Below are 72,089 nucleotides of genomic sequence, written 5' to 3'. Positions count from 1 at the left end.
CTCCAGAATGGTTAGATCAGTTCACAACTCCACCAACAATGCATTAGTATCCCAGTTTTCCCACATCCTCTCCAACATCCATCATTTTCCTTCTTTGTCATATTAGCCAACCTGATAGGTGTGAATACTCTACCCTATCTCACCCATTCTCTCTTATAGCCCAAGACATACATTCAAGAGACAGCTGACCAGTTTGGGGATGGCACAATTGGTGACTGTGGAACATGTCAAAACTAACTGCCTCTACCTCATTAGCACTGTATCTAACAAAGTGAATTAACCAGAGGGAGAATAGTGTCTACCTGCAAATATATCCATTAATAACAACTTGTTCTTCATTTTCCACATTATCTGGGCACTGATGTGCTACTTACTTTGATGTCAACATAGTTATATTAGAAGTATAAATAGCACCATAAAAATAGATGGAGAGCAGCCTGGAGATGTGATGTGGTTCCCAAATGCCTTTTCAATCTGGAGATCCTACTCTGGCTCTTTGGCCCTCAAGCATCCTTAGCAAGTGTTGGTGTGTTAGGTGCAAAGACGAATCAGGAAGTTGTTTGAATAAGTATTGATTTTTATAGAGTATTACCCTTGAACAGCTATGAAATGAACAGCAATACAACAGTCCCAATATGTAAATAATCAAAGGCCAGGACATCCTGCAGCAATGATGGTAACTCTATCAGAAGCAGAATGAAAATAAGATAAACAAGTACTGAAGCAACTAACCTAGCATGGGAGCAAAGAAAAAAAGCCAGAACAAATGTCACAAAATAAAATTTAAAAAAATTTAAAAGATGCTAATTAAAAAAATACAAAACTCTAAACTAAAGGCCTCTGGTCATTGTGACTCAATTAAAAAGACCCTTCTTTGGGATTTCTTTGTTTGTTAAACAGGGGTTGGAGTTCTCTAATTTGATCACACTCTCCATAGGTCTCTTCCTTAAATGAGACTTTTAGCCTTTTTTGCCAATGTGTCTAGCACTGTCAGTATGAGCACTAATTCTTTTTGTATTCATGCACTGTTGTAGGAAATACTAACTCCCAGGATAAAATCTTTACCCTTTATTTTAGCTTTGTGCATTCTGTTTTGATTTGTGTCTTTGGTATGAAAATCAGCTTGCCCCATATTCAGAAAATGAATATGTTTGACTACATTAATGAGTAATTTCTGGCCATTTGTAAAGCTTTCTATAATGAGAAATTGGGAGATACTCTCTTCTTGCAGCTTAAGAAGCACTACTGTTTCTGGCCCAGATTCTCCCTTGAAACCCTGACCACATCATTGAATGAACCTCCTAGCCCTAGCAGCTCCTTCAGGTGGATCATCTTTTCATGATGCATTAGAGATAGAATCAGAAAATCAGAGTGCTAGATCTAGAAAACATAGTAGAGGTCATGTTAGTCTAAGCCCATCATTTTACAAATTGAGAAACTGAGGAATGGGAAGATGAAGTGCCTTGACCATGGTCATAAAGTTAATGATAACAGCTAACATTTATGTAGCACTTTAAAGTTTGAAAAGTGCTTTATATATTTGATCTCATTTGATACAAAGAACCCTGTGAAGTGGAAGCTATTATGATCCCAAACCAATAGATGAAGAAACTGAGTTTGATCCAGTTGAGGGGCAACACTGCAACAATATTCCAGGCCCCTACTATTCTTTCCACTGTAGCACATTGCCTCCAAGTGAAAGGTTTCACTAAATGCATTGGAGAAGTCAACACAGAAGATTAGTCCAGGGTGTACAATTTTACCTTGTATCAATTTTTAAAAGCCAATATTTCTTATCATGGTGTCTTGGAAACAATTGTTACTCTACAATATTCTCTCTCTGTCCCCCGTAAAATGATGGGGTTTGGCTACATTGTTCTTAAGGTCATTTTCAGTTCTGAATCTATGATCCTATGAAAAATATATTTAGGTAAAAATGAATATGGGTGTCCTTTATTGAGCTGAGCCCCAAAGTATCAATGCTTAACTACTCTTTCATGTAGAGGCTAATGGCTGATTATGATATTTTACTTGCCCATGATGTATTCAATTCTTTGTCACTTGGAAGACAAAAGGACAAGTACCAAAGCTATTGTACCCAAATGTCCAAACCTCTGATCCTGGGAGAATCTAGACAAGATAACTGTCCTACTTGCCCTCTTGTAAATCACTTAACCACTATATGCCTTAGGCAATTTCCAGCCTAAAATATAACAATTAAGTCATTGAAAATTATGTCTAGTTGGTTGAGGGAGTTCCTAAACCAGAAGTGCCCTACATTGACAAAAATGACAAATCCTCTTCAAACTCACCCGGGACTCAGTCCTTCTGCTTTCTAGGAAAGTTCATGAAATCATAATGTCATGGAAAGAACACCAGATGGTAAGTCAGGAGATTTGGGGTTCAAATTTCAGCTCTCTGAATCTCAATTTCCTTCCTATAAAATGACAGGATTGGACTTGAGTTCCAAGACTCTCTGAGTATATTAAAATATTAGTAACAACTCATATCTATCTAGAGTTTTAAGGTCTACAAAGTATTTTGCATAAATGATCTCATTTGGTCCTCTTAGGAACCCTAGGAAGAAGGTATATCATTAACTCTACTTTAAAATGAAACTGAGGCTCAGAGCTTGTGGCTTTCCCAGAGTCAAACAAGTATTTGAGGCAAGATCTAAAACTAGGTTATCCTGATTTTAGGTCCCCTACTCTATTCATTAAGCCATGCTACCTCTCAAAGAACTCAACATGGAACAAAGACCATGACTTTCTCTCAATGGGAGAGGCAGGGATAGAACCACCCCATTTGACAAACAGCCACTATGGATACCACTATTGTAATATAACCCAGTAATTAATGCTTACAGAGATGGCACTAAGACATCAAGAAAAAACTTTTGTTTAGAATATGCTATTTAAGAATAGCAGCTAAGTGCCGTGGATAGAGTGCTAGGCCTGGGGTCAGGAAGACCTGAGTTCAAATCCAGCCTCCGACACTTATTAGTTGTGTGACCCTGGGCAAGTCACTTAACCCTGTTTGCCTCAGTTCCTCATCTGTAAAATGAGCGGGAGAAGGAAATGGTAAACTATTCCAGTATCTTTGCCAAGAAAACCCCAAATGGGGTCACAAAGAGTCAGACATGACTGAAACATCTGAACAACAAGAAAAATTCAAGAAGATAGAACCATAGATTAGAGCTGGAAGGGACCTTACAAGCCATCAAGTTCAATTCTCATATTTTTACAAATGAAGAAACTTGGCCCAGAGATGTTGCAATACAACTTGTCCAGGGCCAAAAAACTAGTAAGTGTCTGAGGCAAGGTTCAAAACCTTTTGGTTTTGAGTCCAGGGAGATAAGTGGTCAAAAGATATGACATGGGAGCTTTCGAATGATGTACAAGCTATTAATAACCATATGAAATAAACTCAAATCACTAGCAATAAGTGATAAAAAATGCAAATTAAAATAACTCTAAGGTTCTACATCACACCCATCAAATTGGCAAAAGATGATAGAAGAAAATGTCAATTGTTGGAAATTCTGTGGGCAGAAAGGCACACTAATATAGTATAGACAGATTTGTAAATTGAATTTGGAACTGTACCCCAAGTCAATAAATGGTACCTACTCTTTGACCCAGCAATGCTACTTCTAATAAGTATATGCACACAAAGAAATGCAAGTCAGAGGGAAAGGATCTACCTATAGGTACACAAAGATTAATAGCAGCACTTTCTTTTTGTTTGTAGGAAAGAACTAGAGAAAAAGTAGGTACCCATCAAATGTAGCAGGAACAGTGCTTGTTTTGTAAGGATTGGGCAGGCTGCCCTTTAAAGGGGCAGGGAGGCTATTCTTGGGAGTTGGTTGGTAAGGGGAAAGGGAAGAGCCTAAGGATTGAACTATTGGTTTGGCTTCCTTGCCCTTTGATTCACAAAATGCTCAGCCTATAGGAAATGAGTTAAGTCAGAAGTTTTGGCTTAATTCCTATTGTCTGTTGGGGATATCTTCCTATGCCAATTGCTATAGTGAAGTTGGAAGTAGTGTTTTAATTTATCTAGTAATTGTTTATTTCTTTAATGTTATCACAAATAAACTTTTTATTTCATTTAATGGCCCACAAGTGTTCCAATGTATTTTAATCCTGAGCCTGAATTGCTGGACTGGCCTCAGGTAAGCCTAGTCCAGAATAAGTATTATGAAACATTATGCAGAGTGAATTTAGCAGAAGTAGAACAATTTACACAATGATTATGATGTTGTGAAGAAAAACAAGTTGATTTCAGAACTCTTAACATTACACTGAATAATCATGACTTCAAAAGAATGATAATAAAGCAGGCCTCCTTTCTCATGTCAGAGAGGTAATAGACTAGAGGTGCAGAGTAAAGAAAAATACATTTTTAGACATAGTCAATATGTTAATTAGGGGCAGGTAGGTAGTGCAGTGGATAGTGTGCTGGGCCTAGAGTCACGAAGATGAGTCTTCCTGAGTTCAAATCTGGCCTCAGACACTTAATAGCTGTGTGATCCTGGGCAAGTCACTTAACCCTCTTTGCCTCTATTCCTCACCTGTAAAATGAGGTGAAGAAGGAAATGGCAAACCACTCCTGTATCTCTGCAAAGAAAACCCCAAATGGGGTCACAAAACGTCAGACATGACTGAAAAACGACTAAACAACAAATACTTCATTTGTTTTGCTTGATTATATGTATTTGTTGGGGATTTGTGAAAAGAAGAGAATCAGTTAGTGGGTAGAGATGTCAAAAGAAAAAAGAGAATAGAAGAGAATATTAATAAAATATTTTAAAATGCATATGGAAAAAAAGTTCAGAGGTTTTACAAATAAATAGGACTATTTTATTAATACCCTGTTTATCTAAAGAAAAGATAGAAGAGAACACTCCCATCCCACCCTTTCAGAGGTGGGAAGTCCATGGGGGTTGCACATCACACAAATTTTTGGAATCTAAATGTATTGATCTGTTGTATTGTGTTTTTTTTCTTTTTTTTGTTGGAAAAAAAACTTTTTGTCATAAGGAATGGCTCTCTAGGATGGGAAAAAAGAAGGATCCTGGGGGAAACTATCTTGATGTTAAAAAAAAAAAAGATAGCAATAAAAACATTTAAATTTTATATTCAAATTTAATTATATTTTAAATTTAATATTTCACATTCTTTGTATATTGAAATGTTTGAGTTTATTGATGATGCTTAAGTTCATAATAAAAAAACAATTTTTGAAAAGAGAAGATAGGAAAGTATGTAACATATTTTAGACTTTTATTTTTCCCAAGACACCAAACTAGGACTGAAGGGGGTAAATTTCAACATCAGGGAAATCTTCTTAGATAAAATGCCTCAAGGCAGAGGGTCAAAAGTCAGTCATATCTATATTCAAGAAGACCTGTGTTCCAGTCTGCTTCAGACACACACTGGGCATATAATCCCGGGCAAATTACTTAACCATTATGTGCACATAAAATGCTTTATTTCTGATGTTGACAAATGGAGCATTATGGCACATACACAGCATAAGACTTATGTGCACACAAGTGTGTACAGACACACATACAACATATACATACACCTCTAACATCTACAAGCATACACATGAATCAGCTTTTTCCAAAATTAGCTAATTAGTAGACTGGCCCTACAATATTTATGTCTCAAAGAATGGTTCATTAAACTGAAAATTGTTGTTCCCATTGAAGACCCAGGGATAAGAATATGTTGGCTTTATAAAGTAGGCATTCCAGTGACATAAAAGATAATTCCTAATTTCTGTGTATTCCATAAATATTTATTTTTAATTTGTAATTACTGAGCTTCAAATTATATTTATCACTAATTCTGAAACCTTGGCTGCAAACCCCAAAGAGTTTACTGATCAAATACTTTGCCTACATTTTTGGACTAAATCTAATTACTTAATGGAATTGTTACAATAGTGTAAAGATTTCAAAGCTTTGATCAACAGAAAATTAGTGCTTTTATATGTTTTGATATTTTCCATACAAATTACTTTTTGGTGACAAAATGAACCTATGAGAAAAACAAAATTGTAGTTTTGTTTTTACATTCCCTCGAAGATTCATTGAAGTGATCACAAAAAGCATTTCTAGATTTGCTAGCAAGTATCGCATTATTCCAAAATAATTTTGCTAATTTACCTTCGTTGTATTGTTCTTGCCAAACAATCACTCGTGAATTTCTCAAAAAGCATTTATTTGCAAACCATAATTAGCATTCTCTTTAAGGATACTATTTCACAAAGTTCCATTAATATTTTAATGAAATGTTCTGTTTCTTGATTCTACAAAAGGCCAAATCATAGGTCACAGATTTAGAGTGGGGAGGGACCTCAGAGGTTACTGACTCCAACTCCCTTGTTTTGCCAGTGAAGAAAGTGAAGCTGGGAGGGTTAAGTGACTAACCCAGGAGTTAGTCCTTCACAAAAGTTTGGATTCAGTCAAAGTGCCACACTTGAGGACCTAGAGGGCCACATGTGGCCTTGAGGCATAGGCAGTAAATGTCTGATCAGGTCTTGCTAACTTCAAGTTTAACATTCTATTCAGCATAATATTCGGAATCATCTCATTCAATGAAAAACAGACTTATCAAGATATGAGGCTTTTATTTAACCAATAACACAGGATAAATTACTGTATTTGATTATTTTACAATTCTATCTTTTTTGGGAAAGACAGAATGGAAAAGTGGGTAGAAAGCTGGTCTTGAAACCAAGAGGACCTGGGTTCAAGTCCCTTCCCCCCACACCTATACTGGCTGCATGAGCCTGGGCAAATCACTTAACTACTCCATGCTCCAGGCAATTCTATAAAAATTCTATAGCTATACAGATATATACATACATACGTACATACATATACATGCACACATATATATACATATACATATAGTATATATATGTATAGTATATATGAGTTTCCTCACCTAGGAATTCCAATTTACAGGTCCAGTCCCTATCCTTTCTAGTTCTTTACCATACTAGACCCTCCCTGAAAATGTGATGCTTTGGTTATTCATAAGCATTGTTTAATTCAAATCACTGGAAATTTATAAAATATGTAAGGCCCTACAGAGACACTATTTTAAAAACCATGTCACAACTGGAAAAAGAATGAAAGGCTACAACTAAATGATAGTTTCTAAAATTGGAAAGATTTTCAGAAATTTGGAGTAAAATTATCCACCTTAAAAACTGATTCAGACTAGAACTAGAGTCACAGAACTACAGAATTCTTTTTGAACTAAAAAGTACTTTTAAGATAATCTAAAATCATAGATTCGTGGAGTGTTAGAAGTGAAAGGACCCTTGGAGATCATCTAGTTCAACTCTCTCATTTATTTATTTATATTTTTATTCATTCATTCATTCATTTATAGTTTTCAACAATCAATTCCATAAGCTTTTGAGTTTTAAATTTTCTCCCCCTCTCTCCCTGATTCCTTCCCCAAGGCAGCGTGGAATCTGATATAGGCTCTACATATACATTCCTATTAAACATATTTTCACATTAGTCATGTTGTAAAGAAGAATTAGAACCAATAGGAGGTACCACAAGAAAGAAGAAACAAAACAAAAAAAAAAGAGCAAATAGTATGCTTCAATCTTCATTCAAACTCCATCATTTTTTCTCTGGATGTGGATAGCATTTTCCATCATGAGACTTTTGGAGATGTCAGATCCTTGCATTGCTGAGAAGAGCTAAGTCTATCAAAGTTAGTCATCACACAACACGGCTATTACTGTGTACAATATTTTCCTGCTTCTGCTCACTTTACTCAGCATCAGTCCATACAAGTCTTTCCAGGTTTTTCTGAAGTCCACTTGCTCATCATTTTTTATAGCACAATAGTATTCCATTACATTCATATACCACAACCTGTTCAGCCATTCCCAATTGATGGACATCCTCTCAATTTCCAATTTTTTGCCATCACAGCTATTATACTTTTGTACATGTGGTCAACCCTCTCATTTAAAAAAAGGGGAACCTGAGGCCCAGAAAGAAGGAATTGGCCCAAGGTCCATCATCAGTGCTATGGCCAGGACCTGAAATCGTTTTCTCTGACTCCAAAGGCTAATATCCTTTATACTTATTCCACATTTCTTCCTCTTCATTTTGTGGATGGGAAATGAAAGGCCTAAGTGACTTAGAAGCCTAATATGACAACACAAAGGGGCATCAGAGAGCCACTAGTACAGTTCCTCTCATTTTATAGAAGAGGCTAAGAACACACAGTTGGTGGTAGAGCTCCGGGACAGAACTCGGGTTTCCTATGACAGCTCTTGAGAAAAATGCCTTAAGATCAGTAACTTGCTGTAGCTGAGATGCAAAACTTTGCTCCATGACTTTAGAATGGCACTTCTTCTAGGTTTACCTACTGTGCAAAGCAAACTCCTACCATCTCAACTTTCCCTCTTTTCCTCTGATCAGCAACAGAAAGGGCAAAGGCTCTGGTGTCTGAAGAAGTAGGCTCTAATGACAGCTCTATTACTTTACATCATTTAAATTTTCTGGGACTCAATTTTCTCATTAGTATAAGGAGAGTATTGAATTATATGATAATTAAAGGTCCCTTTTAGCTGCGTGACTCACCTTGCCCTGCCCTTCCCTTCCCTCTCATCTACAGATTTCATGCATGTCATCAGGCAGCTCTTGAACTAATGGCCTTGTAAACAGAAAGTTAGTATAGGCAGTTGTTCAGTTACATCAGAGGACCATACCAGGTGGGTGGCAGCAAAGACTCTCCTTTTCTCTGCAATCCATCTATCCATCAGCAAGGATTTATTAAGTATCCATTATTTGCCAGGTACTGTGTTAGGTGTAAAGACAGTCCTGGGTCCTCGAGCTTTCGTATTGTCAGGGGAGACAACATATACATACATTTGTAGATACAAAATTGTTACAAGGTAATATACAATACCTTGCTTAGTATTTTTCCTCTCTTGCCTATCCTCCCCCCTCACTTTTTATTTTTACTGGAACCTCCGCTCCCCCACCTTCCTTACCTCTTTGCTGACTTATTTCTCACCTTGATCCACTGCAAAGCCAAGTAGCCTTGTATCCTGCAGTAGCAGGATAGCTGGAGAATGGTTCTTGATGCAGCCCTTCATTTCCCTGACCCCCTCACTCCAATTCAGATCTCTTCAGTCTGCCTCTCTTTCCTGATCTTCTCTCCCTAACTCCCAAGCCATCTTAGAACCCCTGATGAAATGCTTAAGATAACCACCTTATTACTTTGCATCTGACACTTAGAGGTGCTGCAGAAGTTAACAGCAGACTAAATCAACACGTCAGTTGGCTTTCTTAAGCCCGTAGGGATGATAGCATGTCATTGTATTAATTATCCAGCAAAGGCATGTACCATCTGTGTTGTCGACCAGATGGTGCTCTCCTTGAGTCACTAGCCCAGTAGCCACTTTAGTTCTTACCTGGTTTATGTAGGGGAATAGTATGTTGAAATATTGTAACATCCCCTCTGACCATCAGAGGATACTTATTCAGCCGCAGATGCCTAGGCTATGCCTTCATTTTTGTGGCATGTGGCTTTAGCTATGATACTGGGCAGTCTGAACCCATACTGACTGGATTTGTAATTTAGGTTCATAATTATATGGAAGTATTCAAAATACAAAAAAAAAAAAAATGAAATCTAGCCCCAGAGCCCCACCACCACATCTGGACTCTCTTTTCTATAGTCATGCCCTTCGATATCAACAGGACTCGAGACACTTAACACATGCAGTCACATAGTTTAATAACATAGCAAAAATGAAGGAAAACAGGTTAAAAGCCATTTGCTTCTAGTCTTCTCCCTCCTATCTCCTCCTGAGCGCCACCAGGGAAATCAGGGATGAGGAGTGTATCCTGGATTCAGTCTCAGAATCATAACCTCTAACAAGGGGAAGCAGAGAATGTACAGAGAAGGAAGTAGTCTATCTCTGCTTGCTCACTTGTTGCTGGTATTCTTGAATGCTGGAAGACTCATATCCATGGGCCCTAGTCTTTTCTTCACATCTCTACTCTCTGCTCCAAGATTTTAGTCTCTTCTTCAGGCTGGTATCCAGTAGTCTCAATTAATGGCACCAGCTCTTTGCTCCCCCCCTCCCCCCCCCCTTTTGGCATGACAACCTAGACGTCCAAATATAAAAGTCAGCTGATGTTTCCACCCCTTGGCATGCCACTGTTGTTTGTATTAAACACCCCAAATCTCAAAAGGATTTTGTACTTGCTTCACGGACAGAAGTGGTGACTATAGTTGAAAGTGCAATGAATTTGAAGTCAGAGAATCTGGGTTCGAATTCTAGTCATACACCTTTGTGATGTTGGGCAAGTAACTTCCTCTCTCTGGGGATTAGTTTCCTCTTCCGTCAAACGAGGGGGTTTGGACTAGATGATCAACTTTAAAGCCTACAATATTACTTAGGCAAATTGTTATTTCTGCTGTGAGTCAATGAAGAAACTAGTCAGGGGCAACAGGTGATGACAATGGAAAGGGCAGCAGGTGTGCGAGTCCCTGGAACCTCCAGAAGCAAAGAAAGGGAGTCTAGGTGTGGTGGCATACACCTGTAATACCTTTTACTGGGGAAACAGAGACCGGTAGATTGCTTGAGCTCAGAAATTCTGAGATGCAGAGAGGGTAAAGTTAATTGGTTGTCTAAATTGTCTGGAACCAATATGATACGAGAGAGAGAGAGAGAGAGAGAGAGAGAGAGTGTGTGTGTGTGTAGTATAGAATTCTATTCCATGTTACACATGTTGAGTTTGAGATACAGGCAGTATCAGGTGGTGCTGGCTAGCAGGTAACTGGTAAGGGGACCCTGGAATTCTACCTTAAATAGAAGTTACAGGTGTCTGGCTAGATATATTTGGGAATCCACATGCATAGATATAACTGAACCTATGGAAGCTGATCTCACCAGCAGAGAAAAGGTAAAGGGAAAAGAAAGCCCAAGCCAGAGCTTTGGAGACCAAAGATCAGTAAGGTAGGTAGATAGGATGAGACCCAGAAGAAAGCAGTGTCACAGAAACCAAGAAAGGAGAGAGTACAAAGTGAGGAGTAGAGTGTTCAGCTATTTTAAAAGGTGTACAAAGCTCAAGGAGGAGGAGGACTGGAAAAAATAAACGGCCATCAGATTGAGCAATTAAGAGACTATTGGTAACTTTAGAAAGAATAATTTTAGTAGAGTGATGAGGTCAAAAGTCACACTGTATGATTGAGTAGATATTAAGGAAGAGGCAATGGGTGTGGACAATCTTTCTTGGTGTTTGGCAATGAAAAGCAGGATCAAAGAATCATAGAATTTGAAGAAACCTTCAAAGGCCATCTGGTCCAACCTTTACATGAATAAGAATCATTACTATAGCATCTCCAAGGGGTCATTCAGCCTTTGCTTAAAGATTTCTAGTCTTTAAAGGGGGAAAACCAAAGACCTCTGGAAGTGCCCTCTTTTACTTTTAAATATATATTTAAGAATTTTTTTTTAATCTCATTGAACCTGTTTGCCTACAACGTTCACCCAGAAGGAATACAGGAAAATAGTTTGATGTAATAAATAGGGTCAAATGAAAGTGTTTGTTGTTTTAAGGATAGGAGTGGCCTACGCATGGGAGGTGGCCGGTAGAAAGGAAGAGTCTAAAGATTCCATCCTAGGATGAATAAAGATGAAGAAAGGTTCCAAGGGGAGAGGAGAAACCTCAGGCTGGATAAATTTGATCTTCTCAAACAAGTAGGAGGCAAGGTTACTGATGAGAAAGTGGCACAGGGGCCTGGAGAGAGGGGAATAACTTGTAGTCACTGCAATAGTTAATCAGACATTAATAATGAAGGCCTAGCTGAAGTTAGAACAGCATTTCTGTTACTTTGGTGGCTCAGAAGTAAAAGTAGAGAAGCGTATGATAGGGTAACCCAAAACTGAGGATTAATAGGATGTGAAGACCAAGGAACAAGGGAAAAGAATAGTTCCTTGCTGAACAAGTTAAGGCTTAAAATAAGGGTGATTAACTCTGAGAACAGGAATTGAGGAACTAGAAGTCATGATGACAATTAAGAGAATGCTTAGGAAAAGAAGGGGGAGGGATGGAAGGACAGGAGATTGTGATCAGGCAGCATAACCTATTCAATCTTGGAATTGGAATCAGGATGAACTGGATTTGAATCCTATGTCAAACATTTACTAGCTATGTGACCCTGGGCAAATCATTTAACCTCTACTTCAGTTTTCTCATCAGTAAAATGAGGATAACACTTCCCTCCGCCCCTGCCTCATTAGTTGTTGTGAGGATCAAATGAGATACTTATAAAATGCTAGCTATTATTACGATTATTTCAGTTAATAGGACCTGAGCTCTATGGCATGACAGTCCCCAGATCCTTTCCTAGTTTATCCTGTAAATATGCTTGTGTTGTCTGTTTTAGACTGTATGTTACTGGGCCCACAGCACCATTGGACAATGACAAAAGCATGCCAGGCTGACTTGTGAGTTCTTGAATACTGCCTAGTTTCCTCCCTACCCCTACCCTTGAATCTCTCCCACCCAATCAAGTCCAGTGTTCATGAGGGCTCTTTAGGGGTGGAGGTAGCCAAGGTTCCAGTAATGTTAAGACCAAAGGTAGAGTATCTACAATGGGTTATTCCCATTATGCTTTCCTGCCCTGGACAACTACTACAGTGTCTTAGGTTTCCCTAAGCTCAGTTACTCTACTGGTAGGGTCATCCCTAAAGGCTGCATCACAGGATTACATGGAGAGAAGGGTCAAAATGGAGCATATTTTTATATAAATCAAATTTGGTTCAAGGGAAGACTTGGAGTGGGGAAAAAGTCACAAATAGGAAGACTGAAGGGGTATAATTTGGTGGCTGAAGAATAGCCCCACCTGATTTGCACTGATATTGGGGGGAACTTTTTAGGTTGATTGTATCTATAACAAGTTATTAGCGACCAAATAGTAGGGCCTACTGCTTGTCTGCTTATGACTTCCCAAGTCCCTGAAGTTGCACAGTGATCACTCTCATTTTCTATACCCTAGGGAAGGCACTGCTCCTAAGGAAGTTCTAACTTCCCTTTAGTGACTAGCCCTTATTCTATGAGGCTTATCTGCATCATCAAAGAAAATGTAGTTTTGAACTCTTAAGATAATTCATAATCATAGCTCCTTTTTTATAGCACTTTAAAGCACATGAAGCACTTGAATTATCTCATTTGACCTCACCCAGTGAAGTGGGTGCCATAGTTATCATCCCCATTTTAAAGATGAACTGAGGCTGAAATGATTAATTTATTTGTTGAGGATGACAACGAGTATCTGAGGGATGAGAACCAGGTTTTCCGGACTCCAAGTGCAAGGCTTTTTTCTACTTTCTCAAGCTGCTTCTTCCCTAAATTTAGTGGTAACTTAGCTCCTCTAAAGATTTCCAAACCTTGTTTTCTTCCTTTTTCTGGGTGTTTCAACATTCTCTCTCCCAAAAGACCTCAGGTATGTACCCCAAACTTTAACAGAGCCAAGTTTTTGAATGAAGAAAGTTTCTCTTGCCACCAGATGTTTTTTATCTATTTGTCACGGAAACTATAACCTCACATAAATTTGTTTCCCAAGCAACATTTCCACGTTCCTATGCTCTCCTACTGTGAATAATGTGATTCTAGTTATCTACAAAAGATTTTTGTTGCCAAAGCTTCATATGCAATCCCTGACAACCATCCTTTGCTGACAAAGAGATTTGCTAAACACTGGGTATTGTTTGGGGATGAAGGACAAGATCTCTCATGGAGCCTGGCACGCCAGTGAATTGGGAAGATCATTCAAACAGGATCACATTAATTACTGTTTTCCCTTTGAAGTTTAAGATTCTTGACCTTCGTGCTGATGACCTGCAGGGCACCATCATTATGTTTTCAGTGTGATTATATCTGGCATTGGCAAATATGAGGCACATAACATGGAAGGTTTTTCAGTCACAGAGTCTCAATCAAAAGGCACCAAGGGATCATCAAGTGGACTTCATAACTGGGCAGGTGCACTCTCAACAAGATCCCTGACCAGTGATCTTCTGGCTTCCATTTAGAGACCTTTGCTAATGAGGAATTCACTGCCTCCAGGAACAGCCCACTCTGGTTTTGGATAGTTTCAATTGTTAAAAAGGTTTTGTTTATACAAAGCTGAAATCTGTCTTTCTGAAACTTCCACCCATTGCTCTACTTCTGAACCCTAAGGCCACACCAAATCTCTCTTCTATAACCCTTCAAACACCAGAAATCAACTACCACATCTTCCCTCTACCACCCCCACTTTTTGGAAAGTGTTCTTGTCAAACACTACCATCTTATACTTCCAACAAAATGTTGGCAATAACCTTTTTACATGGTCACTGCTGATTGGGCACGTGGGTCCATTTTCGTCATAAGTTCACATTAGTAACACTGTGGCACTATTTTTCCCATTTAGAAAATTTAAATTAAAACAAGCCAGATGTTTAATAGAAAAGGGAGCAATGGGCTAATGGTTGCCTAGCAACCATCGGACATGTTTTGCTGCTTCACTCTGGAAAAGCCAAAATGGTGGTTATAATCTTCTGTAGATTCCCTTGACAGCCCAAGTGTAAATGAAAGCTCCTTCTAGGCCTAAATTACTGTCTTCTTAGTATCTGCTAACAACCCTCCCCCCGCGTGCCCCACCCCCTGTCCCCCTTGACTTAATCAAAAGGAAAACTTCTGTATTACCACCTCAGAAACACAGAACTTTTCTGTCTCTTCCTCCTTCTGATGTGCTATTTGCGTGTTTTAAAAATACTTCACGGATGCTGTTTTCCTTGTTGAACCCTCACTTACTGAAAGCAAAACACTACACCGGACATTGTCTGCTTTAGAAACCCTTTTCTCTAGCCTCTTTTCTAACCTCAAAAAACACCTTGCTTATTAAGCATTCCATAGCTGGAGGAATGTCTTTTCCTTACATCTTTCCTCATAGTAAAATCAGGATAGTGAAAGTACATTTAACATTTTAAGGCCCCAGTTGGCAAGGGATTTATCTGGATTGTAAAGAAATCTGACAGCTTCCCCCCCTCCCCCATTTTCTGAAAGACGTTCACATTGTCCTTTGCTGAAAATTGAAGTCTCCTGTTAAAACACTGGGCAACCTACAGTTATATGGAGCTGGGGAAGGGGACACCACCCCCATGGGGGCACAGCAGGCACCAGGAAATGCCCAGAAAGCAATACATCCGGTACATTCTCAGTTTAACTACTCCTGATAATTAGGAGTTGAGGTTAGCTATTTCTTCACACCTGTAATCCAAGAAGCTTGATTACTACAGGGTAAGGGTAGAGTGGTAACCTATACAGCAAAGCGATGCTTTGGGGGAGATGATGGAAAGATGGCTTAAAGTGTCCTGGTAGAACCAGAAAGGACCTGAGGGGTCATTTAGTCAAACTCTTTCATTTTACAAGGGGAAGCGACTTGTCCAAAGTGATTCAGGAAGGTCTATTTAGCTATTACTAAGCATAAGGTGAGAAAATCAAATGGAGCCCAATTATTACAGTCGCATAGCACTTAGAACTAGAAGGAAACTTAGAGACCACCTAGTCAAATTCCTTCACTTTACAGCCAAACAAGAGCCCAGGGTTAGTTTCAAGGCAGGGACTATGACCTAGGTCTCCTGACCCCCACTTTAGCATTCTTTCAGCCACGTTCTTAACATTTGGTTCCTCTCAAGGGTAGCAGCCTTTCTGAACAATGGAACCCTGATCTCATGACTCAAGATGAGCAGCTGGCCTGGAAGGAGGTGCTTGTAGTCCTTTCTGGCACACTCTGGCCCCACCCACTCATCTCCAAGCAGAAGCAAAGTCTGAGATGTTTAGGAAGGCATAGCTCAGAGGAAAGAAAAGCTCCCTATTTGGGGTGGAGGGAAGGGAAGATACAAAAGCATCCACAGGAAGGTACATTTCTCCAACAGGGGCTGAGGAACTGTCTTCTACCTTGCTTTCACTGAATCACAGACGGAGAATCAGCTGACTGGGGTCCTCAATTTCCAGGGTCCTATGATTACTGATCATAGATCATAGGTGCCATGGCAATGGTATCAGCTTCCATGGCTTGTCATTTGAAACAGAAAAAAGTGGAGGGTATAAGGGTTTCTTTCCAGGCTTCCTATTTAAGTCAGGTTTAACTCACATTCAGCACAAGCCACCATAACCTTATCCTCAGATAGATAAGGGGATGAGATACATCCAGAAGACACTCTGAATGCAGAGCACACACTCTACCCCTAATTTCCAAGTTCTCAAATATATAGGTCCATTATACTGGGCAAATCACATAAGCATTCTGGGTTTCTTTACCTATAATATGAGAAGACTGGGATCCCTTTCAGTTTGAAATCCCTACCATCCTAGGTCACTTGAGCCACTAATCACTGTTTCCTTAAAAAATGGAAACGATAATGCTCAGTGTTATGAAAATCAAATGACATAACACATGAAGACCTTTGTAAACCACGATGCGTTACATGTGAGCTACTGTGATCATCATTGTCATCATATTCTGAATACTGCTGGTTATCCACGTACATAGACTTAAGCCACCTCAGATCAAAACCTCTTCAAGTACAGAATGAATCTCATTTCATCCTTCTTTTGCACCTAATACAGTGTCTTGCACAGAGTAAGCACTTAATAAATGTTTGTTGAATTTAATAACATAAATTATAATATATGCATAAGTATAAGGAATTATTAGATCAGATGAGAAAAAGAAATCGTTTCCAGCTGGGGGAGAGGAAATATTTTTACATAAGCAAATGTATCACGCTCTGCATCAGTCAGCTTGTACTTTGCCAAAAGACAACCTAGCTAGATCTTTTTAATGATCCAGATGCAAGTGCACTTAATATTCAGATCTTTTCCAAAACCAATAAAACATGAATACAAAAAAAATATCCAGAGACAGAGTGTGAATATAAACAATCTGAATTTTTAAACATCTTCAGATAAAATATGGTAGTACTGACACATAAAAAAAAAATTGGAAAGACATTTTCTTCTAGTTCCTGAAGATGAAGTTCAGTTTTTGAAAATGCTCTTACCAGCCATAGCTAGCTATGGCTAGCACAGTGCATTTTAATTCATATGAAGGTGTAGAGGGAGAAAGAGAATCTCTAAGGAAACCAGGGCACTGGCCCCTGCGTTAGTCAGATCACTCCTGCATGATTTACAAGGTTTTTCACCTCAAGGATTGTTGGATCCACTTCTAGTAATGTATGAATTTCATAAAAATGCCTTCCACGGTGCACTAAAACATCTGAGGACTTCAATTAAGCCCTCTGCCTTGGGGAATAGAACTTTTATGTCAGCACACTTTGAATTTTTCTCTTTTTGTAGCGAGGCTGGAAAGGAAATAAGTGCCAGACTAGGATTCCAATTGAGTTCTTTGACACAGAACCTCTCTTTTCTTTTTAGAAAATAGTGATTTACTGCATTATATTCACGACTACAACTGGCCTGTTTGGTGTAATATACACATATATTAATGGAAGTAGATTCAGTTTTTTTAGTCTACATTACAACTCTATCCTTATTTACATGATGAAAGCTATGCAACAGTTGCAATGATGGCTCTCCAACTTCTATCTAAACTTTGGCATTTAAGGACATAACATCGTCTCTGGGATGGAACAATGGGACAAAACAGAAAAGAACTTGGGTTCTATTCTAAGCTGTTCGATATTATTAGCTGTGCAGGTTAAGATATATCACTTAAAACCTCCAACACTTCAGTTTACACATATATAAAATGGCCAAAGTTAGATATGCAAAATAACGATGGGGCATAATTCGTGTGAGATACTATTTTTTCAGTCCTAATATACTTTCAACAAAAACCAGTAACTTGGCAGCTCTTATGCACAGTCCACTGTGCTAAGCCGTAAAAAACACGCAAAAACTTGGATAAACAAGGTAATGTTCTAGTTATCATACCTGGGTGTCTGGTGGGGAAGATAAAATCTGTACATAAAGAGTGTATTAATAGAATATGACAAAGTACCTAAGATGAGTAAGAAAGGCAATCATATAAGAGAAAAAAAAATCTCACTTTTAGCTGGAACAAAACTTCACTCTCATAAGGATATAAAAATAGAAATAAGACCACAGGTGTAAAGACACATAACTTTCCAAAAGTGTCACAGAAGCACAGGATATTAGAAGGATCATAGGCTCAAAGTTCAGAGTGGGAAGGGACTTCAGAGGCCTATCTGGTTAAATCCTTTCACCAACTGATGAGGAAAACGAAGCCCAGAGAGATTAAAGTGACTTACCCAACATCATAGAAGTAGGATAGAAACTACAGCCAGTGCAACTAGAACTAAGAATCTTCTGAACTTTTCAGGATAACAGAACGCACCTCTGTAGAGTCTCTAAAACAGTCCTTTATTGGTAACAGTTCACGAACAGCTCTTCCATTACTATTATCACACATCAAAAGAGTATTAAGTATATATTGAGTGTCTACTACGTACCAACCCTAGAGTAGGTGCTGCAGAAGTACTGCAAAGAACTCCAAGCCACAGTCCCTGCATTTGAGTCGTTAAAATTTAGTTCGAGGTAGACTTTCAATAAACATTTATTAAGTATCTGCATACAGGGACAGAGATGACAGAGATGTATAGCAAATACATGGCAGTACTATATAAAAAGCAAATGTGTTGTCCAGTCTATAGGAGCTCAAGAGGAAAAGATTACAGTGGGTAAAAACCCAGAAATGGCTTCATAGGCAGCAGGTTAAGATTTCAGTTATTCCTTAAAGAATGAATAGGATTCTTATGACTGAGGGGAAAGGGGGAAGTTATTCCAGTTAAAGGAATATGGTAAGAAAAAATGCAGAGGTAGAACTTTGTGGGCCTATTTATGGAATAAGTGGAATTCCCTGGTTAGAGTAGAAACATTATTTCTAAAGCAGATTATATAGTTATTTGTTTTTAAATATATACACTGCTTTCTCTAGTGTCAGTCCTACTCACAGTCCTACTCTGCTCTGGTGGAAGCAGTGTATTTTTAAAATCAATTTACAACCATTTGGTCTTCATAACACTACAGATTGTTTCTCAAAGCCCCCAGGCCATTCATAGAATCAAATGCTCATTTGACTTCTCATCTAGGAGGGCTCTGGTCTAGGAGTCACAACTACTTCTGGATATATCTAGGTACAGAGCCATTGAGAAAATAGCAGGATACACACAAATACACACACACACGCACGCACGCACGCACACACACTCTCTCTCTCCCTCTCTTCTACTTAGCTATCACTATTAAGCTTTAAGCTCAGAAGAATTCCCAGAATTTGGCAACTAGTATTTTTTAAAAGTTTAACAAAATCATGTCACTTTTCCTAAACCAGTTTGATATGAAGACAGCAGCTCTTAACCCTCATGATTTAGTGATTCTTTCAGTGCCTTAAGTTTTCCTTCTCTAAAATGCAGCTATTACACTGCCCTACCCTACCTAGTTCCCTAGGTTATTGTAACAATCAAACAGTATATTATTTGTGAAAGTAAAGTCATAAGAGAGGCAAAATACTTTGATTTTAATTTCCTAAAGCATGTCCCAGTACAACCCAAATGGGGAAAGAGTCATTTGGGTCAGTCATGACTTCATGCTGCCCATCAAGTGATCAGCTTTAGAACTGACACACACCTTAGAGTTTAAGTAAAATAAAACTACTTGAGAACATGCCAGAATTTAGAAATGAATATTAAACAGCCATCAGTAATTACAGCTTGTACCGTAGCTGTTTCTCAACTTTTAGTTCAATGAACAAGTATTAACTGGACAGACACACCTTTGCAAATTAAGAGTTGGGGAAAAATTACTTCACTCCATGCTAGTGATATAGAAGACCCCCTGTGGCAATTTAGGAAGAGCAGACCAATGGCCTTGGGAGGTGAAAGATGAATTTTCAATCTTGCAGCATTTGTTTGTCCTCAGAGTAGAAAGAAAACAGTTAAAAGAACACCTGTTTCTAGTCCAATAGCTTCCTCCCTTTTCTATGCTGTAGTTCCATGATATGATAATAACCATAACAATAATAATAGTGAACATTTCTATAGTCCTCACTTTGCAGATTAGAAAAATGAGTTAGGGCATAAAAGCTATAAAATAAAAAAATAAAAAATCAATTTCAGGTTGAAATATTATCCCTGTTCTACTTGTTCTCAACTCCCCTCAAATCTTACAAATATCAGTAAAAATGTAATTCATTGTTGTTCAGTTGTTTCAGTGGTGTATGACTTTTCATGACCCCACTTGGGGTTTTCTTGGCAAAGGTCTTAAATACTTTGCCATTTCCTTCTCCAGCTCATTTTACAGATGAGGAAACTGAGGCAAACAACATTAAGCAACTTGCCCAGGGTCACATAATAAGTATCAGAGGCCAGATTTGAATTCAGGAAGATGAGTCTTCTTGACTCCAGGGTTGCACTCTATCCACTGTGCCACCTAGCTGCCCCCATATAATTAATCATTCTCCATCTATTTCTTGACTTTTTACAAGTATATCAGACAATACGTCCAATTGTAATAATAGTAAGGTCTGTGCATTCATGTAACTGTAATGAAGAACACAAAATACAATTTAGCAATAAAATCCCATTATACCATAGAATTTATGCCTTCTTAGTGTCTCCACCGCACTAATAGAATGAAACACCACTGCTTCTTGGCCAGCAATTGCCTTCATTTTGAAACCAGACTCAAATTGCTAAAGATGCCCTTTTAGATTTCCTTATGGTAATTTTGGCCTGATATGTGTGGCTGCTGCTGGCGACTAGTAGTTTGTGCTATTCATGTCAAAACTCCCATGGTGTTTTCTATTGCTTTCAGGGACTTAAGGAAGACAGATCGTAAAGGCTGTACTTTCTTGTCTCTTGCACTGAAGATCTGTTAATATAAAAATATTAAGTTAAACCAAGTAAATTATCTCATCCATAGGCTGTCTGTAAAAGTTTGTTCGACATTTACAAAATGTATCCTGCATGCCAGGGATCTGCCCCGAAGAGTCTATATTCTATGTAGACAAGACAAATAAGAACAAAATACAAGCAAGGGTAAATACAAAGTAATTCTTAGGGGCAAAGACACCACTCCCTGAGGGGAACAGGTAAAGTCTCATGTAGAAAGGTGGCACTTAAGTCTTGATAGAAGCTAAAGATAGCATGTGGTGGAAGAGAGGAGAGGGCATGAACGAAAAGGCATGTAGATAGGAAATGGTACATCATATATGAAGAATGCTAAGTAGGCTTGTTTGGTTGGATCATAGCATATGTGAAGGGCAATGTGCAGTAAGCCCAGAAACAGAGACTAAAATGAGATTGTGAAGGGTAAGCAGAGTTTGTATTTTATCTGAGAGGAAACAGAATTTTGTGCAGAGAAGTCAAATGTTCATGTATCTTAAGAATATCAATTTGGCAGTTATATGGAGAACTGACTAGAGTGGAAAGAGAATGGAGGAAGACTAATTATGAGGGTATTATAATAGTCTAGGCAAGAGGTGATGAAGGCCTCAATGAGGGTGGTATCTATGTGGAGAGAAAATGAAACACATGAAAGATACTACAGAGGTAAGACAAGATTTAGGAAACTATCAGATGAAGAGGTAAGGAAGAAGAGTTGAGAATGATTTTGACATTGTGAACCTGGGTGACAAGGATGGTTCTACTTGTAGTTATGAAAACAAGTAGAGAATCAGGATTTTGGGGGGAGAGTAGAGGGAAGATAATGAGTTCTGCTTTAGATATGTTATGTTTGAGATGCCTATGGGGCATTTGATTGGAAATATCTAATAGGTAGCTGGTGATATGGGACCAGAGCTCAAGAGAGAGAAGGGGATTGGATAGATAGATCTGGGAGTTGTCCGTATAGATAATTGAACCCATGGGAGCTAATGAGATCAGAGACTGAAGAGAAAGAAGGGGGCCTAGGGTAGTGACCTCAGGTAAACCTACACATAGAAGGCAAGGCATAAATGACAAAAAAAGAATAACTGGAAAAAAGTGGTCAGATAGATAGAAGAACTAGGAGAGATCACTGTCAGGAAAACTCAGAAAAGAGAGCGTATCCCAGAAGCACATGGTGGTGGTCAGCATCATTAAATGCTGACAGAGGTTTAAGAATTTTAAAGACAGAAAAAAAAAAGGTCCTTGGATTTTGCAATTAAGAAGAGATCATCATTTAGGTAGGAAGAAAACGTCCTAGACATCTTCCTATATAATTCTATCTACTTAGACAAAAACTTTATTTTAATACATGGATTTCTGGTGCTTCTGAAAAATACAAGTGATGGATTCAGATGCAACAAGACCCTGGAAACAGGATTTCAGCATAATTTCACACAGAAATACACGCTCTTATACTTCCTAAATAATTAAAATGGCATTGATGGCATAACATTAATTATTTAAAGTACAAAATAATTTTGGCTACATTTTTGGAGCACTTTGCTTTTTTTCAAAGCACTTTCAGATCCATTATCATATTAAGAAGGCACTGATGCCATAAATACCCAGCACTGGTTCAATCGACATTTGGTTTTGGAAAAGATTTACGTGTACATACTTTGTCCAAATATTACTATTTGTTTCATGAAAGTCATGGCTAAGACTTTAGTAGAGTGTAAATTTTAAGCCAGAGAATAAACAGTTGGCTTGAAAAAATACTAAATTGACATGCAAAGCATTTGCTGTTCTGCCAGATACTAAAAATAAAGGTGACTTGTGCCAACATGGAAAACTTGAAGCATTTCAGTTGGTTCCAGAACCTTTGACAATGGAGGTGTCATAATTTTTTCCTGTGTATGACCTGTCTCGATGTCACCTATTTCCACAACCTTCAATTTATTATTTCTTTAAAAAGGAAAACAAATTCTGCAATAAAAATGGCACGTTATTTGTAACATCAGCTTGACACAGAAAGGTTTTGGGGCTGTGGAATATGTATCTTAGAAATTTTATACCACTTTTCTGTATGCATACTATGAAATCTGAAGCTCTGCATCACTGGGAAACAGTGAAGTTTAAGGCTCAGTGAGGTTTATTTGGCTCTATGATTTCTCTGAACCTGTGTCTTCTTCTATCACATGGAAACAAGAGAGTAACATTTGTACTACCTCATCACAGGTTTGGGTTTTTTTGAGTATTAAAAAAGACAGCAGATACATAAAACTTTATAAACAAAAATATACAATTTGTACTAATATATTATGTATTCACTTTAAATTTATATCACTAAACATTCTTAGTATTTTACAAGTGAAACAAAGTTTACTGCACTAAAAAATAATAGTATCAAATGACAAACCAAAAACATAGGAACAACTCAAGCAAGAAGATACTGAAGAAACAAAATTTGTTAGCATATAAGTTTTTATCTGAAGACTTGATATTTGACATTCTAAGCCAATGTCCAAAGTTAAATAACATTTTATTCCTATCCCTGTCCTCCCCATTCATATCTGTCTACCTCAAAAATAGAAGCATTTAAAATATGGAGTTAAGAGATTTATAATCAGTTGTAGAAACCTGTTTAGCTACTGATTTACAACCTTGGCAGTGGTATTTAAGTCTGTCATCAGAACTAATTATAACTGGCCTTAGATTACCATATTCAAACTCTCCTCTTGGTGAAAGAAATAGAATGTTCTACTGAAAAATCAGAAACATCCCGAGGGCTGCCAAACAAAAATGCACTGCAAACTTTAGTTCTCAGAATCAATGCTGTAAAGCTTGAAATTACTATTCTTTGGTAAGTTGTTTTAGCCTGAAGGACTTAAACAATAAACCAGCTACATTAATGCCATACCGGTGGCCTGAAACATATTAATCTCTGTTAACAATAACTGACATTTACATTACTAATTTAACTCCAGCATTCTTGGGGCAGCAAATGTATATGTAGAAGCTTCAGGTAGTAGAGTTATTACTTCTCTAGAATGTACCCTTCTTCTTGCTGAGAACAGTATGGAGAATGTTATTAGCCACATACATGTGTAGCATGATCACTGCATCAATCATTTTGTTTTTAAAAATGACAGAGTAAAATTTCTAATTCATATGATAGAAGATGGAGAGGCAGTATGCCATAGAGAATCAACAGTGAGCTGGTCCCAGAGCCTGGGAGACCAAGGTCTCTGCTTGGCCAGACTGTGAGTAGGATACCCTGAACAGAAAAGGGGCTTGTCTGGCCCGGCAGGGAAACTGCCTCATCATTGCTCTCTACACAAATGAAATCCATGATTGGCTAAAAACACCCCATGTGGGATAATGCATCTGCACAGGCAGCTCAAGGCACTTCTGGCAGTGCCCTGAGAGCAGATGTGGTAGATCCTAGGTTCTCCACTGATGGCTGCTACCTTCAGCATCACCTCTCCCACCTATTTCCACTCAGACACAATCGTTCAAAAGGACCCCTATACTGTCCCTATGCTGGACTGCCATGGTGGCAGCGCTCAAGCAGCATCCAGGAGCTGTGAACTGTTCCCTGGCCCTTCCCCACACCTGAGATAACTTCTAGATCCTATACCCTTAGAGCCCTTTAACAAGTACCTTAAAACACACAACTCCCTAAGGCTTCAAGAAGTCTAATGTGGGAAATTTCAGGCAATCGGAAAATCTTTTGAGTAGTTTGACTTTCTAACACTTCTCAAAATCTTGCCATATCAGTTACTAGAGCTGAACTTGTGAATCAGGAAGGATTTTTAGCCTTGAGCACTACCCCTGAAGTTAGACAATGCCTGAAGGAAATAGGCCTAAGGGAAGTAGAAAGAAGGAATAGGTAGAAGGAAAACATATTCCCTAGCCTTTTCATTTGCACAGGTTTAATAGTTTTCAAAGTGCTTTTTCATTGGTGTTTTACTATACTCCGGTGAGAGAGCAGATGGCAATATCCCCATTTTACAAATGAGAAAAAACTAGAGCCTAGAAAGCTGAAATGATTTGTTCAAAGTGACACTGTTAGTGGTGGAACCCATACTAAAAACAAGTCTTCTGACTGGTCTTCTGATGACTAGTATATTCCTCTTTCCATTATATCACAGTTACAACAAGCACAGCAATCTTTCATTTTTTTTCCAGAAAATTATGTTTTTAAACAATGTATCTAATAAATCAGAGAATTAATACCTGCTGCTATAGAAAATTTTCTCTGAACAAAATTTTAGGTACTTCCTTACAGAATAGGTCTATACAATGGTTAGTATTACAATATGCCTTATCACCTCTCTTAGACATTTAGAATGACTTTGAATATAACAGGGATTCTATAAATGGCATGTAACTGTACCCTCAAAGACATGTCATGTATAAAGAGAAAAACAGAAATTGAAAAACAATAAGATGTTCAGTTCATATTCTTAAGATGAATTATAAAACTGGGTAAAAGAGCTGTTGAAGTTCTATTTCCCCAATGAATCATCATTCCTTAAATGGAAAACAATGACTTCTATGACCTCAAACAACAACGAACCATTCCCTTTCCCCCAAACACAAAAAGCAACATTAATGCTCATAATGTAAAACCTACCTAATGCTCTGGATAGTATAGATATATTTCACTGTAAAACTGTTCTGGAAAAGTTATGTAAAAACCAAATCACATTGAATAGAAACTACAGAGCACTCTAAAGAGCACTGCACTGACAATTAATAAGACCTTGGTTCTAATTCTGATTCTACTACTGACTGACTATGATTTTGGACAAGTTATGTCATGTCTCTGAGTCTTAATATCTGTAGCCACAAAAATCTTCAGGTCTACTAGTCCATGATTCCAAAAATCTTTTGAAATATAATGTGTTAAATATATATCTTCTAAAAATTCAGATTTGTATTTGTTGGACTTTCTTAAAGGCATACCTGCACACCATCTCCTTGAATATTTCATGTATGGTATTCAATTCACATTTATATTCACATAAAAAATCTGAGTTTGATTTTTCATAGTGTGAACTGTGTATAACCCCTGAGATGGTTTAGATTAGATAACTGGAAGTCATTCAGAGGAATTAGGATTATTTGGCCTCAGAAGAAAACATTAGCTGATGACAATGGTGATAAGCTTTTCTCCACCTCTGAGAACTGAGACCAACACAGTGATATGATCGTTTTTTTTGGAGAAATTGATGCAAAGAATAAACAACCATTTGTGGGACAGCTTATGTGCTCTCTACAAGATCTTTTGAAGTTCATTTTAGAATTCTGCAATGCTAGCATATTTTCCTATACTCTATGATGACAGGTAAGATATCTTTCAAGGTATCCACTCTCCAAAATAATTGAGAGAGAGAGAGAGAGTGTGCGTAAACAAAGAGAAAGAAGAATGAAATAATACAAACCATATATTTAAAGAATTTAAAACATTATTTTCCAAGTAATATCAAAATGATTATCTATTTATCAATATCCAAACTTCATGACTAATATGCTATCTAAGAAGAACATTAAAATTCAAAGAACCACAGGGATAAAAGAGACAATGAGACGTGAGTAGTCTATGTGTATTCTCAGGAAGAATTTAAACCAAAGCAAACTGTATGACATTTTCCATCCTCAAAGGTACTTAAAATTATTCATTGACTTTTACCAAGCAGCCATGGGAAAAACAAAACAAAACCCAATTTTCTAGAAAAAAATATTTAGACAAAACATCATTTGTATTAGAACTGAATGTTTTTTGGCTGGTTTGGTTACATGCTCTTAAGCATACTTATGACCTACTTACTAACAAATAAATACAATTATTTAAAAAAGAAAATCTATGAGGATAGTTTATGATCATAAATATTTAAGTTACACAGATTTCAATTGCTAAATATTCATCAAATAGTGGAAAGCAAGTAATTTTTGCTGTATATAAATATATTACTCCAATAAAGTCCAACTGATACCTTAACAGTGCAAGTGATCCCGAGTCCTGCAAGGCTATTACAGTAAGTTTGGCAAGGCCTGCTCACAGAGTATACCTGTTCTGACCAACAGCCTAACCATGCTTGGAAAGCCACCAGAAGACAAAATTACTTTGGCCATGGCAATCAAATAAATATTATTTTCTATGGCATAAAGAGGGATTTCAATGTGAACCAATAGCAGGTATATCCATATCAATGACTTCATTAATACTTTAAGCACTGATGTATGTATACATTATTTCCCTTATATTTTTTCTTAACTATATTCTCATATTTATTAAGAAAAACTAATTTTTTAAACAAAATAATATACATTTTTTTAAAAGGTTGAAAAAATAGGGAGAATTGACCCACTAATCTGCTGTTTACTTTCCCTAACTGGTATCAGATTTAGCGGGCTCCCTTTGAGCAGTAAGATACAACTTTTCAAGGACGAAGGCCTAGTTACATATATCCCATGTTGCTTTTGGTTTCCCATCTCTTCTTTGCTTCAAACCTAAAACAGAAAGTACAAATCACCTATTCATTATTAAAGCAATTAAATAATTAAAATATTTTTTAGCAAGTAACGAAGTGACGTTAGATTTGTTTTAATCTTTCAAATACTTCACCAGGTCCAAAATAATATCAAAATAAGATGAGGAAAAGTATATTTACATAGTGATAAAGATCAGGCAACGATATTTTAAAACTAAATTAAGATTGAAGAAGTACAGTAAAACACACTGGCAATATTTGTGTGCTTCGTATGGCTATAATACTAATTATAACCTAAATTTTGAAGTACTTACCCCCATGCAAGTTTCTTCTTTTTTTGAGCCTCTTGTGAAGTTTCAGCATCTTTTTTAGCTTTTACAAAGTTGCGGCAAGCAACAGCTTTGGCAATTTTTACGCCAAGCTAAAAGAAGGCAAAGAGAAAAAAACCTCACATCATAGCTAATACAAGAGCTACTTTGAACCTAATTAGAATTCAATTATCCAAAATCTGAGAGTAAAAGAAGAGATCACGTTCTACATTTTAGAGATGCTTGTGGCTTTGAAAACCTTTATATAGGTGTAGCAACATTTAGGTCTCAAATCATTCTTCTTCCCATGATAATCAAAAAGAGTGTAATGGAAAGACTAAAATATTTACTTCCCAATAAAGACCTTTGCTCTACATCAGGCTAATCTTTATACCATATTCTGCACACAACAGTGGTTTTCCTTTCTTTTTACCTTGCTCATGTTTTCTGCCCTTTGATGCTAACCTAAGTCCTCTCCATTAAATGTTTTCTCATTTCAGCCTATAAAGCTCTCTCTTCTTCCTCTTAACTAGGTATATACAACATACTTCCACCTAATTATATATTATTTTATATTGGTTTCTTGTTGCTTCACGTATATATCTCCCAAATCAAACTATAAGCTCCTCAGGTGCAAGCACTTTGTGTGTTCTACTATGTATACCTCACAAAGCCTTGCATTGTGCTAGATGTTAAAAATGCTTGAGTGATAATATAATATGTGTGTGCTAGTGTGTGTATATATATATATATACATATATATACACACACACATATATGTGTATACACACACACACACACATCACTTGAGTGATAGTATAGGCCACTCCTATCAAAAAGAAAAAGATTTTTAGCATCTCCATATACACAAATTATAATACGCATTACTATACTAATAATTATGTATATTATAAAAGACACAAAAGAGATGAGATAAAATGAAATATTTGATACTAGAGTCAAAAAATAGCCCCTGGATCTTATTGGGGGAGAGGTTACATAGACTGACTTACATTTTAGGAAAGTCACATTGGCAGCTGTGGGGAAGATGGATTAGAATTAGGAATGACTTAAGATAAAAACCAATTAAAAGATTATTTCACCATCCAAACAAGAGGTGATAATGGCCTAAGCTAGGGTAGTGAGTATGTAAGAAGAGAGAAGGGGATATATAAGAGAAGAGCTGGAGACAGAAATGACAAGCTCTTGCAACTGAATGGATACATGGAGTAATAATGAGTAGGCCAAGATTAAAAATCTGGATGACTAGGAGGATAGTGGTAGACTCAACAAAAGCAGAGTAGATTTGGGGGGAAAAGATAACATAATATCTTCAGCAACCCATCTTAATATCTGCTTATCCTATGTGATTCAATTTGTCCTACCTGAATGAAAAAGTGGGGCATGGAATTTACTCTCTGCCCAGGGTCCCAGAGCATAGAGCCCAACCCTTGGGGCTAGTGATCTGGAAGAAAGGGTGTGAGTACAGTGTGAAGAGGTAGATAGGAAGGTGAGTAGGGCGGGAATTTTACTTGAGCAGCAGCTGGTGTCTAGGCTGAAGTTAGATTATAATCAATCTGAGGGACTGCTAAAGAAGGGGAGAAATTGGGAACATGTAGAACTACTCAGGGATAGAGCAGGAGTGCTGGTCCACAAGGGAAGAAGGGTCTGCTATAGTGCTGGAAACAAGCCCCAGGACTGACTATAGCAGGAAGGCTGGGATGCAATCTATCTTTCCACCCTTGAATGATTACTCCTCTTTCCCCCCTACCCTCTGCCTCACCCTGCTACACTCCCCACACTTTGGAGACTACTGGTATAGGCTCCTCATATGGTTTTCTTCTTTAGAATACAAGTTACACACGTAGACCAAAATCATTTCAATGTACTGCTCTTTGGTGGTATCTTTAAATTGATATTCATAAAAGGAAATCAAGTGTTAATGGTAGTCCACATAAAAAAATAGGAATTTTCAGCATAAAGTTGTCTAAATAATTGCAGGTCAATGGAAACAATATTACAACCAAAATAAGAATAGCAAAATTTGATCAACACCAGCTGGCAAAGCCACTGACGAAAGAAATTATGATTCTGATTTAAGAGACAGCTGAAGAAGCAGGTTAAATCCATTGTTTATTCAAAATACTAAATCAATACCACAGGACCTAATATAGGTGCTACCTTTTAGCCAAAACAAAGTCAAATTCCACAGTAATATCCATAAGACATCTTGGATAATTTTCACAACAAAAATTATAAGTGATTATCTCCAGAAACCTTTTATACTGTTTGCTCTATTTTCCTTTGCCTGTTCTTGGCAATCCCTAACACTTAAGTCAGCATGAAGACAGTGACAATTTTAAATAACTACAAGGTCTTTGGCACATCAGTTAGCTAACAGAAAGGAAACTTCAGAAGAATTTTGTGGTCTAGTTTACAGTTAAGCAAATTTAGCACCACTCAAAAATTATACTCATTCCCTAATGAAAAGCTCTCATAACTATGGAAAAAAAGAGTCTGAATTTATGCCTACTAAACTAGCTACCGTACCTGACTGGAGCTTGCCATTTGAGTTTTCAAAATTCACAATACCCACTTTTATGTATAAGGTTCACAACAAATCATGAAGATTTTTAAAAAATTTTGACTTCATTCCACTGAACTCTAATGGAACTTCAGTACATTCTACTGTTTTGCCAAGATCCCTGTAGGCAGTGAATAATTGATAGTGATGCTACCCTATGAAAAAGCACTTAGAAAATTTTTATCATGCAACCAAATTCAGCTTATAATTTGTATACTTAAAAAAGATAAATGATTTGAACCATTAATATCATTTGCCATCAACAACATAATGAAATTCTTTTCTATGATTACTGTAAATTAAGATGTACCATAATACCAACATTTTAAATGACGGAAATTTCTCAATCTATGTTACCTGGACCATGAACAGACAAATCAGAGTATATATGACTGTGTTAGGACATGCAGTTATTTCATTTAAATGTGACTTGATCTTGACATGGTCTTATACTCTAACAATCTAAAAGCTCTAAGTTTCCCAGCTACATTGAACCCAATCCAGGATGATACTTCACCCAAAGATTTAGAGTACATGCTTTTTAAGACAGTATAAACTTGCTTAAAATAATACATTATAATGCATTAAACAAGTATTGGCATGAGAGGGCTCCATCATTTTATGAACTGTGTAAATAAAAGAAATCGACTGGGTACACAGACAATGCATTCAAACAGTTCTTTTAAAAGGTCAGCTTCTACCTGCATTTTACATGAGTTAGTTCAAACACAATATTCTGTACCTGACAAACACTAAAAAAGCATGCTGTCTCTGTTTTCACAAAATTTAATAACAGACCCATTTAGATGGTAAATGTAATGAAAAATCAGGGTATGCTTTGTATACTTAAAACTTAATATTCTTCATTTATTTCTCTGTACACTGAAAAGAATGAATGTTTTAGAATAAAAAGATGTAAGATCCTCTGTGGAATAGATAGTCTAGGGATAAAGTATTATATGAGGCAAGATGACCAAGTTCTAATTTTCAGAACATGAGAATAGATGCAATATGATAATATTACAAATAAATATTTTGTGCAGAGTCAGGGTTCTTCTATACCTCTGGCTAACACTTGTACCTTCATGCCCCAACCTAAAAATCACAAAAGCTTGCTCAATTGCCTTTATGTTAAAAACTGTTTGGGCCATTAGACAACTCAATAGCAATACAAGGTAAAAATAAGTAAGAAAATATGAATAAGGATATACGCAAAAATGTTTTGTGTAGCTAAAGTATCAGCATTTTCCATACAGAACATCCAATATTTTGCTGCATTTTAATTAAGGTGTCTAAACATTATCACAAAGAACGGCAAATTGGTCAGAGCACGCAGTAAAGAAAATTAAGCTCTAAAGGCTTTTTATCACCATATTTCAGGAACCAAGGGTGTAAAATGTTCTAATTTGGGATATATTAAAAGCCATAAAAGGTCTTTCAAAAAGATTAATGGTACTTTGCTTGGATTTAAGATAAGGGCTTTAGCTGGTTGGAAAAGCAGGGCCCTGGCTAGACCCTTGAGGCATTCATCTTTACAGCCACTTGGAAGATTTGTAAAAGCGTCTGCATAACCTCAAGCAAATGCACTGCGACATTTTTTTAATTCCTTTCAATTTTACAGGTTTAGAGTGTGTAAATCATATTGGGTAGTAAAACAGATATAATGGCACATCCTTGTAACATAGTATAGATTTTTAAAAGACAAACTTTAAAAATCAAATGAGTTTCTCTGTAGTAAGGTCTTGCCATTATAAAGTTTGCTGATAATCATTTGAAGCATCTGACTTGAACAGCTTAATCTAGCATGGCTCTAAACTTCTTATTCATTTCAGAAAATATTTTACTCATCTCAAAATTACTACCTTGTAACTAACAGATTTATGAATCTCTCCACCACCCCCACCTCATAGCTTTTGGACACTTTTGAGGCACTTAGTTAAAAATACCAATTATCATACTTTAACTTTTCATGGAATAATAGGTCTCTATGAAAAATATTTATGCCATTCTCTTTTGTTCTTTAATTAAATGAAAACAGATGTTTTCTGAAGTAAAGCGGAACCATTACTGGAGCACTTAAAGTGTTAAGGTCTTTAATTTTTATATCAGTTTGGTCTACAATTCCTGATTGTCTTTACTCAAGCTCAACATTAATGTCAAGCAAGTTACCTAGGAGACGAAAGAGATCAAAGAGACAAAAAACCCTCAAATGTCTGATTAATCAAGCCTGCAAACAGCTTATTTCTTTTAGCCTGCATGCAAGTATGAAAATGAGATTCTGGGAGCCGAACATTGTGCAGATTTGTTCATTCTTATCAGAACAAAGCCAGCGGCAGCTTATTTCATGGATCATTGGCACTGTCATCAGTGCTACACAGAACGGGTGACAGCTCCTCATTTTGAGGCTTGAACAAAATTAGCAAAAAGTCGGCACAAATTAGCCTCTCATCTTTTTAGTAATATGACATTATTCATTTACTTTTTATCCAATTTTTAATTTTTTCTTTGTCAGCTATCCCTTTCTAGTGTTTCCTGTATGGCATCATAAAATGCTTTCTAAAAACAGGCAGAAAATAGCTGAAGTTGAAAAAATTATAATAAAAAGTACAAGGCAGCAAAAATGGAAACATTTCCAGTGACTTATAACATTATATTTTCTGCAACTTTGAAAACTTTGCACAAATGTTGATGTGTTTAATTTGGAATGTCATGTAGTTAAGGGCTTTTATGCAATGAAGAGGCAGCTTATACTATACAGAATAAAATGTAGGCAATAAATAAAGAATGAATTTTCAACCATTTCATAATTTCATAAGATAAATATTGTGCTAAATTCAGGAGATGTTAAATAGAAGATGCATATTCACATTGGTCTCGTCATCTAAGGACACCTGAGAGATGTCCCAAGTTTTTATGTTATCAAAGAAATATAAAGGAATCCATTCTTTTAAGTATTGATGTTAATGGAATTATTACCTCCCTTGTTATAGAATGTAACAATTTCATTATGGGATCATGTACACATACACAAGTATATGTGTTTTACACCAAAAACTATACAATAAATATTACTTAAAATGAACCATTTGTATTTCAAAATGCATTCCAATGGTTTGAGTGTTTTTTAAAAAAATTATCAGAATATACATGAATTGCTCAGTCAAATGAGTTATGAAATGCCAATCCTAAGTGGTTTTTGAAATGGAAACAGTACACTTTCAATCATGTACTCAACACTGAATTCACTGGGTAATACTTTGTATAGCATCTTTGTTAATTATGGTTATGAAGACTTCAAATTAATATATGTATACTACTACATTATGCTACAGCAGAGGGAGAAAAGATGTTTTATTATTTAAGTCACTATTAGATATAGACCTTTATATTCAAGCAACTTCTATTCATAAGGGGGAAAAAAGCATTAAAAAAATTAACCATAAGCTGTTAGATGCTTTACACAGTCCCCTTATAAGAAAGACAGTTTTTTAAAAAAGAACTGTAGTACTGTTTTCAGCAATTTCTTTATCTCTGTTCTTCTAAGTAAGAAAGCTTATTAACAAGCTTTGAACTTAAAATCACATTTACAATAATGTGCCATCAACAGTTTTATAAGCTAATTAGAAAAAGATTAATTAATGACTGGCTGCTAATAAAATGGCAATCATGAAGAAAGAAACCAAGGGTGCTAAGCTTCAACTACCACCAATTAAGAGCTAATTACAAACAAATTATATATGTGTTTTGCTGTGGGCTTTAATTTACTAAAATGGTTTTAATTAAAAGAGAAAACATGCTGATTAATTGAACTGCAGAAAAAATCTACAGTATAAACTGTGCTTTGTCTGTCTCTTTAATTAGACTTGTAACATCTGAAATCTTTTTTTTAAGGTTTGTTAAAAGCACAGATAAACATAATTAAAAGAGAGCATAAGGAATGCCATTCTAGGTGATCACCCAATCATATACCAAAGGTTAGAAGAAAACATTTTTGATAAAAAGAGATATTTTCAAGCATACTCTGAAAGCCTGAGAAAAAGACTCATCCTTAACTAAAAGGTAGATATTTTAAAATATTACAGTGTTCTAACTTTTATGCTATTTAATTAAAGTTCCTAAGCAGGGATTAAAAAACCCTTTAAGCTAGATGCAAAGGAATGTAACCAAGAACACCCCTTACCTGAATACACTCAGATTAGTCTCTATTTGCTGTGCTAAAATATCATCTTCTAATCGAGTAACAGAGGTCTCTGTAGCATTTCATGGACATGCAATATATGCTCCAAGGACAGAAGAAACCCAAAGGTGAAAAATGAAATAACCTTTTATGAGCCTCCTGTCCAATGGTTAGACTAAAGATTTTAAGAAGCACTGACAATGATCAAAATCGAATGAAAAGTGATTCAGTACAAGATACCACACACACACACACACACACACACACACACACACAAACACAACTTATCCTATCCTACAGGAATGATGAAGTTTCAAGCCAGTGAAGAGCTTATCCTACAGCTTCCCCTCCCCTTCTCCCAATTTACTAGGTTCATCCTTATCCACTGATCGTCATTAACACACCTAAAAGCAGCTATTCAATTTTATTCCTTAATAGAAATTATTATAAACACTGAGGAACAGCATCCACAGTTAAGACAGATTACATCTCATAAAAATGAAAAGTGAAATGCATCTCAGCAGGGTGATTAGAGATTATCTGATAACCTTGTATATGTATTGGTCACTTAAAAATCTTTAAAAACTTTACTTTTACTTTAAAAGCACACTGCACATAGAATATTCACTAGCATCATTAGAATCTGCAATTTCGTTTCCTCTCACAAAAAGTGTAATTAGAGATTTCCTATTTTAAATACTGCATGTGTACATAATTAATTTACATTTAATGTACTGCACAGTATTTGTTCAATTTTAAGTGGTGAGAAATCACAATTATTAAGAAATCAGAAAGATATCTAATACTCATAATTTTAGAGATTATGAAAATTCAATAATCACAACTTCATTGAGATATACTGTTCTGCTTCATGTTTAAACAAAATATTCTACCCTGGAAATATTGACTATCACTATATTTTTATATGTAGGAAATATGCGTTAAAGAAAGATGGAGAAAACAATTTCGCTGCTTTGATTTTCAGATGAAGGGCTTCAAACAAAATAATACGTCTGCTTCACTGAAATATCTGACTTTAATTTCTCTTATTTTCTCAGCTTCTCTTAAGTCAGTCCTAAAGAATTGCTGCGTTAGAAATATCACTTACTAAAATGCCAAAAGCAACTTTACAGTTAATCATTTTAACAGCATTATTCCTGTTTAAAAGAATTAATAATAGTTCAAAAAAAAAAGTAACTGGATTGGGCAATACTACTAATGCACTTTGACAGGTAAGCCTAATGTCAAAATTGTTTTATTGATTAGGGAGTTTTTGCCTTCATGTTTAGACAATGAAATCTTAACATAAAACTAAGAAAAGAAAAACAAAAGATCTATATTAACCGGAATATTCTTAGGATCACCTGCGGCTGGAGAACAGTAGTCCACCTACGTACATCTATCCTTAACAAAACTAACCTTTCTCAGAGGGAGGAATACCTTATATGCTAAGATAAAATTTCGTAGCTTTACTTTACACCTCAAATCACACCACTTTCACAGTTAATGTGAAGTTGTTCTAATAATAATATATGATATGTTCATGTAGTCTGGCCTGAAATAAATCATTTATCCAAATCTTCAGAGCATTTATTTCACTTGAGTATTAAAAACTTAACCTAATTATGCTGAGCTTAAGGCTAAAAATATTTTTCCCATACTATTTAAAAGGTCAGCATTACTATCTTTACCATAAAATTTGCTACTGAAGAAAATACATTCTGGCAAAGTAAAAATTAATAGACTCAAATTTATTTCTATTTCCCCAGATACATTTTAAAAATCAATAACAATAACTTGGTTCTTTTAATATCATTTATTCTTGAGATATCTTGGTTATTCCTAAATAAATATTTTGCTCTACAGGACAAAGGCTGGAAATGTTATCATTAAATATACAGGGGAGGTAGTCATTGCCTTAGGTACTCATTTATATAAATTCAAGCAATAAGATCTTTAAAATATGAAATACTTTATCGTATCTTTCTCCTTAATCAAAAGCTTTCAGCTCTGGCACAGATGGCAGTGGATTACAAGAAAGAGTATCTCGAGTATGAATATTAATACTTTGTAAAATGTAAAAGGGACAAGACAGCTACTTCTTCTAGGATGCACAGGAATATTACCTATTTACAATACTGTATATAACGCACAAGTTTCTATCTTTTTGAATAGACAATTAAGTTTAGCTAGTGCTCTGATTAAACCCTATTCTGTTTCAGTAATCTATAGAATGGCAATTACATAAGCTATGGGGTACAATCTAAATAAACTTTAAGGAAATTCATAGGCAGCAAGCCAGAGATGGGGTGTGTTTATGTAATAAACTATTACATTCTCTCTTTCTTTGGTCATTCTGTTTCTAATACTGTATTAGTAAAACTGAAATCAATCTTAGCAGTGCATTAACTTGGTGGAGGTGTGACTCATTTGATGATAGAAACTCACTGTTCTATTGCCAAATAGAAAGCTGGTTTTGATCCACAACAAGAGGACATGCATAAGCCAAGAGAAAAATTCTGCTTCCAAAATGTACTATTCAACCTAACCGGTTTCTTCTTTTTAATTAAATCTAGACTTCAGTATTTGAAATGTTAAAGTACTGATTTCTCATTGGCTGCTATGAAATTAGAATAAACAATTTAAAGACAGTTTTGTGTCAAAGAAAACATCAAGGGGAAGAATTTCAAAGTCAGGTTTTACTAGAACACTTCTTACTACCCATAACAGAATGTGTCACAATAATATGAGACTTCAAGTTAATAGATTACCAAAACAATCAGGTTATGTAATAGTTAAAAGAAAAAACTCCTCAGGCTCCTTAAAAATTAGAATGGTTCAGTATGTATGACACACAGAAGAACATGGTCATATGTTTCACCTCTGTATATCCTCTCCATCCACAATCTTCCCCTTTCCAAAATAAAAAATATTTTGAAGTGATGGCCCCAAAATATCCGACAATGGGGGGAAAAAAACACCTTTCCACAATACAACCATGGCTTCAAAAGTGTGAACTTGAGCCATTCCCCCAAATATGATGATGTACATTGCTAATGTTACCATGAATATTAATGGACTTTAATAGGGGGAAAAATATCTCTTGTGATGTCACAATGATAACACACTGATGGCATTTTTGTGACAAACCACGTTTTTCAGGATACATTTTCAAGGGCTATTCTCTGCCATGGATTTATTTTTGGCTTCATTTTTTTTCAATACTGATGCGGCCCTATCACTTTCACAGGCTTATAAATGTTATACATCAAAAATTAGTTTCACTTATTATGGCAGGAAAAGGCTTGAAGAACTCTGGGATCTGTGCCTCACGGCCCAGGCTTTATCAGTAGGCCCCAGTCACTGCTCTTGAAAAAGAAAATGGTACTGATTAAAACCCAATACACCTGATTTCCAAAAGGACACCCACCAAGTGCATACACATTCTACTTTAAAAGGGTTATGCCCTAAATATACAATTATTAACTTTACGAAATCCCAACCTTAATATTCATTAGGGAAAATAAGAAAAATTAAATCTCTAATGATGTATACAAGAATAATTCAACCTTGATTACTTTAGTTATTCCTCATGAGTGCTAAATTAACACGGCATCAGCATCTTTTCCATGTCTGTTTCAGACCAACAACAAACATTTTCCAGATGTTTTTCCACTTATCCATGGAAAACTCACAGAGCCCAAATTATGTGAACTCAAAAAATGTTTTTTAAAAAATTAGAATTCTTTAATCAAAAACCGAATAAATTGAATTTACTTTTGAGAACAAAGTGCTATGTTTGTGTGAAGGGGAAAAACAATTTTGAAAAAAATCTTTACAATCCTTACATATAAAGCTCTGAGCATGAAAAGTATCAAGTGTTGCAAAAGCAATCCTATTTGTCATAAACCATGCCAAATAAGTAATGTCTTTTAAACTAAACACATTTGTGAAGAGTGAAAATATCTATTCAATGGCATACAATTCCCATTTTAAAAGCAGTATAAATAAGTACTTTTAACTTCAAGAGAACCAAAAACTATAGATGCATATAGTAACAATTTCTGAAAGCTTTTAAATTTGTCAATGGCAGATGCTCACTTCAATTTGAAAAACATCTATTAAAAGTCTGTTTAAGTCTGCAAGAATTTTTAAAAAATTATTAAACATTCCATGTCTTCGACAGGGTTATGTTCTAAGGGGAGGATGGGGAAAGGAAGAGAAAGCACAACATGGACCCATTAAAAAAAATAATAATAAAATAATTTGGAGATGGAGAGAGCATTAAGGGAGGAGAAAAGATTACCAGAGGATGAGGAAAGACTTCCCACTGGAGGTCACACATGAGCTAAATCTTAGAGAAAAATAAGTATACTATGAGAGGCAGGAATGAGAGGTGAGTGTTCAAATGCCCAGGAGGCAAGAAATGAAAAATCGAGGAATCTAGTTTGAATGTCCCTTAGAATGCACAAAGAGAAATAACGTGAAAAAAGGATAGAAAAGTAGGTTACAGCTGAGATGACAATATTAATGCCAATCTAAGGAATTCATATTCTATTTTATAGGCAATAATGAACCTCTGAAAGTTTTTGATCAGAGGAGTGACAAGATAAGACTTTGTGCCTTAAGATTATTTTGGCAGTTACAAGGAGGTCAGATTTGACAGAGAAGAGATTATAAATGAAGGAGACCAATTAGGAAGCTATTATAGTAGTCTAGATTAGTGGTGTCAAACTGAAACAAATACAAATCCCTGGTGGCAGCATATTGACTTGGAAAACTACAAATTTACATTATCTATGTTGCTTTGTATTTTATTTTGTTTAACACTTTATTTAAATTAATCTTTGGGCCTAATGTAAGTTTTATAGGCCACTGAAGGGCTGTTTTCTAACAGAGAGTTAAGAGTCTGACACCTCTACTATAGATGATAAGGGTATGAACCACATATTCCCCACTCAATACAAACCATTCTGTGGTGTGAATGTTGTGTTATGTGGATTTGGAATCAAAGGAAAAGGGTTTGAATCTTTTTTGTTTTTCATTAAGGCAATTGGGGTTAAGTGACTTGCCCAGGGTCACACATAGCTACCAAGTGTCCACCTAGCCAAAAGGGTTTGAATCTTACTCTGCTCTTATTACTTGTGTGACCTTGGGCAAGTGACTTAACCTCTCTGGGCCTCAGTTTCCACTTCTACAAAATGAGGGGATGAGATAAGATGATTTGAGATGACCTGTAAGGACCATTTGTAGTTATGGATCCCATGATTCTATGAATATACTGTTATGAACATGGTTAGATGTTTAGATGAGGGATGGTTTTATGAGTCAAGATGATAAATCCTGATTTAGACATGCTGCATTTGAGATGTTGCTGGAACATCTAGGTAGAAATGTCCAGCCAGGTAAACTGGCAAAGTGGGCTTTGGAAATCAAATAAAGGCTGAATATACAGATTTGGGGATTATTTGTACAGAGATAATAGCCAGTGAAAGCTGAGGGAGAATACAGATAAGAATTCTTGGGTTCTGTGTTTTTTCCAAAAATATTCTAACTATTCCAATATAATCGATTTCATTTGCAATCCTATATATCTTATTTTATGCACTTAAAAATATTCTGTGAATGGGTCAGTAGGATTCACCCAGTTGTCAAAAGGGTCCATAACACAAAGAGCTCCTAGTATAGAGAAATAAAAGATGAACTAAAGGCACTCACTGCCTTGAGGGACATCCATGCTTTTTTTGGGGGGGGGGGGCCCAAGGTGATTAATGCGGGGGAAGAAAGAACTGGGAAGGAGGACTAGATGATGAATTAGCAATAAGACCAAAGAAGATTTGTAAGATAAGTAATAGGACAACCAGGACCTGGTTAAGAATTAAATCTCAGAAAAGGTCATAGGATTTAACAATCAAGAAACCACTGGTAAATTTGGAGGTTGCATAGAACAGTAGGGTAAGAAGACAAATTATAAGAGGCATTGTTGAGAAGTGACTGCATGGTGAGGAAGTACATGCATCAAGAGTGACCAACTCTTTCTAGGAGGCTGGTTATAAAAAGGGGAAGTTATAAGATGCCTGTCTGAAGGAACGACATAGGCAAAAGAGGTACAGAGACCTTGGCATGTTTGCATCTAGCAGGTAGTGAAAAAGAGAAAAGGAAAATGAGAGAAAGAGCGATAATATGGGTCACGTAGCTAGTAAGTGTCTGAGGCTGGATTTGAACTCAGGTATTCCTGACTCCAGGCCCAGTATTATCTAACTGCCCTCCCAGAATCTAGGCACAAACATAAAATATTACTTTTATAGGTTGAAAAGTAGGTTTAAGGTTCTAAAGAACAATGAAGAAAGAAAGTAGAGTGCTAGATTTGAAATCAGATGACATCGGTTCAAATTCAAATCTTTCTGGGCCTTGTTTTCCTCATCTGAAGAGTGGGTTAGACTAAATGATCGCTAAGGTCCCTTCCAGCTATAAATCTATGATGCTATGACCCTAATGGAAAAGGAAATGAAAGAGTAGCAGCCAAAACAAGAAGCAGGTAAATGGAGAGTTGGTTGCAAGCTACAGAGAGGCAGATCTTTAGACCTGATGTAAAAAAAGCTTATAAATAATTAAAACTGCCCCAAATTGGAATGGATTGTCTTGGGAGCTAGTATGCTATCCTTCATTAGAGTGTTGCAAGCAGAAGCTGTGTGACCATAATTGTCAAGGTCAAGGACGTGGAAGAGGGAACTCTTGTTCAGATACAGGCTGGGGTAGAATATTTCTAAGTTCCTTTACAAATGTTCTGTGACATATATAGGGTATATAGCTTAAAACTGCACTAAGGCTTTTGGGACACCCTCTTTTAAAATATATAACCAAATTATTCAGGATTTAATGCCAAAAACTGTTTCATTCACAACCTTTAAAATATTTCAGCATTACTAATTTTCCATCATATAAATTTGCCTAAAGTAAAATAAAGAACCCAAGGTAAATCTAACATTGATTTCTGTATTATTGAATTGGGAAGGGAAAGGAAGGAAAAGAGAAAGGGAATAAGTATTTATTTATAGTATATCTATTTTGTGCCAAGTACTATGCTAAGCACTTTACAAATATTATCTCATGTGATCCTCAGAATAGCTCTTCAAGGTGGTTGTTGTTATCTTTATTTTGCAGTTGAGGAAACTGAGACAGAGGTTAAGTGACTTGCCCAGGGCCTCACAGTTACTAAGTGTCTGAGGCTATATTTGAACACAAGTCTTCTTGACTCCAGGGTCAGTACTCTTATTTGCTGTGTCACTTAGCCACTATTAAAGACAGGGACTATGTATTATTTATATTTGTAGTTCCCTCAAAGCCTAACATATTCTTCCTCCATTCCAATGCTTGTCCTTATACTTGGGGATTTCAATTTACATTTTATGGCCCCAAAAATGCATTTACTTAATCAAACTATTCAACTCCAACAATCTGAACTTTCATTCCACCTCACTGATACACAGGGATGGTCATATACACTGCTTTTATAATTGCTTTCATTACCAACCATGCGACAGGTTTCATTTTTGTATCTAAGTCTTTTATCTACCATAACCACCTGTTTCTTCTTTCTTTAAATATCATCCCTACTAAACCTAAACTCCCATCCTCACTGTAATCTATCATTTCATCCCTTCCTGCTCTGGCTTCCCTCTCCCTTCAAAATCTTTTCCCTTTAGTTAAGAGTCACTAGCCTCTACCCTTGGATTCCTCAATGCATTCCATCCACCTTCTCTGTCCTAAGCTGCATAATACCTCTGCAGAAAGTCACACAACTACTAAATGGGCCCTACTATAAATTTATGCTATCTAGTCTCAACTGGACCTTCATTACCCTAGTCTTTTACATTTCCCTGACAGACCTCAACACTCTCCAAAGCAGCTGTTCAAAAACTTTTCTCAAAAGTCATCTTCCCCATTGACTCCCTCTCTATCTCACCCTCTTCCCCCTCAGCAGAGAACCTCGCCTTCAACTTTCACTGAAAAATTTAGGCCATCTGTCTCAAGTTCCCTCCCATACCCAAATCCACACCTCAGTCACAACCTTCCTTAAAAAAAAAAAAAAATTGGTATCTTTTGTTCTTATATAACCTGCATTTCCCAAGGTATCAAGGTCCCCCTCCCACCCAAAGCCATTCCATATTATAAAGAATAAAAAAGAGGGGGGAAAAGTTCAGTAAAACTAACTAATATGTAGAGAAAACCTGGCCTTATCATCTCTTAATCATCTCCTTTGTTCTCGTCTGAGAGAATGAGGTGGCACTTCTCCTTGCCAATATCAACCACTCTACATGTGACCCTGATACCATTCCCTTTTGTTTCCTCTAGGAGCTCATCTTTTCCACCATCCCTTCTCTCCTCCCCCAATTTTCAACCTTTCCTTGTCAACTGGCTTATTTCGTGCTACTCCTACAAACATGTTAGCATCTCATATCCTTTAAAATACCCTTACTTAACCTCACCATCCTTGAGGTGATTATTTTCTTTATTTGATCCCTTTCACAGCTGAATTCCAATAAAGTGCTGCTTATACTCAATGACTCCACTTTCTCATCTTCCACTCACTTTTCAACCTCACGCCATCTGGTTTCCAACTTCACCCCTTAAACTGACTTCCATAAGGTCTTCAATAGTCTCTTCATGCCAAACTAATAAACTTTTTTTCCAGGGTGCATCCTTCTTGACCTCTCTGCAGCATATGACACTATTGACCATCATGTTCCTACTGGACACCCTTTCCTTCCTACGTTTTCATGACTGCTCTGTCCAGGGTCTCATCTTGTCTGACTCATCCTTCTCAATTTTCCTTCCAAGATCATCATCTATGTTTCTGCCCTCACATTTGAATGTACCCCCATGCCTCTGTCCTACACTCTTTTTTCCCTCTAAAGGATCTCCTCAGGCCCCAAATACCATCTTTATGCAGATTAATCTCAAATTTACATATTCAGTCCTCAACTGTCTTTTCAAATCTGCATATATAACTGGTTATCTCCAATTGGATGTCCCAATGCAATCTCAAACTCAACATCCTGAATATAGAAATCATTACCCTTTTCCATAAAATCATCTATCTTCCTAACTTACCTATTTAAGTTGATGATTCAACCATTCTTCTAGTCACCTAGTTTGCAATCTAAGAGTCTTTATCAACTCTTCAATCATACTATATCCTTTTAGATGCCAAGTCTTTGTAATTATTTCTCCACATTTCTCAGACCCGGCCCATTCTCTCAACTCCTATGGCCACCAACCTAGTTCTAGTTGTCATAACCTCTTGCCTAGACTATTGCATTTGCCTAACTGGTTTCTGTGACTCCACTCTTTCCCCTTTCTGATTTATCCTTCAGAATGCTACAATTTAATATTTCTAAAGCACAAGTTAATCCAAGTCATTCCTTTGCTCCAAAAGCTCCAGTGGTTCTCTACTACCAATGGATAAAAATACAACCTCTTCTGTCTGGCATTTAAAGTTCTTTGCAATGGGACTCCAACCTACTTTTCCAGCTGGATTCCACATTACTCCCCATTCATACACTCTACAAACCAAACTTGCCTTCTTGATGATCCCTTGTAATCTTGATCCAAATGAGATAAGTTATCTAAAGTATAAGCAGTCCCCAATTAGCTTACAAATGATGTAAGAAAGGATCTGAAACTCTCTACTGCTAATGAACACTTCTGCCCAAGCCCTTCCTTACTGATGAAGAAACAGAATCCTTGCAACTGGTTCTATGGTACCAAGTTGCAGAAGCCTACCTGCTTCCTTGCCATGGAGTGGAGTTCAGGAATCATATACAAGCTTTTGAGAGTTAACCAGAATACCTTACCCCAACATTTACAGTTTTTTTTTTCCTATTAAAAACCACATTTTAATTCCTAACAGTTTGAACTATAAATGAACTTTTAGAATACAACCAATTTTTAAAATGAAGGTTCCTTGTAGTGTTTCTCAAATTGCTACACAAACTACAAAATCAATAGCTAATTTTTTTTCTAGACCTATGGTTTCACTGGCATAGGAAACTCCTCTATTAATTCAATAATTTATGCAGTTACCTGGATACTAAGAGGTTAAGTGACTTGTCAACTGTCACACAGCTAAGTATCCATCAGAGCAGAATTCATGGATAGCCCTCTATCTACCATGACACTGTCTCTCCTTTTACCTAAAATTTACTGAAAGTCTAATAGGTATGTACAATGTACAAGATGCTATTTAAAATAATTTTCCCAAAGAATAAACCAATGAAAGAAAAAAAGGAAAAAATAAACCAATGAATCATTTTGTTTTTGAAAACATAAAAATGGTTAAAAAGAGATTAATAAAATTATCACTATATCCAAATAATATGCAGCACCCAGTGAAACCAAGATATAGCCACCTCAAAAGATAAAACACAGCAACAAGCTAGTTACATATCTTCGTAGCATTACTGGTTTAGGGAGAAAAATAAATGTTTTTTAAAATGTTGTTGATAAATCTGAAGAGATTATATACCAAAAATACTGCCCCTTCCTCCAAAAGAAGTTGCCTAAAACAACTGTAACACTCTCTATGTCTCTATTCACTCTCCTAAATTAACCTGCATGGCTTTCTTTACAGTATAGTGATTCAATGAAGGACAGGAGAAAAGAAAATTCAAACTTTAAGATTACCTTCAAGTATCTATTTCTGCTGAGCCCAACACCAATCAGGGCAGCTGCTCCAAAACCAAAAGTAAAATAAAGTGCTAACAGTCAAGGTTGGTTTTAAAGCACAGCATAGTGTCATATTTACTAAATAAAGTTTCATTCACCAGACTTCCATTTAGATAATGAACAGTTAGGTAGCGTATAAGATTTTCTATAAGTGAATCACTATGCTAGTTTGTAGGAAGCCAAACAATGGCTTGGCTACATTTTTTTTTCACTAAATTTACCAAGTCACTGGACACCACGTAAACAGTCTAAGAAAAAAAATTAAAAAACAAAAACAAAAACAAAACATAGTCTAAGAGAATGGCAAATGGGTAAGCCAGTCATTTAGTGTACTACAAATAAAACACAAAAATTTGGCTAGCTTGCAAGCATATTTTTTAAATACTAACAAAATGAAAAGGAGTTATACAGAAAGCTGCCAGATCACATGTGGTCTTTACTCCTGATAAGTAAGCAACCCCTATTTGTGACCTTGCCTATCATATCTTTAGAAAGAGAGCAAGCTGCTTTTCCCCCTACAATGAAAGTTAAATGGGGTTAAAGAAGCAAATGGGAAAGGAAGGCTAACCTTTTGGTCATGCAGAGAAAAAAGATCTACTTGCTTATGAGATTATGAGGAAAGAATCATTTCTGAAATAAGATTTAGCCAAAATTGATCTAAAAAAATAACTATAGAATCATGATTCTACATTTCAAAATAACATAAATAACTATAGGCTGAATGACAGTACTAAAAATGTTAACTATATTTTCTCATAAAATACTTTAACAATAAACATAAGTTTAAAAAAATTTTAATTACCTCTCGAGCAGCTAACCTATTACTGAGTTCTTCTGCCTTTTCAATATCCCCTTCAGCCACAGATTTGTCGATGCTCACTTCAAGGCCTGACTAAAAAGAAAACACATTTTAAATTAAGGCCATTATTAATGAATTAAACTGCCTATGAAAGAGAAAAGCTTCTTCCAGGAAAATGATTTAATCTTCCTAAGGAAAATGATTTGTTTACTGGATGAAGATACTTGATGAAAGATTTATACACAAAGCTGAAGATACTTAATGAAAGAACTATGCATATAGTTTCATGGAACTGAAACACTAAACATATATTCTGGTATAATAGAAGATCTATAAAAAGTGTTGAACACAAACAACCACATTAGCTCCATCACATCTATAATTACTAAACACACATATAAACATATATATATATGTTACATGGACTAATTTATACCTGTAAACAATTTTATCCCTAGATATAGCTTACCTAATCCATTCTGATCTTTCTTTGACATTTTTAAACTGTTATAAAAGAAAACAATTATTACTTTCTTTTAGAATTCTCAAATCTTTTAAATGAAACACTGATCTATCAAGCAGGTATGGTCGAAAAAGCATTGGATTTACAGGACTTGAAACATGAATCCTGGCTTTACCACTCCTTAGTTGTGTGATCTTAAGAGAGTCACAATTTCTCTGAGACTCTATATCCATGTTAAACAAGACTAATACTTGCACTCTACTTCGTCTCAAAGGGTTGCTGTATATACCTGTTTGTGTTCAGGCTGTAGTCACGCCCTACCTCACCAAGCAGAAGGTAAACTCCTTCAGGGCAAGGACTGGGTCATTTCTTATATTTCCAGCACCTAGGACATCTTGCACATAGTAAATTTTAATAAATGTTTGCTGAATTTAAATGAATGAATGGTTATAAATCACTTTATAAACCATAAAGAGCTCCATGTAAGCCATAAAATGACTATTTTTATTATATCCCACAAATGAAGTCCTATATAATGCCAGCTTTAAGACTATTATTAAATTACATTAAGCATTTAGGTAAGAGGAAAAATTCTGTTTCTGCCTAATCTCTGTTGAAACAAGAATGTAAAAAATTACTACTAATCCTCTCCTACATAAAAAGTATATCTCAATTTGGAAGGTAAATATGCAAATAAATACCAGTTAAGTGAATAATAGCTCAATTGAATTAAACAAAAAGTTTTAAGCAGAAAGTGTGTACAGAGAAACTTTACTATACCTTGGGGATGTGATCCTTACAACAAACCTGTGACATAAGTAATACAGCTACTATTATCCTCATTTTATAGATGAGGAAATTGAGGAACATAAAGGTGAATAGCTAATAATTGTGATGGGATTTGAAGCCAGGTCCTTCTGATGACAAATTCAGCATTCTATTCTTACTGCCATCTAGTTTGAATGGAGCACTGACCATATGTAGGGAAGGAAAGAAAATGAAATAGGAGCAGAAAGGTAGGTGACATCAATTTAAAGGGCCTTAAACCCAAGACAAAGCAGTTTGAACTTGACTGTAGGGAAGAAGGAGGTAGCTGTAGAATTCTGAGCAGAAAAGTATGATCATACCACATATAGTAACTCATTTTTTCCATGTTAACAAAAGGTTCACACTAGAACTGGAAAAAAAACCTCAAAAATAGGTTAGATTTCTTTCACTGTGTGTCCAGAAGCAACAAGAAATATTATTTCATGGGATGTGTGGTCATCACACATTGCAATATTAAAGTATCTGCAAAAAGAAAACCATTAAATAAATTTCAGCTTATGTACCAAAACCAGTTTCTGAGGATGTGATAGCAGAGAAATTCTATGAAAAACTTGCTAAGACCTTCCAAATCAAATCAACAACATATGCTCTAATACTTGGAGACTTAAATGCAAAGTGGAGTGGGGAAAGGTGAGGGTGGGGAAGAAACACATGGCAAAGCAATGTTCAGGAAGAAATGGGGAGGCCAAAAACTGGTATATTACACAGAAGTCTCACATAATATCATTAATACTCCTGCAATTAATATGGTAAGCAGCAAATAACACCATAAAGAATGAAACAGATTACATTTTAACATATGGGAAAAGGTTTATTATTGATGTGGGAGTAATCCCTGAGTCAACTGAGTATAGCCACACTATTAACTCATCTGAGCTAACATTAGAATAACAAACAACAATAATAATAAAAAAAGGTGCAAAATCAAAATGACTTGTCCCTCAATTATTTTAACAAGTGAAATCAAAAGTGATAAATGGACAACAGAAACAACATTTATATCAACTACACTAATTTTATCCATAAATTTAACTGGTGTAAGCTAAATTGTCCCAAGGAGAACAAAGAAAATTCCCTACTCAGTAAAATATCTGACTTACTTGCCAAACCTAGAGAGAAGGCTGTCAAAGGTAATAGGTTAAAAACATAAATTTGTGAGGCAGTGAGATGGCACAGTGGATAGGGCACCAGCCCTGGATTCAGGAAGACCTGAGTTCAAATCTGGCCTCAGACACTTCACACTTACTAGATGTGTGACTCTGGGCAAGTCACCCCACTGCCTCACAATAAATAAATAAATAAATTTGTTTGTAAAATCTTATTAGGAAGGATGATGGATGAGTATGATACTCTCATTAAACAGAGAGAAGCAGTGAAGGCTAAAACCAGTTTAGAAAAAGCCTGGCAAGATAACTAACTAAATATTCCAAAGGCATTTAAGGACAAAAATGGAAAGTCTAGAAACTGAAGAAAAATGGAAAAGATTTGCAAAAACATTTTTAGTAGACTATTTTTTTCTATCGTGGAACCAATACACTTAGAAGCTAACATCACAATCTCAGACATGTATATAGAGGAAGCAATAGTGTTACTAAAGAGAACAATGACAATAGCAATTGCTCAAGGGACCAAGTACATACCAAGGAAATCCAGGCTGAATATTATAAACTTGTAAAGGCACTGATGGATACAAGGCACATAAAGAAGGGAAAGACACTAAAGGCAAAATCACCAAAACTCTAACCTTATTAATATTTAAAAAGGTGACCAAAGGGCCACAATAACTACCACTCTAGATGCCCATCTATAAATAAATCTTCATAAGAATCTATACACAAAGATATCCTTGATGATGGGATTAGTAGGGAACAAGCAGGCTTCTCTACAATTGATATTTAACAAGGGAACTTTTTTACTGTTAACAAGTGAAAGACATAGAAAATATAGTATCTCACTGGGCCTAGTAAAATGATTATGGAAAAAACATCAGATCTGGTAGAAAATAGTTTTACAACAAAGTGTCTTCCTGTTCAAACACTGGAATTATTATGTGAATTTTATCACATATTAAAGTTGTAGAACATTAGAATCTACTGGAAGATATCTCTAATCACTAAAAGAAAGATCAAGTGCATGAAGAATACCTACTGCCCAGATTTTTTTTTGTATTAATATTCTATTCTATAAATTAAAAATAAAATAAATTTCTAAAAATATTCTATCTTGTATACAGAGATACAGATAAGGACTGGACCTGTGATTTCACTGCTTTAGCAAAGTTCTGGATTAGGAAATTGACTTCACTACTGCAGGTGAGTGAATAAGCATTCATTAAGCACTGATAGTGTCCCAGGTACTGTGCAAGTAGTCCCTGAATCTTCTCTGCATTCTCCACCCCACCCCCAATTTATTTATTTAATTGTCAATATTCACTTCCACAAGATGTTGAGTTCCAAATTTTCTCCCCATCTCTCCCCTCCCTCCACCCCAAGACAGTGCATTCTGATTACCCCTAACCCCAATCTGCCCTCTCTTCTGTCACCCCCCCACCCACTTATTCCCTTCCCCTTCTATTTTCCTGTTAGATAGATTTCTATACCCCATTGCCTGTGTATCTTATATCCCAGTTGCATGCAAAAACAATTTCCAACATTTGTTTTTAAAACTTTTGAGTTCCAAATTCTCTGCCTTCCTCCCTCCCCACCCACCCTCATTGAGAGGGGAAGCAATTTGAAATGCTACACATGTGTAGTCATGCAAAACACTTCCACGATAGTCATGTTGTGAAAGACTAACTATAATTCCCTCCATCCTATCCTGTTGTCCCATTTTTTTCTATTATCTCCTTTGATCCTGTCCCTCCTCTCAAAAGGGTTTGCTTCTGATTACCCTCTCCCCCAATCTGCCCTCCTTTCTATTACCCCCCCAACCTCCATTTTCTTCCCCCCTACTTTCCTGTAGGGTAAGATAGATCTCCATACCCAATTGAGTGTGTATGTTATTCCCTCCTTAAGACAAATCCATGAGAATAAGATTCACTCATTCCCTCTCACCTCCCCCCTCTTCCCTTCCACTGTAAAAACTTTTTCTTGCTTCATGTGAGATAATTTACCCCATTCTACCTCTCCCTTTCTCCTCCTCCCAATACATTCCTCTCTTACCCCTTAATTTTATTTTTTAGATACTCCTTCATATTCAGTAGTCCCTCCAACTATCCTAATGGTGAGAAAGGTCTCATAAATTACAAATACCAACTTTCCATGTAGGTATGTAAACAGTTCAACTTTAATAAGTCGATTATGATTTCTCTTTCCTGCTTACCTTTTCATGCTTCTCTTGAGTCTTGTATTTGAAGTCAATTTTTCTATTTAGCTCTGGATTCTCAAGAATGCATTAAATTCCTCTACATCACTGAATGTCAATTTATCCCCCTCACTGATTACCCTCAGTTTTGCTGGGTAGGTGATTCTTAGTTTTAATCCTAGCTTCTTTGACCTCCAGAATATCATATATCAAGCCCTCTGATCCCTTAATGTAGAAGCTGCTAAAGTCTTGTGGTATTCTGACAGTGTTTCTGCAATACTTGAATTGTTTTTTTTTCCTGACTGCTTGTAATATTTTCTCTTTGACCTAGGAAAACTCCGGAATTTGGCTATAATATTCCCAGCAGTGTTCCTTTTGAGATTTCTTTCAGGAGGTGATTGGTGGGTTCTTTCCATTTCTATTTTACCCTCTGGTTCTAGAATATTAGGGAAATTTTCCTTGATAATTTCTTGAAAGATGATGTCTAGTCTCTTTTTTTGATTATGGCTTTCAGGTAGTTCAATAATTTTTAAATTATCTCTCCTGGATCTGTTTTCCAGGTTAGTTGTTTTTCCAGTGAGATATTTCACATTGTCTTCTATTTTTTCATTCTTTTGGTTTTGTTTCATACTTTCTTGATTTCTCATAGTCATTAGCTTCCATTTGCTCCATTATAATTTTTAAGGAATTATTTTCTTCAGTGAGCTTTTGAACCTCCTTTTCCATTTGGCCGATTCAGCTTTTTAAGGCATTCTTCTCCTCATTGGCTTTTTGGACCTCTTTTGCCATTTGGTCTAGTCTATTTTTTTTAAGGTGTTAATTGCTTCAGTATTTTTTGGGGTCTCCTTTAGCAAGCTGTTGACTCGTTTTTCATTATTGTCTTGCACCACTCTCATTTCTCTTCTCAATTTTTCCTCTACTTCTCTTACTTGCTTTTCAAAATCCTTTTTGAGCTCTTCCAGGGCCTGAGACCAATTCATATATTTTTTGGAGGCTTTGGATGTAGGAGCTTTGACTTCGTTGTCTTCTGCTTGTATGTTTTGATCTTCCTTGTCACCAAATTAAGATTCTATAGTTTGAGTTTTTTTCACTGCTTGCTCATTTCCCCAGCCAATTACTTGACTTTTTAACTCTTTGTTAAGGTAGGGCTCTGCTTCCAGTGTGGAAGGCGTACTGTCTCAAGCTTCAAGGATTCTGTGACGCCGTTTTCAGAGATACTTCTAGGGACCTGTAAATTTTCAGTCCTTCCAAGATGGTATGATCTAAGGAGAAGTGTTTACTGCTCTCCTGGCCTGTGCTGGTCAGTAAGTAATCACAAGCACTCTTTTCTGCCTTGGAACCGTAAGGAAGGTTCCCTCTCCACTGCTGCCAACAAGCTCTGCTATGCCAGTGCTTCTTCTCGCCCCAGGACAGCCACCCAGGACTGTGGCCCAGATGCAAGCACAGGCAAAGCAACAGAATCCTGCCTCAGTGCCAGCAAAGAGATCCCTGTAATCTCCTTCTGATCAGCTGTTTGATCCCCTTATTGTCTGTGGGCTCACAGCTGTGGAACCAGCCGCTGCCACTACCATTGCTGCCCCAGGGTTGCACTGGGGTTGGGGTTGGACTGCACTCCTCTCTCACCCAGGTCCAACAGACTTTTTCCAGTGACCTTCTAAGTTTTCTTTGGCATTTGTGTGTTGAGAAGTCTGGAAACTGCCACAGCTGCCAGTGACTCAGTCCTCTGAGGCCTACTGTGCTGGTACGGCCCCTGCTGAACTGCACTCCTCTCCCAGTCCAGTGCAACTGACCTTCCCTGTTGACCATCCAGGTTGTCTTGGGCTAGAAATTTGTTTCACTCTGTCTTTCTGTGAGTTCTGCTGCTCTAGAATTTGTTTAGAGTCATATTTTACAGGTATTTGGAGGGGTTTGGGGGAGAACTTAAGTGAGTCCCTGGTTTTACTCCGCCATCTTTGCTCTGCGCCCTACTGCCCAGATTTCAAGATGCATTTGGATGACTAATCTCTAGTTAGTTCAACAGTATGTATATACTGGATAGACACTGCAGATGGACAATGAATTGGACCTAGTTTAAACTGAAAGAAAAGAGTAGGTCGGATTGCTTTTAGGAAATTGAAAGCTCTTTTACAGATTCCAAGTTTCCTGTGAAAGCAAAGGCCTCTTTTAATGTTCATATTTTAGCAGTATTACTACTATATGGCAGTAAGATGTGAAACATTAATGCATGCAAAGAGCTAAAGCTGAATATGATGCATAGGAAAATGAAGAAGTACATGGTGGGTGTGAGCAACCTGTATAATATAACCAACAAGCAAGTCCATCAAAGAACAAGAGTAAAGGATTTCATTAAAGAATTGTATGACAGAAGATGGGCTGGTCATGTGGTAAGAGCAAAAGATGACATGCGAACAGGTGAAGTGCTCTAGCTGTACCCTAGGAACATTAGCAAAAAATAAGTAAGGTCTTCAGCCCCCTGGGTGGGCCACTTGTGATGAACTTTTGGGAGGCCTTGGACAAGAGTCAGTAAGGATTGGCAAGCATGTGTTGGTTACAATCTGCACTTAGTGGACTGAATTTCTGAATTAATGAGATCACAGGTCTATATGAGTACTGCTTTGAGATCTCCCCATAACAATTATATTTTCCAGTCTAAAAACCAGTTGAAGCTTTTTGAATTGACATGATAGTACTTCTGTAATCAATAAATGGAGCCAAGGGGGCAGCTAGGTGGCGCAGTGGATAGAGCACTGGCCCTGAAGTCAGGAGGACCTGAGTTCAAATCTGGCCTCAGACCAAACACTTGACACTTACTAGCTGCGTCCATGACCTTGGGCAAGTCACTTAACCCCAACTGCCTAAAAAAAAATAAAATAAATAAAATAAAATAAAATGAGCCAAACTGGTTCTAAAGAATTTATTATAGTGCTTTTAGAAAATAAAGTTACCATTTAAATTGTTGATTGTTTCTTGATTATTTCAATTGTTGATTCTGTAGTGTACCTAGAGCTTTACAAACTAAATCTCCAAATAAAAAGAGGATTTTAAAATCTAGGAACAACCCTAGAAATAATCTAATATAGCCTCTCCCAAACCAATTTGGCCATGGAACACTAGAGCCTTAAGTATCCTGATAGAACACACTGTCAGTCCAGGAGGGTCTAGATAGGATGGTCACAGAAATTTTGGTGTAAAATGAAAGAAGTCAAACCTATTCTCTCTCTCTCTCTCTCTCTCTCTCTCTCTCTCTCTCTTTCTCTCTCACACACACACACACACACACACACACACACACACACAAATAATACATATAGTCAACAAGCATTTTATATTTTAATATTTTAGAGGGGAAAAATTAGCATCAATAGTCTCCTCACATAACTCTTATTCAGATTGTTTAAGTTCTACATAGTACTATTATATTTTAGAATATAATATTTTGGAAACAATGATCTTGTCTAAAATACTTATTTTACTGATAAGGAAACTCAGACACAAAGGAATGAAGTGCCTGGTCTGAGTTAGTGACAGAACTCCTGGGACTAGAAACCTGGGTTCTTAAATACTCTAAGGGCAGTACATGGCCTATTCAATTCAACCCAAGGTTTCCTTTATTGCTCTGCTTTATGTATGTTATTTTTATAGCAATAATGGGGTTAGGGACATTTTTAGCCAGGTGTTATGGCAAAAGATGCTTCATCCACGAAAAAAAAAACTTTTGTCATAACATAGTACCCACACTCAGGGTCATTCAATTCTACTGAAATACAATAAAACTGTCCATAGAAAACTAGCTTTCCTTTCACTACCGAAGTTCCATCTCAACACAGCCCTAAACCTTAAGCCTTTCTTTTCAGTCACTTGTATTCTAACAGCATTCATTCTCTTGTGTTGCTTACTTTCTGTATCAAAAGAATTCTGAAAACTGTTGCTTTTTCCCTCTTAATGCATTCATACCTAAGCCCAAGAGAAACATAAGAGTATCTGACCTCCTTTTGTATTTCTACAAAATCCGGAGACCTAGGTTCATCCCATTCTGGTTAGCACCAAAAACTTATGTTACGTATTTTATACTCCACCCCCACACATAATTTTGCCTGTAAGTAAGCTGATATTCTACCAAAAATGTTAATTGCTATACCAAGTGTCAAATATTCCTTTAAGATATGCGGCTTCCTTACTGAACACTGATTGAAAGTCATTATCTAGTAGAGCAGGGGGAAAAAAACCCCTGCATTTCTCATTTATACCTAACTGTATGAAATGATGTATTTGTAATAGTTTTCATTTTTTAAATCTATGTACTGATGTATAAGAGCTAATAACATACTAATTTCCAAAAGTATTTTCACACAAAATAAAGATGATAGGTAGCATGGTAAAGTGGCATAAACACTGTACTGGGTACCAGGAGACCTTGGTTCTAGTTGGATCTCTGACTGTTACTGAGCCTGAAAACTTATGGACCTCGGTTTCTTCATCTGTAAAATGAAAGCCTTGACTATGTATTTTCCTCTTTTACTAAAAGTACTATGTCAAAGTCCTAACTTGAGGCTATCATAAAGAATAATTCTGTATGGTGAAACAATAGTTTTTGCTACCTTCTTTAAAAGTTTCAGTTAGTGAAATTTAGTTTGTCAGTTTCCATTTTGTTTTATATCAATTCTGGTTTCATGTATCAGCCTATTTTCTAATATGTTTATATTCTAGGTGTTAAGAATTTCTAATATAATTCAACTGGGTCACTGAGAAAACTAAGACATGGAAAGATTAAAGGCCTTGCCTGAGGTCACCCAGGCAAAGTCTGGTTTGGGGTCAGATTTTCTGTCTGCTACCTTTTTTTTGAGGGGGGAGGGAAAGGAGGGGGAGGATCAGACTTAAGTGACTTGTCCAGGTCACACAGCTAGTAAATGTCTGAAGCTGAATCTGAACTCTGATCCTCCTGATTCCAGGGCCTGTGCTCTATCTGCTGCACCTGCTGCCAGCTTTTAAGAAAATTCAACCTTACAAGGCAGATAAATCAGGAAGAATCCTTTTGTAATCATTCATTTTACAAAATATTTTACATGATTTGATTAACATGAAACTTTTCAGGAATGCATCTATTTTGCAAGGCAAAGGATTAAAAACACAACAGTACTGCTAGTAAAGTTGATCACTAACAAGAATTTCTCAGAACTTTGAGACAACTTGCATGTCACAAAGAACCTTAGTGTCAATCCCAAATAAAGGTTATTAGTTTATAGTGCATGAACATGCAATATTAGCAACATGTTTCAAAAATTAATGCTTTCAATATGTAATGTAATTTAAAAGTATAATAAATAAATCACAGAAGTACTTGTTACATATTTTCCAGCACATTCAGTGGCAAAAATATTAAAAATAATTTTAACAATTTCAATGATATAACCGCACTAATCAACTCCAATTTAGACATCTAAACTTATGATTTTACCACTAAGCATACAATAAATGCTTTAAACAATGTTAGAACAAGAATTTTCTCATGGCCCAGGCCCAAGTAAGAAATTTAATTATACAAAACATTTTTTCCTTAAAGGACGAAGATTTTATTATATTCTTAAAAAGCAGAATATAGTGCAGAGGCCAAAAATTTACAGCATGTGTGCTAAAGATGGTGTACAGGTTTTCAGTGTTCCACTGGCCAGCTGCTACTCGTATATTCCATATCTCCATCTGTTTTTGAAATTCAATGAAGTTAACACCATTCCTCCCCCACTTCCTTCCCTACCCCTCCTAGAACACAAGGAAAATCTGGTCTAACAACTAGGTTATCCTACTTTTGGAAGGCTGTCTTACCTCTAGTCTCAGGAATAGAAGAGTATTAAAAGAAGTGAAGAATCCCAAGGTTCTATTTCATCTCTGCCACTGACTTTATCTCAGACAAGTAATCTGGCCTCTTCGCACTTCAGGTCACTAGATATAAAATGTATCTGTGGCTAAACGATTCTAGGAACCACAGCTAAGAGGCAGCAACGTACAATGCAGTGACTATAGAATTCAAGAACCTGTGTTCAAATCCTGCCCCTACTGCCCATACCTGTGTGATCTTGAACAAATCCCTCAATCACCCTAGGCTTCAGTTACCTCCTCTATAAAACAAGAGGGTTGGACTTGAATTCTGAGGTCCCTTTCAGCTCTAAAGCCATGATCTTATGAATGGTCTTTCTGCTTCCTGTCTCTCTATCCCTACAATGACCTCAGTAATCTTTCTAAAGTAGTTCAATTATTATTTCAATCCCCTACTTAAAAACCTTCAGCAGTTCTTTGTCACCTATCAAATAAAATATAAACTCCTGGCCCTAAAAAGGCCCAGTGAATCTAGCCTCTGACTTATCTGTCAGAGGTATCCTTGTCTACCACTCTCCTTTGCACAATCTACATTCCAGTCAAATGAGACTATTCTACTTCCACCCACCCTCTGTCTCCATGCCCTTGGTCACATTATATCCATATACTTAGATTTGGCTCCTTCTTTCCTTTCCATTGGCTCCTTCCTATTTCCAACTGTTGAGTATTCTTCTGCCTTCAAGGCCCAATTAAAATGCTACCTCCTTCATGAAGTCTTACTGGACTCCTCTAGGAGAAACTGATTTCTCTGGCCTCAAATTTTTACAGACCTTTCTCCTGTATTTATCCATACCCTCCTTTCTATCTTAATTATTCATGGACTTGCCCTTCCCATCGTTAGAATGTAATTTTCTTCAAAGTGGGCCCTGTGTTGTATCTTTGGGTTCCCAGTGCCTAGCAAAGCGCCTCTGTAGTTAGTATTTATTGAAAATTTAAACTGAGCTCAAAGAATAAGACAAATATCATCTATATAACTCAGTTCCACAAAATCAGCAACCTAAACCACTTAACCTGGAGAACAAGCCATCTAGACAAAAAGAGGAAAAGTGAAAATTCTGTCTCACAAAGGAAATGCTTTAAAGGGACAGGTCTTAAATATGAGAAATACTTAAGCAAATGACGTGTGACTCTCTGAACACAACTCTTAATAACTCCACCAGTACTGGCCTGATTTATTTATAGTAAATCTTAGGTATTAAGGCTGGGGGATGAATGACTCTTCATCCAATATGGTTGAAGTAAACAAAAAATAAAATAACTTACCTTCAGAAGAGCTCTATTACTTATGAAGGGTTCAAACTTATCATTTATTCCAAAATACTGAGTAAGCTCCTGCCACTGGGCTTCATTTGAAGATTGTTGACTGCACAAAGACAAATCATTGGCTATATTTTATTCGAAATGATTTAACTATTGTTATTTTCACCATGTTTAATTGGAAACCTAAAATAATGAACTGTCCTAGTCATATATAGAGTGCTATGTTCAGTTCCAGGCATATTACAGGATAGACACTGACAAAGGGCAACAAGAATGAAAGAAAGAGACCAGGATAGTAAGTGAACTTGAAACTATGCCATACAAGGATTGGCCAAAAAAATTTGGGATGTTTCGCTTAGAGAAGAAAAGACTTTAGGCTGAATGATAGCCATTTTCTTTTCTTTCCTTTCTTTCTTTTTTTTTTAAGGCAACTGGAGTTAAGTGACTTGCTCAGGGTCACATAGCTAGTAAGTGTCAAGTGTTTGGTCTGAGGTTGGATTTGAACTCAGGTCCTCCTGACTTCAGGGCCAGAGCTCTATCCACCACGCAACCTAGCTGCCCCAGATAGCCATTTTCAAAAGCTGGATGAATTACATATGGCAGGAGGATTAAATCTGTTCTACCCGGCCCGAGGCCAGTAATTAGAACTAAAGAGGTAGATGTGAGGCTTGATATAAGGGAAAACTTTTTAACAAACAGAGCTGGCAAAGAAAGGAATGAGCTATCTGTTAAGCTAATGACCTCATTTCTGAAGAACTTTAAGGAGAGACCAAATGTCCACCAGGAAGGGATAATGGAGAACAGTTTCTTTGCTAGGTACTGCTGAGAATGAAAGACCTTTAAGTCCCCTTTCAACTCAGACTCTAAAAGTCTAAAAATTAATAGCTTATATTATATCACAGTTTATACAGGGATGGCATTAGCCCACAGATGAACTGTTAAGACAGGCAAAATGTCTATTTTTCAGCATAAGCTATTTATGCTAGCTTTTACACACCTGTCAGCCTCTTCTTTATTCTTCAATTTACCTGGAAAAAAAATTCACAAAATGTTGGCATGTATACTTTCAATTATGTTCTGGAAACTTTTTAGTTCTTTAAAATGACTAATATAAGAACTACTTTTTTTTGCTATTAGCACTATTAACAGTTAAGATTATTAAACAGAAATTACATAAAATACCTTTTCTAGAACGTTTTCTTTTGCTCCCCTTGCTTGTAGAAATACTTAAGGTTTTCAGTTCAGAATGTTTTTTATGTAACTTTTGAAACTTCTGTGCAGGAGTGAAAAACAATTCAGATAAGCAGATATGTTAAGACAATGTTTATAGTCTTCAAATAACTAAGATTGTCATTAAGAGAGAAACATTATATTGTCATTTAAAGAGGAGTTTCAGTTTAATAAAAAAGTTAATTCTGACTTTGCATAAAGTAGACATCTAATAAACTGCTGAGTTGCTAAGGGAGGTCACTGAAAGTCTGATCTCTATGGTGTATCACAACATTGAGATACATGTGAGAGTGTGCACACACACATACATACACAGACATTGGCTTTCTATAATATGGAGAGCCATCTGTTAATCTGGCAGGTAGGTTAAATGAATTATTACAAAGATACGGAAGGGAGAAAATTTCAGTTCACTTGTTGGAAAGCTAACTCTCATTAAGTATATCAGTTTTTAGCAAGCATTATCTATTCGTCTGAGAGGCAGCCAACATGGCATAATGCAAATCAGGAAGGCCTAGACTCAAAAAGAGCCTCTGACATTTATTAGGTTATAACTACAAGCAGGTGACTTAAATTCTCTGAAATTGAGTTGTGTAATCTGTAAAATGGGGCTGAATACCTGTAGTATCTGCCTCACAGGGTTGTGGCCAAGATTAAATAAAGATATGAGTCAATATTACTAGTTAGTATCTCTTCAGAAACAAAAAATGGAAACCACCTCTAAAGTCAATTAATATCAATTCAAGATTTTTTACTCCAGGGCAAAGCTAACTTCATAAAGCACCCTTATGGACACAGTAATTTTCTATTCGAATATAACATGGTTCTAAGAATGGCATGGACACAATCCCCCCTTCCCCCAGCACAACAAAAGATCTTCAGAAAAACTTACATTCCACACATTTTGGGGAATTCCAGATGGACACTCTTCATCAGCATTTTTTGCATTTGTCTCTGCCTCATTTTTAGATCCACCAGGACGGAAAACAGAAAACCCAACTTCTTCCGTCACACCATCTCCCTTATCTTCCTTTGAACTAAGTTTTGAGATTTTCAATGTAGTCTCATCCTCAGAACTCAATTCAATATCACTTTCATTCATCCCAGGTGGTAATAGTCCACTCCACATTTTCTTTTCTAAATGGAAAAGAGGAAAGACTTTAAGACCAATAGAAAATAAAAGTGCCAAGTAAGTTTATTTAGGGTTTCAACAATAACAATGATGATACAGGGGCACATTTCGTTTAGTAATTAAAAAGAAATATAAAAAACAAAATAAAACCTATCTCAACTGTCAAAATAATTTTGTCTTACTGTTTTCCTTTGTTACAAAAGGAATATACACTTAGATGTGACTATGCTATAAAAGCAAAAAAGGCATACATGAAACTTTTAAAAGAAACAAAGAACCTAGACTTTTTAAAGACCTGAATCAAAATAGCATTTTGAATCTCAAGAAAACAACTACTCAATGTTAACACTATTTTAAAAGACATAATATTAAGCTAAAAATTAAGATATATTTAACATTGGTAATACTGAACCTGAAAAACATTTTTGGGGTGGAAAGGTCAGGAAGAACGCACAGCAGAAAGGGAAACAAATGCTAGTTTTAAACTAGTAAATACTGTAATATAAAAGTTTGTCACTATTAGGAAAACTTGGTACAATATCTAATTGTTATTTTTTTAAAGAAAGAAAAGTAAGCTTGGAAAGTAGAGGGAGGAGGCATGATATATCAAATAGAGTACTGGACTAGTAGTAAGGAAGACCTGGATTCAAATTCCACCTCTGACATTTATGTGACCATGAATTAACATCTCTGAGTTTTAGGTACCTTTCAAGATTATAAGATATATGTAGGTTATGAAGTATATCAGTAGAATTCCCATACCAATGAAATCACAGGCCCTGTTATTGAGAAGAAAATGTCACAGTTGATCATAACTTACAAAGAAGTTACCATTAGAGCCAGGTCCTCAACTAGTTTCCATTTTATTTATATTGCTGATCAGGACAGATAATAGGCTTTAGAGGGTGGAAAGAACCTTAGAGATTATCTAATCCACTCTTCTCTTACAGATGAGGAAACTGAGGCCCAGAAACAATAAGTAGCTTGCTGAGATTACACAGGCAGGAATGTAATAGAGACTGGAATCCAGGTTCACTGACTCCAAATCTATTACTTGTTCCAAGACTCCACTGAATTTTGTAACTTACTTGTTTAATTGATCTACTTTAGAAAAGAAATCAAAATGTGAGACAGAAACTTCTCTGACTTCCTTATGTACAAATCATTTTATTTTTCATTACTTTCAACACAAACCCACCAGGTGCCCTGAAATTCCACATTTAATCTATTCATCAATTATTTAATTAGTATATATTGGAGCTTGATGCAAAATGCACTTTTAGGATAATGGTGACTAGTTATAACCAGAGTTGGTATTTATATTTTCTCCTGTTTTAAATATCTAGAATATTATGTGCTCTGCAATAGCAATAACTGCCATACAGAAAGCCAGTAGTCAGAGGAACTATGGTATACAAAAAACGTTAGACTGAGAGTAAAGAGATCAATTTTTCCAGGCTGAAATCATGAAACGAACTTGCTGCAAGTTAATCTCTGTGCAAGTCAATCTCACTGGGTTATTTTCTCAACTATAAAATGAAGGATTGACTATACTCTTAATTTTTCTTCTAGACCTAACATCATTCTAAGCCTTGAAGTATCACATCATACCTAATCAGCAGATTTTTTTTTTGTTGTTTTTACTATAACTGTTCTCTAGATCACACGATGTAATGAGTATTCTACTTTAGTGGGCAAGGTTTCTCTCCCAAGCATAAAGACTACTCCCATGACTGCTATTTTTGGAGGGAGTGGGGGCTGAAATCCTGCTCTTCAAGTGAAGTATTTCAAAAGTAAACCCCAGGATAGGAATTGGGAAGCATCAATTTCCTAAGTACGACTATTAGGAGAAAAAGGCAGCAATGATATAAAAAGAAGTCAATAGCTATCGTCTACTTGCAGTCCTGCATTATTCAGTATTATCTTTAAAGCAATCCTTAAGAGTTTTTGATACAACTATAGCAAACTATAGCATAGTAACAGACAGCAAAATAAGTCTGCTATCTAAGTAAAGCTTTTGCATAGAGAACAGGCTGTTGAAAACCTTTGGAGGGAAACCAATGATTTTTATATTAAGAGAAGTAAATAAATGAGTAATATGCTTCTCTCTAATCTGGATACAGACATGTTTTCCACAAATTCATTCTTATAGAAGCATCATATTCCCAGATGTAGAACCCTCTCAAAAAATCCATGACTATATGTTTTGGAAAATACATTTAATGGAATAATTAATATAAAGTTCATTTAGATTCTATTTTTGTAAGCTAAATGGATTATAAAAGTTGTGAGCTGACAACATTTAGTCATCTTAAATCTGAATCAATACAAACTACATTTTTCACTGTAAACCACTTGAACGTACATTCTACACAGAATTCTAAGAAACTGCTTTAAGCAGTTATTATATAAAGGCAAGGAATCAGTTAAAATGTATACATCTTAAGGGTTAAATCAGCAATCAATTCTGAATTTCATAACTGTTAAAATCTGGCTAAATTCTTTACATTATAAGGAAAAGAAAATGATAAAAGATATACTGAGTAAGATTAATCCACAATGTCTAATATTTTGACAGCAGTATGTTTTGTAGAACATGGCAGTTGCCTTCCAAGATACCAACTTCAAAAGAATAAAATGATACTATCTAAACAGTTACCACTTCAAAGGATATCCCTTACTTAGGATCACAAGATTCTAAGCTGGAAAGGGCCAAAAGTCATCTATTCCAACTACTTCATTTTACAAATAAGGAAACTGAGGCCCAGAAAAATTGAGTATAGCCTTGACTAAGGCCATAAAGGTGTTAAGTGACAATGTTAAGATTCAAACCCAGGTCTCTCTAATTTCAAATTCAACACTTGATTCACTGCACTATTCTAAATTTCAATATCCCAAAGTTTATGAAATATATTACTTTTCATTACTTGGGCAGTTGTGCTTTATTACCAGTTCTCCTAAACTGAATAATTAAAACAGAAATTCAAATCTTCTGATACTATTTCTACTTTACTGGAGCAATAATCATAAGAAATAAATACTACAGTCCTCGACATTTGAATATTCTAATACAACAAACATGGCAATAAGACACATAATTCAGAACGATTTAATTAGAATTATATACAAAAACAATGAATAATATAAGTATTAGATTTTTTTTTACTTATGTCAAAAGGCATCAAATGCATGCTTCCTTTTTCCTAAAATACAAGGAAATTACAAAATTAAGAGTCTCTCCTGAAATTAAAGACAAGTAAGATAAACCCTTCAAAAGGCTTTTAAAGCATAGGAAAAAGAATGTTCTAAACTGCTTGTTTTTTTGGTTTTTTTAATTTGAGAACTAGAGGGAAAACAACAACAAAACACTTCTCCACTGCTTCCAATTTAACGGCCTTGCCAGTATGGAAACATCCACAATCATCACACACCATCTCAAGGCTTGGGATAAGTGAGATGCTGCCTAGTGCATACTTACAGGGTTTAAATTTACAAAGTGACTGCTTCTGCTGGCAGTGCAATTCGGAATTCGGGAGGCTCTTCTCAGATTGCAGTGAACTCACAATCAAACCTCAGAGCTGGAAGAGATCTTAGACATCACCCCAGTCCAACCTCTCCATTTACAAAGGGAAACACCGAGGCCCAGAGGGGAAGTGACACGCACAAGGCCACACAGTCAATCTGTGGTAGGGCTAGGTCCCCAGTCTGGGCCTCCTCATTACTCCCTGCCCAGCATTCTTCCTATTTCACCTTTTTCTTCAACTATAATCACAACTTGGGGCAGAAGGAAAAACACTCGGGGGGTCGGGGTGGGGGGATCCTGAGCGAGGAGCCCCAGATTTCAGATCCGGGGCTTCTAAGATCTCGTGCCTCCTGTTGACTTCTTTCTATCTCTATTTTCTAAAACACGGTATTTCTAGAAACATGAACGTCATGCGAGTCAATGAGAAGCCCCAGGGCCTTCACCCACTCGTGGGCAGCCTGAAGCGGAAGGAAGCCCCCACAGGCACAGACACCGCGTCCCTTTCCCCTCAGACCAAATCCGAATCCCTCGATGCTGCCACGGTCGCAGTCGCGGCCGCCGCCACGGCCACCGAAAGGCCAGTGGGACCGGCCAGAGAGCTGCCCGACGCTTCCTCAACCTAGGAAGAAGCTGCACCCCGCCGGGAAGCCCAAAAGGCTCCAAACCTCCCTGAAAACCACAACTCACAGGACGAGGAACTACTCACCCGACCGGCTGGCGCGATCCGGCGGCCATTTTGAGACGTCGTAAACATCCCGCTTTCCTATTGGTTCTGGCCTCCTGACCAATGGGCTGGAGCTGGTCTGGTCCTCCTCCAATAGGGAGCTCAGCCTCGCAGAGGGGTCGCCATAGCAACCAACCTCGCCCAAGTTCCGTGCTAGGAGAGGAGGCGTGAGTGAGGGCAGCGAGCTTTCGTTCTCCTCCTTTGCCCTCTGTGAGTGGACCTGCGTCTGCTTGTTGGACTTGCTCCATGTCCCTTCCCCTCCCCGTCACGGTATTTGGCCTTTGTTGAGACGTTGGGGCTGAGATCCATCTTTAAGAGGACGCTGAGGCAGACCCTGCTGTGGCTGACTTCTGTGCGGATGCGCCCCACAGCAGGAAGGGCTCCTGTTGTGACCCCCTTGTTACAGAGGAGGAAGATGAAGGCCAGCAAGGTGAACTGATTGGCCCAAAGTCACTAGTCTATGGTAATGGCAAAGCTAAAGAACCCAGGTGTTGTGACGCCCTCCAAGTCCAGCCCTCCATCTCTGTACCAAGCTAACTGGAGTGGGGTGGGGGAGAAGTAGAGGAGGAAAAGAAGACACTTTTAAGACCTGGGGTTGTGTTCAGTTTCTGTGCCAATAGTACAGGATCAATCAACCCCCTCCTCCTCCTCCTCAGGAAAGATGAGGCAATAATAACTCAACAAAGTCAGTCAACAACAAGCAACAAGCGTTTATCAAGCGCCTCCTTCGTGCCAGGCACTGTGCTAAGTTCTGGGGAATACAAAGAAAGGTGCAAAATACCAAATCACTTCTGGAGCCGAAGGACAAGGTTGCTGGGCACAGTCATCCCATTCTGACCATCTGTATAAACAAATTTAGTGATGTTCAAGGGCTGATCAAATTGTAGCAATTACCAAGGTATCAGGGTGACAGGCAGTAAATTTCCTACAGAGTAATTTCTTAATCTATAGATGAAGTTGGACTTGATAATCTCAGGGATCCTTTCCTGCTTTAAAATTTTACAAATGGAGCATCTCCAGGATTTCTCATGAATGTATTCCTAAACAAAGCCAGACATTTATGTTATTATGGTAACTTAATGATCTATTAATAAAAATTAATAAATTTGAGAGAAAAGGCACAAAAATAATGAAAAGAGCTAATGATAGGGAGTAAGGAGTAGTCGACTTTGGTAAGTACAAGAAGTGTCTGGTTCTGAATTTATTACAGCAAATCAACTGTCTCAAAAATTTTATTAAGTATTAAACTAGAGTAGTTGAAACTTTTGAAGAAACCAATGATGCCATGTTTTCTCTAAAATCTAACAAATGAGATAAGTGTAAGGTTTGCAGAGTGCTTTACACTTATCTCATTTGATCAGTCTCTTAAGGGCCAGTGATCCAAAACATCTATTTTAAAATTAGCATTATCAGTGTTTTTAATAACTGATTTTTTTTTACTGTTTTACTCTCTTCAGTTCTTATTTTGAACATTCATTGTACAATCAGTCTATAATTCGAACTTTTCCCTCCAGATTCCATATGTAAGATCTTTAGTTTTTACATTTGCTGGTAATTGTATTTTATCAATTTTCTAGGGAAATACTGAAGTCATTTATTTCCCTTTAATCACTTTCCCTCCTTTGGTAAATTTCTATTTTGGATATCTGCCAAACAATATGAATGCACCAGTTACATCTGTAATAGTTCTATGAAACATAAAATTACCAAACATTTGTAATTAAGCTATAAATGAGATAAGTAATTATTCTTGCTGCTAATAAATTATACCTGAATTTTGTTGCATCAGGCATTCATTTCAGCTAAGAAATAGGCCTTCACAAAAGCCTCCAGGTCCACACAGATCTGGGCCTCATCATCAGGGCCTGCCCGCAGAGAACAGGTTCTGTATTTGGATTCAAAGGATCAGAATTCAAATCCCACTTGTGTCACTATCTGTGTGTATGATCTTGGTCAAGTTACTTAGCCTTCTTGGACCTTGGTTTCCTCATCTGTAAAATGAGAAGGTTGAACTAGGTGGTCTCTCAGGTGTCTTCCAAATATAAATCTGTGCTCCTGTGATCTCTCTGCCTTATTGATCAACCTTTCCCTGTCTCCTCTACCCAAGGACACTTCAGGAAAATCTCTAAAACAAAACTTAGGTTTGATTCATATTTAGTGTTTTCTCTGTATGTGGGTACAAGGGTTTCCTCCCAGAAGATACTCAGTGTACAATATGGGTATCAGCTATGGGATGACTTTTTATTTTCCCCACCTCAGAAACTACTTAAGACAGAAAGGACATACAGATATTCATAAATTCAGGAAATATTTTGGATTTTGGACAAAACCTGTAAGTTCATTGGTATTGGGAGCTCCTGATGAAGAAATTCCCTCTATTTATGAATGTTGGCACCTGCTTTGCATCATTTGCTCTTAGTCAGTTGCCTAGGGCACTGAAAAATTAAATGACTCACCCAGGGTCACGCAAACAGTGTGTCAAAGGCAAAACTTAAAACCAGCTTTTCCTGACTGTGAGCCCACTTCTGTTAATTATGCCATATTGTTTTACAAACCTCAAGTGATACATTCATGTCAGTGATTATTATTAATATTGGAATCTTCAACAAGTGGTCATCCAGTTACTACTTGGAAACTTCCAATTGATGGGAATCCATGACATCCTAAAGCTGCCCATCCCAATTTAGACAATTCTTATTGCTAGACATTTTTTCTTACGTCAATATAAATCTAGCCCCTGTAGCTTCTACCTTTGGGGGCCAAGCATAACAAATCCTTCATATACATGGTTTTATTTGATCTTTAGAATTCTTGTGATATAGGTAGTACAAGTATGATTTTTCTCCTTTTACAGATGAAAAACTAAGTATCAGAGAAGTTATAGGTTTTGTTCAAGGTCACACAACTAATAAATGGCACAGCTGAGATTTGTGCTCAGGTCTTTTCATTCCAAATCCAGTATTCCTTCTATCCTACTATGTTGCCTTCTCTTAGTTTATGATTTTTGTCTAGTGACCTAGGAGTTGAGAAACTACCGGTGGCACTTAGCCACACTCATTTTGGCATACTTGCTAAAATGAAATCTGAAAACATAGAGAAGTTGCAAATAATGGGAAGAATATCAGATGGGTTTTACTCAAAGAGCAGATTCAAGAAGTTGGTAGATTTGGCTTTATCATTGATCTAAAAGCAAGAAGAAACATTATTTTAGGTAACACTTGAAACAGCACTCGAGTTCAAAAAGACCGGATTTAATGCTGAGGATACACTGTACAAATTGGTCTTTGGTTTCCTACTTCCAGGATAGCTTCCTATGAATATCAGAATCTTCTCATGTGTGTGTGTGTACATATATATGTATATATATATGTATATGTGTGTATATGTAGACATATACATATGCATACGCAGGTGTATATGTATGTTTGTCTGGGAGAAATTAGGACTTGGAGAAAAGGAAAAGGAAAGTTTATGTTTCCTGTGAGTCCTTTGTGTTTGTGCATTTTCTGTGAGGTGAAGTAAAGACTGTCTGGTATCCGATTATGTGTATATACATATACATATACATGTATATGTGTTGTATGTACTATATAAGCATATATGTTGTTGGATATAGTAGCCACATTGATGAGATTTTAGAAATAATAGAAAGTGGCATGGTATGTAGAGGCTTAGACTTGGAGTGTAGATAGCCAATTTCTAGTTCTATTATTGTTATTACATAGCTATGTGACTTTGGGCAAGTTACATCTCCAATTTGTGTCTCATTTTTCTCATCTATAAAATAAAAAGGGTAAATTGCCTCCATTAAAGTCCTACTGTAATGCCACATTGTGGTATGAAAGTGATCCTTGGTTCTTTAAGTTCATGTCAGTTTTTGTAGGTTCTATCAATATGGAAAGGCTTTAAATGTGGGCCCATGATGGTATATCTTTCATTTTATGACCAAACTTCCTCAGTTGGACTAGGTTGGTCTAAAGTTGATAAATTTTGCAGACATATCAACTTGAGAATTTGCTAAGTCATAGAAGAATGGTGATCTGCATTAGAACAGGGAATGCCAACATTAAAAAAAATCACAAATCTTTAAAGAATTGAAGTAAGATGAGAAGTCTAGACTAGTTATCTTCAAAATCTCTTCCAGCTGTAACATTTGATGATCTTCTCCTTAAATATAACCAAAAGTAATTGAAAAGAGATGTTAACATTTTTATATAGCAATAACAAAATCCAGGAGGAAATAATAGAAAGTGAAGTCCCGCTAAAACAGCAATAAGATACATAGAATATGTGGGAGGTCAGTCTAACAAGGCACACCTAAGACTTGCATAGATATAATTACAAAACACTCAAAGATATAAAGAATGACAATAATTGGAGGAATATTTAGTACTCTTGGCTGTGTCTATCCAATATGATACAAATTATTATACTACCTAAATAAATTTAGGGATTTAATGCCATACCAGACTACCAAGAAAATCCATTATGAACTAGACAAAATATTAACAAAATTCATTTGAAGGAACAAAAGGTCTAGAATTTCAAATAAAATAATGGAAAAAAGGAATAAAGGAGAAATAGTGCTCTAGATCTCATTATAAATTACTATAATGCTGTAATCACCGACACCATTAGGTATTAGTTAAAAAAATAAAAAAGTAGGTCAATGGAACAGCCTGGATAAAGAAGAATTAGAAACAATTGAATTCAATAATCTAGTGTTCAATAAACCTAAAAACATAAATTATTTGAGGAAAAACTCCTTATAAGACAAGAACTTTTGGGACAACTTGAAAACAGTTTGGCAGAATTTCATATCTCATAGAATGCAACATAATGAACTTAAAATGGATACAGGACCTGAACACTTAAGGTTATACCATGAAAAAATTTAGAAGAGAAAGCATCAGGTGCTGTTCCCAACTATGGCAAGAAGGAGAATTCTTAACCAGTTGGGCAAGTGATAAAGGTGATCACAAAAAATAAAATAGATAATTTGTGTCATGCAAATTTAGGGCAGAGTTTGGGTAGATGGCTCCCAGCAATAGTAGAATAGCATGGTCAGATGAATGGCAATTCATACTCCCTTTCTTCACCTCACCATCCTGTGGACAGTATGTAGGATAGTGGCCCAGAGGAAGGGTGGGATATACTGTAGAGATGTGCTGGTAAGGGGCAGCTAGGTGGCACAGTGGATAGAGCACTGGCCCTGAAGTCAGGAGGACCTGAGTTCAAATCTGGCCTTAGACCAAACACTTGCCACTTACTAGCTGTGTGACCCTGGGCAAGTCACTTAGCCCCAATTGCCTAAAAAGAAAGAAAAGAGATGTGCTGGCAAATGCTTAACACCAGGCTCCACCCCCCATGCCCCCCACTCACAAAGTATGCCAGCATACTTTTAAGCTTAATTTACATTATTAACATTTCCTATATCACATCTAAAAATCAACAGAACAGAAATCAAGCCCTGATTTGTAGCATTTACCAATATCCAAGGTGTAAATGCTCACACTGAAAATTTAACAATCAACTCTTTAGCTAGCATAGGTTCCAAAAGTGGGTGATACAGCCCTCTGTGGGGGGGTGCTCGAATGATCAGGAGGGTGGTAGTAGCCTTGGGTGCAGGTGAGGAGCATTGAATAAAAATAAGGGGGTGGTGGAAGCATAAGAAAAGAAGAGAAGAAAAGGAAATTTTGAAAAACCGTGCATACATGTTTCGTCTGTTGTGTAACAGAATTAAAATTGTAGTGATTACATTATTTTCCAAATAAAAATATAAAATGCAAATTATAACCCATCAGTGGTCAAGTACGCCAATAGGTCTTAACAAGCAAGTGTTGGCAGGCTAGCAAGTCTTGCATTGTCGGGAATTCCAGCATGTATTGGCAGGAATATGTGAGTGTAATGATTTGTTTACAGTACGATACTATATGGTCACGTGACTCAATAGTGCACCCTCAAACTTAAAGGCAGGAAAAAACCCACAAATTTATAATAAATTATTAAATTTAAGATGCATTATTTTAAAAACTTACATTTTTTAAATGATGCAAATTTTAAAAAGTTTTCCGGGGAGGGGCTGAGTAATTTTTTTTTTTTTGAAAAGAGGGCAGCATGTAGGCCAAATAAGTTTGGGAACCTCTGCTGTAGAGGCAGTTTCAGGTGTCTGCAGCAAAGGACTTCATGTGAGCTCTGCTCTAAGGCACAGAACCTTTGGTGACCTGGCTTTACACAGGGTTTTCAGACACAGGACAATTGTCACGTGGGGTGAGAGGATCCGTGAACATAGACCAACAGCAAAAAAGGGGGAGAGGGTTATCTAAGAATTAACCAAGAAGCCCTACTCTGGATGAGGAAAAATGGAGGTATAATGTTAGCAAGCTTACAGGACAGTTTCAGCATTTAGTTCTAGCTAGAACTGAGCAGGGTTAAGCTTTAAATGTAACAATTTTGTGAAACAGGAGCCAGGTCTGGGAGAGTGGGGCCCACAGAGTCCTTTGGCAATTCAATTTTGATTGAATGAAATTGAAAAACTTTTGCATGGATAAAATCAATTCAACTAAAATAAGAAGGAAAGTTGCCAACTGGGGAAAAAAACTCATCAAATATCTTTAATAAAAGCCTGATATTCAAGATATATGGAGAATTAACACAGATATAAGACCAAAAATCATTCTTCAGTGAGTATTTGATCAAAGGATAAACAGACTTCTCAAAAGAACAATAATTCCAACCATGAAAGATTTCTCCAAGTTACTAATAATGAGAGAAAGGCAAATTAAAACAACTGAGTTTTCAACTCATGCCCAGAAAATTGTCAAAGATGACAAAACATGGGCCTAGTTAATGTTGGAGGAGTAGGTGGAGCTATGAATTGATCTAACCAGTCTAGAAATCAATTTGAAATTGTGCTAAGAAAATGTGTTAAGCATTCATACCCTTTGGTCCACTACAAGCAACATATCTGAAGAAGTCCATGATTTAAAGTGTGGCCCCATATACATGAAAATATTTAAAGAATCACTTCATGTAGTAGAAAAAACTAGAAACAAAATAGATGACCATCGTATTGGGCATGGTTAAATAAATTATGGTACATGAATGTAATGAAACTGTGCCATAAGAAAATGATATGAAAACCAGAGAGGCATGAAAAGTCAAATAAACTAAGGCAAATTGAAGGAAGCAGAAAGAGCAAAACGATATGCACAAGAAAAAGAACAAAGTGCAGTGTAATTATAACGGTCATATTTATTCCCAAAGAGGTGATGAGAAAGTGTGTCCCTCTTCCATTGTTTTCAGGGGATAAGGAATTTTAGTGTGGAATGATGCATATACTATTAAACTTACTTGACATGTTGGTTAGCTTTTCCCGAATTACTTTATTTTCCTCTTTTTAAAAATTCTTTAATACAGTGGATTGCTCTCGACAGAGGTGAAAGAAGAATTATATTTTTTGGAAACAAAGGTGATGTAAAACAAAAGTGATGTAGAACAAAAGATATCAATCTCAAAAGGAAAATGGGTATTAATTAGATCTTAAATCAATATGACAAGATCATAAACTATTAGATCTTTGCTGGTTTTTACTTTGTTCTGCTTAGTAATAGAGTTTCTATTCTCTTGGTGTTGGTTTTTTTTAAACTATCATTATTCTGTGAAACTTTATTGACATATTAGTGTTTTACCACATTA

General features: G+C 36.5%; 1 protein-coding gene across 2 annotated transcripts; it reads right to left on the bottom strand.

Moving 5' to 3' along the window:
- Positions 1–23,090: 23,090 nt before the first annotated feature.
- Positions 23,091–64,413, bottom strand: FAM204A (family with sequence similarity 204 member A). Of its 2 annotated transcripts, none has more exons than XM_027851764.1 (8): positions 64,374–64,413; positions 59,905–60,149; positions 58,965–59,055; positions 58,780–58,810; positions 57,786–57,885; positions 46,061–46,150; positions 27,776–27,882; positions 23,091–27,480 (listed from the first exon to the last, which is right to left on the bottom strand). In XM_027851764.1, exons 2-8 carry the CDS (start codon positions 60,139–60,141, stop codon positions 27,429–27,431), a joined length of 708 nt encoding a protein of 235 aa, XP_027707565.1. In that variant the 5' UTR covers positions 60,142–60,149; positions 64,374–64,413; the 3' UTR covers positions 23,091–27,428. The 2 variants fall into 2 exon arrangements, with proteins under 2 accessions (XP_027707565.1, XP_027707566.1); XM_027851765.1 differs by lacking the exon at positions 64,374–64,413 and adding an exon at positions 63,623–64,113.
- Between the last annotated feature and the right edge of the window lie 7,676 nt (positions 64,414–72,089).

Source organism: Vombatus ursinus, unplaced genomic scaffold (assembly GCF_900497805.2).
Source record: "Vombatus ursinus unplaced genomic scaffold, bare-nosed wombat genome assembly UNPS02009205.1, whole genome shotgun sequence".
Classification (NCBI taxonomy): domain Eukaryota; kingdom Metazoa; phylum Chordata; class Mammalia; order Diprotodontia; family Vombatidae; genus Vombatus; species Vombatus ursinus.
Note: the sequence above shows the minus strand (reverse complement) of the source record. Positions and strands in the feature narration are given on the sequence as shown.

Coding starts and splice junctions, on each gene's coding strand:
- FAM204A (XM_027851764.1), bottom strand. CDS start 60,141: ATGTGGAGTGGACTATTACCACCTGGGATGAATGAAAGTGATATTGAA. Junction 58,811..58,964: donor AAGAAAACGTTCTAGAAAAG/GTATTTTATGTA, acceptor TTTTTTTTCCAG/GTAAATTGAAGAATAAAGAA. Junction 27,481..27,775: donor AAGAAGAAACTTGCATGGGG/GTAAGTACTTCA, acceptor TTTCTGTTTTAG/GTTTGAAGCAAAGAAGAGAT.